The 70,847-nt window shown below is 51.8% G+C and overlaps 2 protein-coding genes across 6 annotated transcripts in view; both read right to left on the reverse strand.

The window, feature by feature from the left end:
* PEX5 (peroxisomal biogenesis factor 5) overlaps window positions 1-2,395 on the reverse strand; it is a 15,464-nt gene extending 13,069 nt beyond the window's left edge. For 3 of the 4 annotated variants that reach the window (XM_065888037.1, XM_065888036.1, XM_065888035.1), the window contains exons 1-4: window positions 2,246-2,392; window positions 1,894-1,929; window positions 1,497-1,629; window positions 1,145-1,276 (exon numbers count right to left, since the gene is read on the reverse strand). In XM_065888037.1, the coding sequence (XP_065744109.1) occupies window positions 1,145-1,276; window positions 1,497-1,629; window positions 1,894-1,929; window positions 2,246-2,392 (448 nt within the window). Of the gene's footprint in view, window positions 1-1,144; window positions 1,277-1,496; window positions 1,630-1,893; window positions 1,930-2,245 lie in introns of all 4 variants that reach the window. The other variant, XM_065888038.1, reaches the window with a different exon arrangement.
* A 19,038-nt stretch (window positions 2,396-21,433) lies between these two features.
* Window positions 21,434-49,782, reverse strand: CLSTN3 (calsyntenin 3). 2 transcript variants are annotated; one of them, XM_065886623.1, is made up of 18 exons: window positions 49,468-49,782; window positions 47,037-47,159; window positions 46,399-46,594; window positions 44,605-44,813; window positions 44,201-44,350; window positions 43,758-43,943; window positions 42,894-43,175; window positions 41,952-42,064; window positions 38,631-38,793; window positions 36,796-36,852; window positions 35,937-36,094; window positions 35,657-35,805; window positions 29,994-30,220; window positions 29,521-29,691; window positions 28,197-28,342; window positions 27,844-27,979; window positions 22,414-22,616; window positions 21,434-22,304 (listed from the first exon to the last, which is right to left on the reverse strand). In XM_065886623.1, exons 1-18 carry the CDS (start codon window positions 49,529-49,531, stop codon window positions 22,164-22,166), a joined length of 2,874 nt encoding a protein of 957 aa, XP_065742695.1. In that variant the 5' UTR covers window positions 49,532-49,782; the 3' UTR covers window positions 21,434-22,163. The 2 variants fall into 2 exon arrangements, with proteins under 2 accessions (XP_065742695.1, XP_065742697.1); XM_065886625.1 differs by lacking the exon at window positions 27,844-27,979.
* Between the last annotated feature and the right edge of the window lie 21,065 nt (window positions 49,783-70,847).

Here is a 70,847-nt window from a genome sequence, read left to right on the forward strand (position 1 = left end):
CAACAGCTTTTATTAAAGGGGAGTTTTAGTTGTTACGATTTGGGGGTTTTTCTCTTGTGTGTGCAGGAAGTCCTGTCTTTAGGAGAATAAAAATGATTGGGGGCAGGGGGTACCAATTAGGTCCCATCAATCACGTCATGAAAATTCAGAAACTACGATGATGTGAGCACCCTGAGAGGCCAGAATCTTTGCAACGTTCTCCCTTTATCTCTTTTGTGATTCTTGATTTCTTAAATTGGAAATAGGCTAACAGTGCTCTCTTTGATAGCAATCAGGAAGAGTAAAGCGGAAGAGAATGCCCTTGCCCAGGCCTGTAATCAGAAAGGCCTGGGGGAGAAGAATCAGTCCCCCAGGATGCAGTGAGCACAGACAACTCAAAGAGGGAAAATTAGGCTGGGACCCTGAAGAGCTTAAGTTGCAGGCCTGGCAGTATAGCATAATGGGTAAGCCCACAGACTCTGGAATCATTCAAACCCAGAGTCAAATCCCATCTCCACCACTTACAAAGCTATGACTCCTTGGGCAAATTATTTAACCTCTCAGCCTCAGTTTTCTTATCTATATACTAGGAATGGTAACTACCTCAAGGGTTCTCAGGGGGATTAAATGGACAGTGCATCTAAAGCACTAAAACAAAGCCTAGAACATGGTTAAGTAAACATTAGCTCTTGTTATTAATTTTTATTATTATCATCAAGACCATATACTTCAGGCCTTTGAACTCCACAATTCCACTTTCCAAGGCTCTAACCCTGTTCAAGATGACTTAATGCCAGAATCCCAAGGGATGTGTTAAACATTTCTCTCCTCCTGGGCAACACTGCCATCCACCCAATCTGCGGATCCTCCCCACCAAACTACAGTACTAAAGTTCCAGATAACAAAGAAGAAAACCGAACTCCTCGTGTTCCCTCTCTCCTCAAAATCTCTTATCCAGTTCAAACTCACGCCTCTGTTTAATATAAGCTTCAATTCCCTGTTACCACCTAAGAGAAATCAGGCTCAGTGCCCTATAGAAAAGAGTCAAGAGTCCAGAAAGGTCATAAGCAGTTGAAATCACTCTATATCCTAAAATGAATGAGGGTAACAGCGTAGAACTTTGCATCACAGGCACCACTGTAGATCGTCCCATAAGAAGCCTCACCTGTAACTTCAGAGATGAACTCTTGGGACCAGTCAGTCTCATTGTAATCCTGAGTTACATCCACAGCGTCTCCAGCTGCAAGGAACTCCTGGGCCCAGTTCTCCGACAGGGCCAAGTCGGCCACACCAGGGGCTTAAGAGGGAGACAGAGAGAGAACTAAGGAAAATACCTATCATTCTATCATGCCTAAGGAACCCTGAGTGCACATGAAGACACTCTGTTCCTTTTGTCTCCTTCTGCATCTCAGTTCCTCAATACCAGCAGCATCTAAATACGGAATCCCCTTGTCCCTACCTGCACAGAAAATGGTGACCCCCGCCCCCCCCAACCCAGAACCAGACTCTGGACCCACCTCTCTGGGGTGCCTGGCGGAAGTTTGACTGTTCAATCTCCTGCATCTCTGCCAGGAGGTCATCCATCTTGAAGGTCTGAGGGGCACGGGATACAAGTGGTGCATTCTGGTCCTGGAGGAATTCGGCCACCAACTGTCAGAAGAGAGGTGATGAAAGGAACCCAGCAAGAGACAGGGGCCCATTGGATGAGGGATACTAACATCAAACACAAGGAAAGGGAAACACAGAAACTATAGATTTGGAAACACTCGAAGAATACTTAAAAACAAGCAGGAGAGCTGAGGCAAATCTCATTTGATCAGGGAAGTCCACAGACTGAAGTATGGATGAGCCCAGTTTAAAGGAAAAATACAATGGGCGAACGAAAAATGCGACAGAAAAGATTGGCAAATTTACCTCATCTTCAGAGGCTACCCCCAAAGGCTTAGAGACCTAAGACAAAAGAAAGAGAGGCAATATGGTACAGTGGTGACGACCACAGCCACACAACTCAGTTAACCCTGGGTTAAAATTTCAGTTCTTCCATTCATAAGGCAAGCCACAAAACTTCTCAAAGCCTCAGTTTCCTCATCTATAAAATGGCTGCCTTCGTCTCTATAAAGACGTTCAATGTTTAATATAGTAAACACCCGTTGCGTGGCAACTATTATCATTTCCAACACAATAGAGACAGCAGTTATCCCAAAGTGTGCATCCGGACCCTCCATCCCAGGTCACAACTCGAGCTCTCCGCCTGAAGAACACTCACCGCCTCCGAGGCTGGGGCTCCTGGGGGCCAGGGGCCAGGCCTCAACCCCTCCTGCCGAAAGGCCTTGTCCTGGGTGAAGTGCCCGGCCAGCTTCATGAGCGGGTTGGCACCCCCGCATTCCGCCTCCACCAGCTCCCGCATCGCCATGGTGACCGCCGGCTCTCTGATGGGCAGAGGTTTGGAACTGAGGTCCCAGAGCCAAACCCTTCCCCAACCCACAACTCAGCCCGGACCTGGGGGAGGCGGTTTTTGGCCGCTGGCCACTCTCCACCCCTGCGCCTTCTGCTGCGGCCCCCACCTCTGCCAGGAGTCGGGGGGTCGCTGCCCTCCTGCCGCCCCCCTGGGCCTCTCCAGCGGCCTCCACGATTGCGGTCTCTGGCGGCGGGACAGGCGGCAGCCGCCCCCCACAAACGGGCCTGAACCCCAGGGGAGCGGGAGGACAATTCCGCAACTGAGCTGTACGGGAGCATTGGCCGGGCAAGGGAGAGGGGACACGCCGCGGGACCGTTAAGCCCAGTCCCCTACACCCGCAATCACCAGGCGAGCACTGTTGGGGGCCATTCCCTCTCCGTAAATCACCTGAGCCCCTCCCCCTGCTCGGCCGGTCCCGGCCCACCCATCCCGCGCTCAGAGCACCCAGTCTCCCCCACCAGGGTCGCTGCTCAAGCTCCGCCCCCCGCGACCCGCGAGGACACCGCAAGGGCTGCTGGAAGACCAGGAAGGTGTCCTCGCGCCCCCTCAGGGCCCGGCACTCACCACCGCGCGCGAAGCCGCACGACCAGCCGGGGTACCTGGTGCGGGCTGGAGGGGGAGCGGAGAGAAGGGGTTGGGGAGCCAGGGGCGGAGCTCGGGCTTAAAGGGGCCGTGACCGCCGCGCGACGGTCGCGGCCCTGCGGAAGCTGCTTGGAGGGGCGGGGCCTTAAGTCTGCGACGCAGCGTGATGGGAGGAGCCGTGGGTCTTAAAGGAGAAGTCTTGGAGCCTCGACTCTGCGAGCACTCGAAAGGATCGCGGGCGCTACGACTTGTTTGATGGAAAGCTCAAAGAAGAATGGAGCTAGGAGGGGCTTCCTGACCTTTGGGGGAAAGCCGAGCACGCAGATCCTGGGCTCAGATCATTCTGCCTCTTCCCGGGGGCGTATTGTGACCCAAGGGGATTCCCTCCCTTTCTGGGCCTCGGTTTTAGAGAAAGGCCTTAATGCGGGAGTGGTGGGGGTCAAATCCGGGGCCTTCCCCAGCCTTCTAGGCCTGCCCGCTTCCAAACTGCCCCTAGCAGGACAGCGTCACGGTCTCCATGGTGACAGAGGCCTGCCCCCAATCCCTCTGCCACATCTGCGTATTGGGGGAAATAGCACTGGATGACGACAAATTCCGGTTACTAAATTAGGGTCCAACGCATCCTGAGACCTCAAGCCGATAACCTACTGGGAAGGTGCACAGTGAGTCACTCCTCTCCCCTCCTTCCTCCCTCACCGCTGGTCAAGGTCACTGTGGTGGCCTTATTCCCACTGCCTCAGACAGGGAATGCACAAATATGATGCAAGAAGTGATCTCTAATCACGAAATAAGCCTCAGGCCCCACCATCTGCCACAGCATTGGCTCTGGTGTCAAACCTCAAGGACACTGGGAAACAAACCCTGAAATCTCACCTGCCTCCAAGTCCAAGGGTGTCCCGATGTCATGAAGAAGGAAGGGCAGGAGGTGCTCTGGGCTGCTGGTAGATGGGCAAGGACAGGTCTGTGCCAAAAGGACAGAAGTACCGTCCCAGCCTAGGGTACAGGAGAGGAGGCAGGTAGTCAGCAGGTGGCACCCTGGGCCAGGCTGGCTTCCTGGCTCTCCTGCAGATTTCACAGGTGGAGGCCCCAGGGGACCAGAGGGGCATGGCTGTGTAAGCTCCTCCCTGAAATGGTAGAGAAGCTGTTCTGACACCTCAGGGGAACAGAACAGCAGGGAAAACCTGAGACTGTGCAAAATTTCTCTTTTTCCTTACCTTTTCACCATGGATCCCAGCCCTTGCCTGTTTTCTGGTCTCAGCCTGACATTGTAAAGCAAATACCTAGTACCTAGTAAACTAAACCAAGCCAGTGAGGAAAGGATGCGGTCTGGAAAGTGCATACTTTAAAAAAGAGGATCCCTGGAGAGAGCAATGTTTACCTGAAAGTATATGATACAGCAGAATGTCAGAAAATCAAGGCAACCAGATCCCAGTACCATTCAAACCATAACACATATATAACCTTCAGCTCTGCTAGGCGTTTAGTAACTGATTAACAATAACTCACTATGTATGCCGCTTGTAGGAGAATCGTAACAATGATAATAACAGATGTTTATTGAATGCTTACTTAAATCCAGGCATCGTACTAAACATTTTATGTGCATTAACACTTTTAATCTTCATAATACCCCTGTGAAATAGGTATTGCTAATCCCAGTTCACAATTAAGACTTAGCCAAAAGTCACACAGCTAGGAAGTCAAAGTTCAATCCAGACATAACTCCAAATACCTATCCATTACAACACTGCCTCCCAGTCTTCCTTATAAGCCCTGGAGAGCTTTGGTCTCCTAGGCCATAGCTCTTCACAGAACCTGGCTCATAAGTCCAAGAGGGACTCTGGCACTGGGAAAGGACCACTAGATTTACTTGGGTATTTAATATTTATTGAAGTTCCAGATTTAAAACCTTAGAGTTTGTTAGTCCAGATTCAACTTTAAAGTCTTATTCTATTCATAACAAATATTTTTATTAAATGGATATAATTATTTTTTACCTTTTCTGTAATTAATATTTTATTTTACTTATTCTTTAATTAATGTTGGATAAATTCAAGTTTAATAAGTTAAATTCCTCCAATTTTTAAACACTTATACTGTATTTACTATGTGCCAGGCATTGTTCTAAAGCATTTTTCAAATACTGATTTATTTAATTCTCACAGTAACTTAATAACAACTATTAGCATCCCCATTTTATAGATGGGGAAACTGACACACAGAGAGCTTAAGTGACTTGCCCAAGCTTATACTAGTAAGTTGCAAAGCTGGGACTTTATCATCAAAATTTGACACCAGGGGCATCAAATTTTATCTGTAAATGGCCAAGCAGAAAATATTTTTGTCTTTGCAGGCATACGTCTCTGTCACAACTACTCAGCTCTGCCGTTGTAGCATGAAAGCAGCCATGGGTGGTACGTAAAGGAATGACTGTGTCTGTGATTCAATAAAAATTTTTATGGACACTGAAGTTTGAATTTTATATCTTTTTTTTTTTTTTTTTTTTTTGTGGTACACGGGCCTCTCACTGTTGTGGCCTCTCCTGTCGCGGAGCACAGGCTCCAGATGCGCAGGCTCAGCGGCCATGGCTCACGGGCCCAGCCGCTCCTTGGCATGTGCGATCTTCCCGGACCAGGGCACGAACCCGTGTCCCCTGCATCGGCAGGCGGACTCTCAACCACTGCGCCACCAGGGAAGCCCTATATCTTTTTTTATGTTACAAAATATTTTACTTCTTTTGATTTTTTTCAACCATTTAAAAATGTCAAAACCATTCTCTGCTACGGACTGTACAAAAACAGGCAGCTGGACATAGTTTGATGATCCCTAACCTATACAACCTGCTCCCAGCGTTCCTGCTCTTAAGCATTATGCTAGACTTACCTTTTTGAAAAATAAAATTTAAAGATCTCCTTAAATATTTTAAACTACATGGCATTTAATATACATATTTTAAAACACTTTAAATGGCTGACAGGGCACACCACCCCATCAGGCAAAATCTTTCTAAACCCTTATTCAACCCTATAGGTCTAATAAATTTATAAACATTTATGAAATTATCTTAGTCCTCTTAAAATCTCAAGTCTAAAACTTTACTTCCCAAATTGAAGGCTCATACATTAGATTCTCTTAAAGATCAAACGTTTTAATTCATAACATCACTTACAGACATCTGGAGAGCAAATTTACTGGCTCAGGTAGGTCAAAATTACTGGGTTAAATTTTTAACCACAGTACAGGTACTTAAAGGGTCAGAGATTTGAGACCAAGACACAACACTTAGGACCTACATACTCCAAAGACGATGCTGTCTGAATCACAAGTGAACACTGTCAGCCCATTTTTAGAGATGAGTTCTGTCTCCTGTGTCATGGATCCCCAAGGCCATCTCCTTCAACTGATAACAATACACAACTCACAAGTTACAATCTTATCTAGTTTTGTTTGTTTGTGTACGTGGGCCTCTCACTGTTGTGGCCTCTCCCATTGTGCGGAGCACAGACTCCAGATGCGCAGGCTCAGCGGCCATGGCTCACGGGCCCAGCCGCTCCGCGGCATGTGAGATCTTCCCGGACCGGGGCAGGAACCCGTGTCCCCTGCATCGGCAGGCGGACTCTCAACCACTGCGCCACCAGGGAAGCCCCTTATCTAGTTTTTATTATCTCATTTAGGTGCAGCTAATTTCTTTCACAGCTTCACTTGGGTAAATGAATGTCTTTACTTCCTAAGTGTTACGTTACTTTGTAGCTTTTTGTTGGGAGAAAAGTTGGAAATGAGGAATCGCCTCATCTGATCTGATTCTTTAGGGGTTTTTGATGATGTTAGGAAGCAGTGTAATGGAAATATCCATGCTCTGGAAATTGCAAATCAAGGCACAGGCTTCACACATGTACACTTAGAGGGGCTTGTTGGTTATGATTGCCCATCCTCCTTTCACCCTCCGTTGACATCATTGGCAGAGACAGCTTGACAAGGGAGGAAAGCTGTACGTGAAGTGAGACACAGCAAATCCCAAAGCTAGGCTCATCTAAATACACATGGACAAAACTCACTTTGCTTTAAAAGTGTTCAGAGTAGTGAAATCTAGATTTACCCAGGTGTATCCAGAACTACCAGCGTGGTTTGGGTAAAACCCAACATACGTTTGGGTACCTAACTCCATCCCCTGGACACATAGCAGGGAATTCCCCCCAGATAGCAACAAGGACCATCATGCATATTCCCTTTATCCCTGCTTAGAGGGGAACCTTACCACTTTTAGCAATACAGGGAAGATTCAGTCTATGTCACCCTTACCAAAATCCAACTGGGAAATCTTTGATCCTTTCTCCCCGCAAAGTATGGACGGAAGGAAGGAAAAAAGAAATCAAGTTTATTGACGTGGGAGTATTTTTCCCAATGAATGGTTTTGCTCCCTTTTCAGGATTTTTCACAAAACATCTATAGCATACACAGATATACAATGTGTTTGTATGTTGATTTGTTTGTTGGGGGAAGACTTCTGCTTTGGGAAAGATGGCGTAGACTTGATTTTCTCTATTGCTCCCATTAAATACAACTGAAAGCCCTGGACATTATATGTAAAACAAACATAAGAAGATTCTGAAAGGTGGAAAAAAGAAAGTGGACTGGCTAGGACCTTAGGACCCAGGACACAGCATGGTAGTGAGTTCTGTGGGTTTCTTTTTCCCTCATACATCCCAGACTGGATGCTAGAGAGGTCAGCAACCTGGAAATACCAGCATGCACAGACCAAAACCAAAGCTCCAATAAAAGTCGGCTCTCTAGGGACTTCCCTGATGGTGCAGTGGTTAAGAATCCACCTGCCAATGCAGGGGACACGGGTTCGAGCCCTGGTCTGGGAAGATCCTACATGCCAGAGAACAACTAAGCCCATGCGCCACAACTACTGAGCCTGTGCTCAAGAGCCCACGAGCCACAACTACTGAGCCTGCATGCCACAGTTACTAAAGCCCACACACCTAGAGCCCGTGCTCCACAGCAAGAGAAGCCACCGCAATGAGAAGCTTGTGCACCGCAAGGAAGAGTAGCCCCCGCTCGCTGCACCTAGAGAAAGCCCGCACACAGCAACAAAGACCCAACACAACCAAAAATAAATAAAGAATAAATAAATTTATTTTTTTAAAAAGTCTGCTCTTTAGCCAAAAGACCAGGAAAGGGGTAGCCTACAAAAACAGAAACTTCCAGACAATAACCACTCTTCTCCAGCCAAACACCAACTAAAAAACTGTGGCCCCCCCACCAGCAAAGGCCAAGAAGGGAGCCTAGACTACCAACCTCAAGAAGCTATACTGAGACACCCCACCCTGAGGTGGTGTCAGAGAAGGCCAGGTAAGGAGCCCATCCCCACAGACCAGTAATGAGGCTCTCCCCCATTCCTGGCAGTGTTAGTGGAGACCACGTGGGATGCTGAAACTAACCCCCCTGCCCAACCCAGCAGTAAGGAGAAGTTCCAGCCCCTCAAGTGTCAGTGGAGGCCAAATGGGGAACCGGGACTTCTTCCTCCACATGGTGGTAATGAGGTAGTGCCCCTTCTTTCCCTGCAGGACTGGTGTACAAAATAAGCCATTCAAAACGGAAGGCTTAAATAAGAGCCAGGGTCTATAACAAAATGCAAAAATGTCCAGGTTTCAGTAGGAAATCACTCATCACACCCAGAACCAGTAAGATCTCAAACTGAATAAAAAAATGTCAACCAATAATCTCCAAAATTTACAAACAGTTCATGCAGCTCTATATCAAAAAAACAAACAACCCAATCAAAGAATGGGCAGAAGACCTAAATAGATATCTCTCCAAAGAAGACATACAAATGGCCAAGAGACACATGAAAAGATGCTCAACACTGCTAATTATTAGAGAAATGCAAATCAAAACTACAATGAGGTATCACCTCACACAGTCAGAATGGCCATCATCAAAAAGTCCACAAACAATAAATGCCGGAGAGAGTGTGTAGAAAAGGGAATCCTCCTTCACTGTTGATGGGAATGTAAATTGGTACAGTCACTAGGGAGAACAGTATGGAGGTTCCTTAAAAAAACTAAAAGTGGAGCTACCATATTATCCAGCAATCCCACTCCTGGGCATATATCAGGAGGAAACCTTGGTTCAAAAGGATACATGTTCATTGCAGCACTGTTTACAATAGCCAAGAAATGGAAGCAACCTAAATGTCCATCAACAGATGAATGGATAAAGAAGATGTACATATATACAATGGAATATTAGCCATTAAAAAGAATGAAATAATGCCATTTGCAGCAACAGGGATGGACCAGGAGATTATCATACTAAGTGAAGTAAGTCAGACAGAGAAAGACAAATATCATATGATATTGCTTATATGTGGAACTTTTTTTTAAATGATACCTCTGAACTTATTTACAAAACAAACTCAAAGACTTAGAAAAAATCTTATGGTTACCAAAGGGAAAAGGTGGGATAAACTAGGAGTCTGGGATTGACACGTACACACGGCTATATTTAAAATAGAAAATCCACAAGGACCTACTGTATAGCACAGGGAACTCTGCTCAATATTCTGTAATAACCTAAATGGGAAAAGAATTTTAAAAAGAATAGATACATGTTTATGTATAACTGAATCACTTTGCTGTACACCTGAAACAAACACATTGTGAATCAACTCTACTCCAATATAAAATAAAAATATTTTTTAAATGTCAACCAATAGATGCCAACACCAAGATGATAGAGATATTAGAATTATTTCCAGGTAGCCATGATAAATATGCTTCAAGAAGCAATTACAAACCCACTGAAACAAATGACATAGAGAACCTCAGCAAACAGATAGAAGCCATCAAATGAAAACTCTAGAACTGAAAAATGCAATAACTAAATTAAAAGCCCAGTGATGAGCTCAAAGGTAGAATGGATAGGTCAGAGGAAAAAAAATCCGTGAACTGGAAGATAGGACAATAGAAATTACCCAATCTGAACAATGGAGAAAAACTAGACCAAAAAAAAGGAAGAAGAAGAAGACAGAAGGAAAAACAAAAACAGGGCTTCCCCGGTGGCGCAGTGGTTGAGAGTCCACCTGCCGATGCAGGGGACGCGGGTTCGTGCCCCGGTCCGGGAAGATCCCACATGCCGTGGAGCGGCCTGGCCGCTGAGCCTGTGCGTCCGGAGCCTGTGCTCCGCAACGGGAGAGGCCACAACAGTGAGAGGCCCGCGTACCACAAAAAAAAAAGTGATCGTCCCAAGCAAACTAGTGTTCCCAGAATTTGGAACAACGCATTATGCAATCCAAACCCATATTTGCTCGGGTCCGTATTCCCTCATCTTAAACTTTTGGGACCAGGTATGTTTCAGCATCCAGAACTCGGGGGATTTTACTGAGGTAAATGTAGTACATGCATTACAGCAGTGTATATGGATCACATACCTTCCCCAGCCAGGCCTGGGGCAGCCCCCTAGAATCAAGCACATTAATACGTCTTCTGAAAAAATATGAATATTTACTTTGAGATAAAGTCTATAAACAGTTTCACCTGTTCAGGGCAGGATGAATTTTGGCATCAGACTCATTAAAAACACTTTTGGTTTTCAAAATTTTGTGGACTTCAGGATGGCTGGTGAGAGATTGTGTGACTATGCAGCCAAAGCCCATAGTAAAGACTTAGAAGCAACTAGAGAAAATGAATAATAGGAGAAATATTGGTTTCTCGGTCAGGCTATGCTAGTGACTATGAAATTAAACTCTGTGGAAGGGATTCTCCAATCAGGAGGCTGATGTGGTGTAATGCTCACGTTCCATTGGCTCAGCCTTTCCGCCACCTTAATAGAGAAGGAACCTGAGAAGCGTAGTTTAGACTAAGGCCCCGAATGGGCTGGACTAAGGTTTGGTGAGCAGCTGGCGATCTCCGCACCACTCCACCCTTCTGGTCACCAGTGTCAGGCTATACCAGAGACTATGATATTAAACTCCATAGAAAGGATTTTCCAACACAGAAGTTGATGTAGCTGTTTCAATCTTCCAGTTTTCAGTTGTTCCCTCATGGACTCTACTGCAGCTGACTCCAGGCTCCATACTTAGAATCTTTACACTATCATTGAGAATCCTCTCTGTGGAATTGCCCCAGTTGGAAAAATCTGAGCTGTAATAAAGACCCGCCAACAGACTGAAACTCAGCTTTCTGGACAAACCTTAGATTTAAGTGCTATCTCTTACTGCAGAGAGACTTCTGTTATAATGTATGGGTGTTGCCAAATCTGGCTCCCTATGCATCGATGCCGAATAAAAATACGGAGACAGAGAACTGGAAGATAAGAAATAGAGACGCTTTTTATTTTCTTTGCCAGGCAAAGGGAAGACACAGTAGGCTAATGCCTCAAGAACTGTGCCACCCTCCTAGGGGGATCAGAGAAGAATTTATACATGGGGCTCTCAGTCCGGGGTATGTGGTAAGGATCAAAAGTGGTGAAGGTCTGGCATTTCTTTTCTTCTGCAAACTTATGGCCAAAGCTGGCATCAGGTGGCTCAGCAACCCGGTCTGGTGTCCCTGAAGTTATCGGCCCGTGACCTTCTTTCTGAAATGAAGAGTGCTACACGGGAGTGTAGGGGAAGAAGAAATGCCAGGTGCAAAGGGTAATTTGTATGGAGTCAGAAAGTAATCAGCTTGGTGAAGGACACGTCTAGCCACGAGTGTTTGTTAGTAGTAACAGCTAAAGAATAATCAAGATTAACTCTTTCAGGCCTGTTTACATTGCTTCCCCAGACGATTCATTGTCTCCTTATTTTCCTTGTTTATCAGAAAAGTCTCATTTCTATTTTTGCTGCAACATGGGCATCAGTCATTTTTGATAATTCAGGGAAAAAATCATCACTACTAGAAGCATTGAGATTGATGAGATTTTTGTTAAAATTACTTGAATACTTGGAGCCATTGAAATCTTCCTTAACCTGTAAATGAGAAACTACTTTAGAAAAACATGTTGGACCTGTCTTACCTGTTAAATTCTCTTTGGGAGATCTCTCTCTTCCTCTCGGTTGTGTCCTGGACAGGAGCTCCCTCTTGGCACCCCCTGTCTTGTCTGGGCCATGCCTTCTCCATCTCAGGTTTCTTTAGATCCCGTCACTCTTTCTGATCCAACAACTGATACCAGCTCCACAAACACCCCATCATTGTGAGTATTCGCGATGTCTAATGCATGTAGAAAAGACTATTTCCAGTTACCTGGGGTTTAAATTAATATTTAATTTATTAAAATTGTAAGTATAAAACATGGTTTTGCTTAAACCTTGAAATTCAACTTACAAATCCTGAAATTCTGTTTATAAATGTACTACATTTTAAAAAATTACTTCCACTTGTTCTTTGATGTTTAACTCAACTCGAACAGATTTAAATTTCCTTAGCAATTAGTCTCATCTACAAAGTTGGTAAAATTTCCATGACTGTTTTACACCATATTCATACACTTAATATATCTGATTTGTTCCCCCTCATGTACTTCAGTTGCCTGACAAGGTAGTATTTAAAATACTCACAAAATATTTCTTGTAACGTAAGCAACTCTTGTAAGTCTAATTACTTAATTTACCATGTTCTGCTGTTTGATTTCTCTTGAATGTTCTAATACTGTTTATAAGCTTTTGACTAAAAATCATAACTCTAAAATCAACAGATATTTCAAGTTGGAAACAACAAAGTTTAACTTAAATTCATACAGATTTCTTAAAATAAATTTATTTATTTTACCTATTTATTTTTGGCTGTGCTGGGTCTTCGTTGCTTCGCATGGGCTTTCTCTAGTTGTGGCGAGCGGGGGCTACTCTTTGTTGCGGTGTGCAGGCTTCTCTTTGTGGTGGCTTCTCTTGCTGCGGAGCACAGGCTCTAAGCGCGCGGGCTTCGGTAGTTGCAGCACATGGGCTCAGTAGTTGTGGCTCACGGGCTGTACAGCACAGGCTCAGTAGTTGTGGCGCTGGGCTTAGTTGCTCTGCAGCATGTGGGATCTTCCCGGACCAGGGCTCGAACATGTGTCCCCTGCATTGGCAGGTGGATTCTCAACCGCTGCGCCACCAGGGAAGCCCCATACAGATTTCTAAACTTAAAGTTAACATCAAAATATTATGATTTACTTCACTGTCTCTATTCTAAATTCTACCCTTTCCCAGGAGAGTCAGTTTGACCATCGGGAAGGCTGAGGTTATTAGGTCAAAAAATTAGTGCCGTAGACCAGTTAGCTGTCAGATTGAAGAGCAGAGCGGGAGAGCTCAGGGCTTCAGGGCTGCATGCTGCAAAGTAATCCTCCTGTGAACTCCCTGAGCGCTCCCCAGGTGGAGTTACCTCTGCTGACCGCGGGGCGGGTTTTCAGCTGGACCGGCTCACAATTCACATCAGCAGGGCATCTTTTGCATTGTACCTTATCCCGCCTTGGGTAGAAGATCTGCTGCTGTATCCCCACCTAGATGCCAGCAAATTTCCTTCACTTATTAAGTCCTTTTGTATTTATCTTTCTTACCTGATCCTCTAGCCCTGTCGATGACCTCTCTTTTCTAAGCCTCTAATTAAGTGTCATCAGACCCACATAAACTTGCTTTTCCCTTTCATATCTGCCTGGCCTCCCAGACCGTGCACTCCTTCCACATGTATCTAGCCTGTCTTCAAAGACCATAGACCTTTCTTCCAGTGAAATCTACCTCTTCCTCCAGCTTAAGCAGCCTTGTATTTCTCCTTCAATTTTCACCTCTTTTATTCCAGAAGAAAGACCAAACTTTATGTTGTTATTTTGTTGTTGTTGTTGTTTTTAAGCAGTTCTTTCTTGACTCCTTGAACAGATATGCTTGTTAGAATCACAATGTTCCAGACACTGACCTTCCTGATTACCCTGTTGAGCCCTTGGGTTTGCAGTAAGTTCAATTTTTTCTCTATCTTCACAGGAAAATGATACATCCCCTATTAAATAAGGGATCCTCACTCCTTTTGATCTCTTCACTGGAAAAAACATACCACCCTTGGTAGCTAAAACCACAGTCCAAAATTCAAATTCTTGGCCAAGGATTGTATAATTGACTAAAGGATTATAAAGGTTACAATTCCAGAGCCACCTTGCGATGGCTGTTGGTAAGCCCTGGGAGCTTGTGGATAAGTCCAAGGACCTGAGAGGCTGGCCTTTCACACTTCCTTCCCTTGTCCCTGACACAGTTCACAGGGACAGGTAGAGGCTGGTCACGCATGGCCTGCTTGGGCCTACACGAAGTTCACGGACACATGCTCAGGAGTGAAACTCGGCTCCTTTTGAGGTTTGAGGGTCAGCCTAAAAATCTGGCTGAAAACATGGCAGAACAAAAAGTTATTCCATCCACCAGTGCCTTACCTGGAAAGCCTTTGTAGCTAATATTCTGCCCATTTTGAGGTAAGACCAAAAGACCATATATTTGGTGAACTAGCCTCTATTTTTGCCTTACCTGTAGTGCCAGGTCACCTTTGCCCATGAAATCGGCACCCGAAAGCCTGTGAGCTCTTGTTACCAAGACCCTGTGGTGCTCCAAGGACAATGGTGCTTTAAAGGACAAAGGATGACCCTGCCTGAAAATGTTTCAGCTGTTACACTCCCTACCGGACTCTTACTCGCCCTCCCACCATGTTGCAATGGTTACGAAATTCCTGAGCACACCTGGGCGATGCCCATCTGGGCAACAGGACCTGTCCCAAGTAAGGAAAAGCATCTGCCCTGTCCCACTCCCACCTATAGAAGGAAGGTATATGTGCCTCGACCAATCAGTAAATGACATTTTCACCTCGGACCATTCCTTTGTTTTCTGGCTGTAAAAACTGATCAATAGCACATGTTCAGGCCCGACTCTCCCAGACTACTAGGAAGTCAGCCCGCTGTTCTGGCAGTGACCCTTTCCTCTAATAAATTCTATCTTCTTCAGAGCACAACAGACCCTAGCAGCTCCTGTTGGTAAGGCCCCCACTTATTAAAAAAATAACCTGGGGCTTCCCTGGTGGCGCAGTGGTTGAGAGTCCGCCTGCCGATGCAGGGGACACAGGTTCGTGCCCCGGTCTGGGAAGATCCCACATGCCGCGGAGCGGCTGGGCCCGTGAGGCATGGCCGCTGAGCCTGCGCGTCCGGAGCCTGTGCTCCGCAACGGGAGAGGCCACAACAGTGAGAGGCCCGCGTACCACAAAAAAAAAAAAAAAAAAAAGGATGGTGCTTAAAAATAACCTGTGCTTGTCTAAATCAGCCTGTTAACTATAAAAATAGTCAATCTCCTATGGACATTAGCCACGGTAAGCTTCCGTAAGCTGCCAAAAGGTAAAGAAAAACCCAGGCATGTCTGGCTCCAAAGCATGTGTTCAAAACCGCAAGCCCGCGCTGCCTGGGCTTCAGGGGGAAGGAGCTTTAGGGATCCTGCCATCCCCGAGTCTCTATGCTTTTCAAGACCCCATTGTCACCAGGCTAGGGATGGCTCTGTCCATCTCCCATAATTAATGATAATGATAGCTCACGTGTAGTAAGACGATTCTGAGTTGCTTCAGAAAAAGTTATCTTATTGAAGCCTCACCCAAGCCTTGGAGTAAACAATTCCTTCTGATACCTGGCGAGCCAACACTTAGAGAAGCTAAAGACCAAGGCCGAACACTGAGTGCTGGGATTTGAACGCAGGTGGAACTGATAGCAAAGGCCTCCTGAACCCCTCCTCCCTCCTCCCCACCACCTCACAGTAGGAGGTGCCCTCTGTGCTTTGGGATTTCCTCCAAGCAGCAAGATGGTATAGGAAGAGTAGGGCCCTGAGTTGGCCTGGTGGCCTGTGGGGGGACAAAGCAGCAGAGCCGCTAAGTCACCTGGGCCTGGTACCCTGGGGCTTCGCTCTGTGGTCGTCTGCAAATTGTATCACCCTCTGTTCACCGTTCTGTGCCCTTTGGACTTATTCTCCCTCTCTGTGGCACCCGGAGCACAGAAAGACTCCTCTCCCTTCAGCAGCCTAACTGAAAATCAGGGCTTTTCACAACTGCTGCTTTTTCCCTTTGACAGCCTCTCCGCAGCCAATGGAGAGAAAGGGCAGGCTAATCCCAACTCACCTGTTTAAGGGAAAAGACCACATCTCATGGGGATAGGGGAGGGGCTGCAGAGTGGGGATGAGAACTTCAGCCATTTGGGTCAGGTCTTTGAGAATGGATATTCGGGGTGGACGTTCCTTTATCCTGTGGATTAGAATCCTCGTCGAGGTGATAAATGGAATATTTATAAGTGGAACGGAATATGTACAAATGGAATATTTCCTGCCATATCAACAAACAAAGGATGTCACAGTCACCAATGATTGCAGCCCTCCAGCGTGAGCTGGTGAGCCCTGAGGAAACTCAGGGTGTGAAAATACGGGCCCCAGGGAGCTACGGTGCCTATCAAAGGAATGATTCCGGTGAGCCCAGACTCTTGCATCTTCCCATCCATAGAAAAGAGCTAAATTCCTTAACTTGAGATGTCTGGTTTTCTTTATTTAACAATAATCTTTTTTTTTTTTTTTTTTTTTTTAAGATTTTTATTATTTAAGGTTGAGGGCATTTTATTTATTTATTTATTTATTTTGGCAGTACACGGGCCTCTCACTGTTGTGGCCTCTCCCGTTGCGGAGCACAGGCTCCGGACGCGCAGGCTCAGCGGCCATGGCTCACGGGCCCAGCCGCTCCGCGGCATGCGGGATCTTCCCGGACCGGGGCACGAACCTGTGTCCCCTGCATCCGCAGGCGGACTCCCAACCACTGCGCCACCAGGGAAGCCCAACAATAATCTTTTGACGTTCCCAATTACCTGCTCTTTGTTGCAACACTCCTATATGTCCTGGTTCCCCCCTCGCCTACCCGGAGCAGTTTTTCACAGTTACCTGAAACGCTGTCTCCCCGGCTGCAGTCCTCATTTTGCCCCAAATAAAACTGAACTCGCAACTCTCACGTGTGCCTTTGTTTAAGTCAACTGAGGCATCATGGGGTTCCCGTTCCGTTTCTGACAAATCCAGCTCCACCGCATCCCAGAGTCCCCATGCCCCACCCCCTCCCACCCACTGTTGCTAAATTTAAACCCTCATCTGTCCTTTTCCTGTAGCACGGGGGTATTTTAGGGAGCGACAGCGTGGTGCCGCAGTTGATGCCGTGACACCAGCGCTGTGAAAATAAGCGTGCCAGCTCCCCCCGTGGGTCAGAGGCGCCCGCCCGCCCCAGACTCGCAGATCTCCTTCCGCACCGTCTCCCTTCCTCCTGTTCCTCGTCTCTCCGAGAGGGGGCGCCCTTTGAGGGAAGCCTCGGCAGGACGCTGGGTGAGAAGAGGACTCGCAGGGAGGCGAGGTCCAGGACCCCAGAACCCACAGCGCACCGAGGAACACTGTGGATGCGATCTCAGTTCATTCTACAGACACCCGGGAACATCCCAGGGTCTGGGGATTTCACCCATCAACGCAGTCCAGAGGAGCCCTGAGGGGGCCCAGGGGACATACCTTGGGTGCCAAGGTGGAGATTAAAATCTAAGGGGAATAAGAGATCTTCTCCGCCCCCAGGGCAGGGGCTGGCGGCTGGGGAAATGCGAGTTTCAGGATTGTTGCTGATGGCACATCAGCCTGAAGGTTGCAGGGTGGTAGACTCCTGAACTGGACAGAGACCTGGTGTGTGAGCGCGTCTGTGTGTGTGTGTGTGTGTGTGTGTGTGTCCGCCCACCCCCTCGGCAGACACAAAAGTGAGCTTTCAGGTCTCCGCTCTCGTAACAGGAAGCAGAACGCGTTTAGTTCTTGAGCACTTGTTTACCGTCTCCGCCTCTACAACCCGGCTTCTCCCAAGGCCTAGTTTCTCCATCATGCACTTTTCAGGAAGCTCGTTAATTTTCACCGCAGAGAGTGGACTGCAGAGGAAAACAGCCTTTCAGTGCAAAAGAAAAGACTTGAGTGAGGCCAAAGGAGATGTTTGCTGTTTCAAATTAAATGGGAATAGGGAAATTGGAAACTCTGCCCAAGGCCTGGCATCCTGGGGCTTTGGCATCTTCTGTGAGGGACGTTGGGGAAGAACTTTCCAGGAGACCTTGAGCAACAAAATAAAAACCCATTTGGACTCCTGCCTGCTGCCCTTTCTCTGCACGATGGGGGATGGCATTCCTATTGCCTATTTCCAGTGTGTGGTGTGTGTGTGTGAGACAGAGACAGTGAGAGAGGAGGGTGGGCCCACAAGCAAGAGCAGTAGTTTGGGGCATGTGTGGCTGCGGGGGCACAAGGGCTTCAAAGTCTTCTCCAGGCACCCACACTCCTGCTGACACTGACCCCATCACGACACGACCCCCCAGCTGTCACGCAGGGAGGGGTTGGCAACCATGGGCTGGCCTCTGGAGTGTCAACACTGACGGTGAAAAGGACGGACAGGAGGGACTTCCCTGGTGGTCCAGTGGTAAAGCCTCTGTGCTTCCACTTCAGGAGGCATGGGATCGATCCCTGGTCAGGGAAGTTCTGCATGCCTCACGCTTCAATCAAAAAAAAAAGGGGAGGGACAGGAAACGTTACACCTATAAGACACAGTCAGTGCTCGGTGGTTCTGACCCTGGAGAGTGTCTGGAAAATGAATGCAGAACGGCGCATTTCAGAAGAAACCCCCGCGTGGTCCCAGAGACAGATGATCCAGGAAGGCTGGGAGCTGGGCAGATGCTAAGAGATGGACTCTGCACTGCTGATACGTGTGTACTCAAGAGAGGCACAGAGGGCCCTGCAAGCTCGCCCTCTCCCCCACCCGAGAGCTGGGGCTTGAACTTGAATGAAGACCCCAGCTCCCGAGTCTCAGCCACAGTGTAGGGCCTCCAAGGGCAAACACTTAGCTTTGGCTCCCCTTCATGGGAAGCTGTGATCCCTGAGGCCAGGGGTGTGTGAGCACTAGAGGGGATGGTAAGGGTGGGAGGGCGGTGAGCACCCTGAAATTTAAGACCGTAAATTAAAAGCTCTCTCTCACACCCCATCAGTGCTGAGGCTCCGGATGTCTGAAGGCTCTGCCCGTTGAGCCATCACTCTGAGCCTCTGAGCAACTCCGGGTAGAACAGGCAGGGCTGCCCCCACGTGTTATTGCCACAGACATGGAAACGTGACCTTGGCATCTGCGGGGGCCCCTCCAGGAGAGGCTGCTGCAGGCACCTGCTGGGCCACCGCTGTCCTCTGTGCACTGGCCCCCCGGGCCAGAGGGCCATCAGGGCAGCGCCATTCTCCCCTCCTACCAATACATCTTTTCTCTATTTTCTTTTCTTTTTTTTTTTTTTTGCGGTACGCGGGCCTCTTACTGTTGTGGCCTATCCCGTTGCAGAGCTCAGGCTCCGGACGCACAGGCTCAGCGGCCACGGCTCACGGGCCCAGCCGCTCCGCGGCATGTGGGATCTTCCCGGACCAGGGCACGAACCCGTGTCCCCTGCATCGGCAGGTGGACTCTCAACCACTGCGCCACCAGGGAAGCCCCCGTCTTTTCTATTATAATCAGTCTGAGAGCTACACACGTCACCTCATTCATCCTGTATGGAGCCCCTACTGCACGCCAGGCCCTGTGAGTTCTGAGAATACAGCGAATCTGGTGGTGGAGACAGACGTGCACCACCACGTAGTAAGGAGGGCTGTGGTGGAGGCGTGAACAAGAGGTGCCAGAGCACAGAAGACTTCCTGGAAGAGGCAACGCTGGAACGAGGTCTTCAGTGATAAGGAGAAGATTGCTAGGCACACGGGGGGAAGGGCCACGCTAGACAGAGGGAACGGGACGTGCGAAGACAGAGGCGGGAAGGAGTAGGACAAGTTTGGTGAAGGACTAGCGGTTTGTGTGACTGACACCCAGGTGTGCAGGGGTGGTGGCAGAGAGGGGCAGGGAGGTAGGGAGGGGGGTTGAGGGGCCTCTCAAGGTGTCGGGACTTGACCCTGGCAATGATATGGAAGTAGGGAAGGTTCTAGAAGGAGAGCTACACTTTATAAAAGTCACTCGGACCCAGAGGCGGGTGGAGTGGAGCAAAACACGGGAGGCAAGGAGAAGAGGTAGCAGGCAGCAGGGAGGCTCCTGCAATAGACCAGGCATGCATCGAAGACAGTATGATCAAGGCAGTGGCAGCAGTAGGGGAAGAGAAAGAAAAGACACATGCGAGAGATTTTAAGGGGTAAAAATGAGAAGGTTTAGTCATCATTTGGACATGAGGTTAAGGGAGAGGGAGAAATCCAGACTGGCTCCCAGGTTTCTGCTTAGGTAACTGGGAGAAAGGTGAAAGGGACAGGTAACAGAAGAGAGCAGAACCTGGGACAAGGTTGCCTTTAGGCACAGGATGTCCTAGGGGAACTGCCAATAGTAGTTGGGTGGGAGGTCTGGGTGGGAGATTAAGTATGGACATCAATACATGGCTAGTGGCTAAAGCCAGGGGGAAGAATGGGCGCCTGGCAGAAGTAAGACCAGGCACAGGTGGTGCATGCAGCAGGCCAGTAAGCTCCACTTCCACCCCACTGTGTCCATGAGAACCACAGAGAAGTAGGGGAAACATTACTGATACTCAAACACCCCATCCCACAGAAAGGAATTAAGACCTGGATCCCTAGTTTTTCCTGGGGCCGGGAGAGCACAGGAAGTGATGCTCCCCTACAGCACACTCTTCTGAAATAACCCCATCTGGTTCCCGCCCCTTACAGCCTGGGGGACATGTCTCAGAGCCCGTTCTGTCTTATTACAAACAGCAGGGCTGGGCTTCCCTGGTGGCGCAGTGGTTAAGAAACCACCTGCCAATGCAGGGGACACGGGTTCGAGCCCTGGTCCGGGAAGATCCCACATGCCGCGGAGCAGCTAAGCCCGTGCGCCACAACTACTGAGCCTGCGTTCTAGAGCCCGCGAGCCACAACTGCTGAGCCCACGTGCCACAACTACTGAAGCCCGCGCGCCTAGAGCCCGTGCTCCGCAACAAGAGAAGCCACCACGAGAAGCCCGTGCACCGCAATGAAGAGTAGCCCCCGCTCGCCGCAACTAGAGAAAGCCCGCGCACAGCAACGAAGACCCAACGCAGCCATAAATAAATAAATAAATTTATAAAAAACAAATAGCAGGGCTGCCTGCACTCTCTCCCTAGACTCCGCAGGCAGGGCGCCCCGGCACCCCAGGCTGAAAATTCCAAGAGCTGGGGAGCTGCCCCAGCCCCCCAGGCGGAAACTTCCAAGAGATGGGGAGGGGTTGACAATGTCCCCCACAAAGACCCAGAGTCTGCGGCATTCCCTCAGTTGTCTATACTCTTCCCACAGGTGCTGAGGGAAGAAGACAGTGGGAGACAACCAGCCCTGCCCCTTACTTCAGCTCAGAGGCCGAAGGGGCCCCAGAGCTGCCACCCGCACAGCGCCCACCGGGGATCAGCCAGGCCAGAGGCAGCTCACCGAGCTTTTTTCTGGTTGTTTTATTTGAAAACCCTAGGGTGTGTCCCCTTCCTCAGCACACCCACCCCTACCCTAACCCCAAGACGTGACGATGCCACACGCACACGAGGCTGTGAGCTGTACACGGAACACAGGGGCTGCGCTCACGACGACATGAAAAAATATACATTATATATAATACACCCGGGGCCCCTACAAGCCAGCCACAGCCGGGTCCTGTAGGAAGGGCAGGGGCCGTAGGACCTCAGGCAAGGAGAGGAGGGAAGGGGGCCAGGAGGAGAAGCAGGGATCCCCAGAAGGAAATGGAGAGAGGCGGGCTCATAAAAGAAGCAGGGAAGGCCCGGCTGGGGGTCTGGTGGGGGTCTCCGTGGACAGGAGAGTAGGCAAGGGCAGGGTACAGGGTTTCCTTCAGTCCGCCCTACAACCCATACAGCGCGTGGCCGGCATGGGGAGAGACAGACAGGGGTGAGCGAAGGGGCCGGCTGCCTACCAAAGTCTCCCACCCCGGGGGTGGGGGTGGGGGGCGGGGGGGAGGAGCCCAGAGGCTCGAAGGGGGGTGGGCTGGGGGAGAGGGGGAGGGGGCGGGCTCCGGTAGGGCCACGGGGTTCTGAGATTAAAGGATGACTCTTCCAAGAGCTGCTCCCTCTGGGTCTCTCTTCTCTCAGCGTGTCCTCCTCTCTCTTCGGGGGGGTGTCTGTCTCACCAGGGCGGAATCCTCTCTCTGTCTGGGGAGGGGTGGAGGCCTTAGTAGCGGTGAGGGGGGGTCTCGATGATGCGTCTCTCGTCGCTGCTGGGCGAGTCGGCTGCCTCGGAGTCGCTGCTGTCCTCGTCCTCCTGATGGCTGCCCGCAACGCCCGCCATGGAGGCCTGCCGGCCCTGGTAGGACTGGGGACGGCAGGGAGAGGGGGAGCTCAGCGGGAGTCCGCATGCTGGCAGTGCGCCCCAGCTGTGCCCCGACGCTGCCGACACGCCCTGCCGCCCCGCCCCCGCACACCTCCATGGGGTTCACGATAATGGTGAGAGCTGAGTCATCCCAGAAGAGGTCGGGATCCTTGGGGTCACTGGAGGCCCCCGGGGGCCCGCCGGCCCCCGAGATGCGGCGGTGCAGCGAGTGGATGCGCACGAGGCCCAGGACGACCATGAGCACCAGGAAGCCCACGCACACCACGATGATGAGGGTCGCAGCGCTCGGGACCACTGCGGGGAGAGCCAGGCGCACCTGAGCACACTCCGCTCAGGGGCGGAGTCGGGGGCCTGGGCAGCGGGACTCCCCGAGCAGAAGGCAGGGTCCATGATGGCCCAGAAGAGGGGTCTGCCCTGCAGAAGCTGGAGGAAAAGTAGAGTTGCCCCCGGGGAAGGGCAGAGACAGGGAGGGACAGAGAGCCTGAGGGAGGGAGATCTGCAGAGGAGGCAAGGGCAGGGGGAGGAGAAGGGCTCCCAGCCCAACGCTGTCCTGAGCAGCCCTGTTCTCAGCGCACAGAGGGCAAGGCCTGGGCCCTGCCGGGTCCTTCTGCCTGTGCCTTCCCCAGGGACCACGTAGTCCAGGAAGGAGGTGCCCAGAGCCCAGAGGGGAAAGGAGAGAGGCGGCCACACAGGCTTGACAGTGCAAGAGGAGAGAATGTTCTCCTGCATCATCATAGGAGGAGCAAGCTCCAAGCGTGGCCTGGCACCCAAGCTGGGCACAGGTCCAGGGCACAGAGAGCAGCCCCTTCACGCGCCCACCTGGACAGAGTTCACCCCTGCTCAGTGACGCCTCCCATCTCCTTGCGGGCTCGAGCCTCCTGGACACCTGGGGCCTCTGCTCCCCTCGGGGTACACCCACCTCCCCCTCAGCCCTGTCAAGCTTCTGGGTCCGCAGCCTCACTTTGAAGCCCGGGCTCAGGGGGCCGTGGACTCTGAAGGGCAGTGAGACGCAGAAGGGCGCGTGGACCCTCACTCGGACCTTAGAGCTGATGGCAGCAAAGCAGACGTGCAGGCGCAGGTACGTGCCCAGGAAGAGCTTGTGGGCACCCAGCTGGACCGGGCTCACTGTGCCCCGCACCCGCACCGGGCCTCTGCCGGCCTGCACAGCTGCCCACACCAGCCACCCGGAGACCTGCTCGCACGGCAGCATCGAAGGGACGCGACTGAGGGTCTCCACCAAGGCACAGGAGAGCCACACGTGCAGTGCCACCCAGCTTCCCGCCAGCTGGGCAGACCAGGAGACCCCCTGCAGGAAGGTGTAAACGCCACAGACCTGGGCCCTGAGGGCCACAGAGCCAACAGCCGTGAGCACAGCCTTGCCCACCTCCGGTACACACACACACACGCAAACACGCACACGAATTTACCCACAGCCTCTAAGACTCACATGCTGAAAGACAGAGCAGAGCGCAGGGAAGCACACAGCACAGGAACTCCCCACCCCTGCGGCACACCCACCCTCCAGCAGCACACACACACTGCCACGCGCTCCAGAGCCACCCAGGTGTGGGAGCACCCCCTGCCTGAGTAGCCATACTACCCTCACCCCTCCCTGAGGCCGCCCTGACGGCGCTCTGCCAGGTCGGTCCCCAGCCTGACCTGACCCATAGCCCACCTGGGGCCAACGAGAGCTGAGTCTGCTGAGCTGGCCAGGTGGGCTCCCGGGCACTGGCTCCGGGGAGAGACAGGCCTGGCTGGATGAGAATTTCTCAACTGTCTGGGGATGGGGGAAGAGACGGGGGAGGCAGAGTTGCCCTTTCTGCTCCTCTGTAGGCAACAGCCCCTCCCACGTCTTCGTGTCAGTGGGCAAGATCCGAGGGCAGTGACCCCACCAGCAGAATGCCCCTGTAGCTAAGCCCAGGTTCTAGAAGGAGCAGAAACCCCTCCTCAGAGTGGAGGCCATAGCAGGTGAACTTGCTCTAGGGGCACAGTGATGACAAGCCAAAGCTTCTGTTCTGTGCCTTAATCAAATGCATTTGCTCCTCTGAGCCCCTGGCCTGGTGAAGGGAGTGACAAGTTGACTGCCTGGAATAAGAAATGATCACAAGAAAGACAAAAGGCAGACCCTCTATCTGCAGACAGACAAGTATGGTTAGTTTCTAATCAGCCAGGAGGCCAGGGAGACGGGAGGATTTTTAAATTAGTTACAGACAAAAATCAAGAGTTTAGGAAGTACCATCAACCTTTCTTTCTACATTAGACCCAAGCAGTTGATTCTGGCCTTGAATGACCTCCAAGGACAACACGAAGGGGTGTTTTAGTTTTAGCCAGTGGCCCGTGTGAAACTCCTGGTTCCGTGCGATTGTGAGACAGGTCTGAAGCCCTGTCCACAGCCCCACGTGGAGCCCCCTTTCTGAAGAGCCTAGAGAGAAATGTCCTTCTGCTCTGGGTCCCCGGGCTTCTCCTGAAGCACTGGTTGGTCCCATCATAGGACTTTCCTAACTGCTCAGCTTCCCTTCTGCTTCAGCTACAAGGAAGCTCAGAGTCCAAATTCTGGCCATTCTAGCAACGTCGCAGCATCTCACAGCAGGTATTTTATGAACCGACTTATCCCTTGGCCTCATCGTCTTCTTTCCTCATTGTCCTTTCCTCCTCACTTCCAATTTCATTTTCTGTTTGTATCCTATTGCACTGCAGGTCTTTCCGCAAAGTCTCGGATACGTGTAGGTAACAAACCGGGAAATGGTTCCAAACAGCTGCACGTTGGAATCACCTGCGGATCTTTAAACACCCCGGATACCTGGCCCCCGACCCCAGACCTTCTGATTGAACTGCTTTGGGTATGGCCTAGGCACCAAGCGTTTTTACTGTTCCCCAGGTGATTGCGATGTGCATCAACGTTTGGGAAGACTGGATAAATGTTGTCTTCATCGCTCCTCTTACCCTTCTCAGACAGCCTCATTCTCCCTAAACACAACTCCCCCATACCACCCACCCACCCTCAGTTCTCAAACTCTCATTCTCCCCCACGTCCATCTACCCTTCTACCCTTCAAGGTCCAAGCTCAAGGTCTGAATGCACCACCGGACCTTCCCCGGCTGACTGTCCTGGTTCACACTGATCTCTCTTTCCTCTTGCACTTGGGAGCTTCAGAGAAATGAAGCCCCTGTCTCGTTGGAGGGAATTCTATCTCTTACTCTTTTGCATGGTCAGAGTAATTTGAAATTGCAAAACCACAATCCTGTAATTCCACTCTTGGGGCTGGGAGGCAGGGGAAAGGGAGAGAACACCTTGAAGAGTCAGGAAGGGCACACAGAACAGGTTTGATGAAGTGGATCTCCTGATAAGCTCAGGAGATGTCAATCACTAGGGCCCTCAAGTGAACTATGAACTCTGTGTCCTACTCAGGCCAAAATCAGGGGAAAAGGCAAAAGCAGGCTGCAGTTGGGATCTCAGAGCAAGCAGAGAAAACAAGGGTGAGAGTCTTACCGAGCCCAGCAGCAATGCCAACCTGGACGCGCCTTGAGCCTAATCTGAGTGGCAGAACCCAGTATCCAGCCCCGAAGAGGCTGGGTGGGATGATTCCCAGTGAAAGAACTGGAGGAAGAGCTAGGGAGTTATGGCCCCAAAAGTCTATTTAACAAAAACAGGTTTAGTTCACGCACACACCTCTAAAGATTGTGTGAAGCTTCCTAGAACCTTTGCAACTTGGTTACGCCTTATACTCCCTCCTCACACATACTTCCATCTGCTTTGCTGTAGGAATCACAGGAAGAACACTTAAAAAGGCGTCTGCAGTTGTTTTCAGAAAGAGCAAGGATGAAGGGAGCCAGTCCCAGGGAAAGGGAAACACGAGAGACAGTGCAGTGGTGGCCACTGCCCAAGGAGAGGAAAACAGACTGAATTCCGGGGGTACCAGGGAGCTAGCCTAGGTCAAAGACATACTGGGAAGCCCTAAGGAGCTCCCCCAAATTAGGTGCAACTATAAAGTAACGAGACTTTTTTTTTTAAAGCATCAAACATAAATGGACAGGGTATAGAGGGTGATGGTTAGAGCACGGGCTCTGGAATCCTGCTGCCTGGATTCGAATCCTGGCTCCACCGTGTTTTAGCTGTGTGACCTTGGATAAGGTACTTAATCTCTCTGGGCTTCCATTTCTTTGCCTTTAGAGGGGATAATTCTAGTACCTATTCCATCTGTTGTCTGTAATGATTCACTGGGTTAATAGGTGTAAAGCCCACAGGTAGGGTGCCTGGCACACCGACGTGTTCATTATTCTTCCAATTACATGGTTGATGTGTGAGCTGTCCTTTTAGGGTAGGGTTCAGTGACCATGACCTCCCAAGAAAGCATTTTTGGAACTCTTTAGGGAATTGCCTTCAGAGCCTGAGATATGCCTTTTGACTTTTTAAAAAAGTGACAAATCTTTGCCCTTTGAGAGTTGGTTTTATGTTTACAAACACAGAATGCTATCCAGAGCCAACTCTGGCAAAAGTGGATGCTGAAGTTGGGTAATACTGAACTGGGCCAAAGGCAAGGTGTGTACCAAAAGGAACAAAAATAAATGCATCTCATAAATTGACTTTGAAAGCAATTCTCAAAAGGGATTCCAAAAATCACTTCCAGCAACATCAGAATCATTGCAGTTTTTTTTTTTTTCATTGCAGTTTTTAACAATGGGGGAGAAGACTCATTTTATAATATTAGGTGTAAATATTAGGTTACAAAATAGTCTGATCCCAAGTTTGTTAAAAGAAAAGAAAAAAAACAGGCACAGACAAAAGTTGGCACATAATAATAACACCATATTAACAATGGCCAATTGTGGTGGAATTATGGCTGACTTTTCTTCTTTGTACTTACAGTTTCTAGTTTTTCTATAATTAAGTAACTCTTAAATTGTGAATTAGAAATTGCATCACTAGTAAACAATCATGGCCAGGGAATGAGATTGCTTTGAAGGGCAGCGCTCCAGCTGGATGTAATACTTGGCGTGTTTGCATATTTTGTTTTAGAAACAGTCTTATGACTTTATAGATAGCACATAATTGCACATGCAATGGCACCAACTTTCTCCTTGAGGATAGGAACCGTATCTATCCTATAAATTTTGTATTCTTAGTTGTATTGTGGACAGCGCTAGTACACAGTAGGTGCTTAATACATACTTGGTAGCTTCACTATTGAGGATCCCTAGGTCCAGGGCTGACTTGATATTGTTGGGGGAGGGCAGCAGGAACAACAAAGGCTAAACCCACACTGACCATGATCCCAGGCATGAGTGCCCCTGTGATGACCCAAGGCTCGGACTCTCCACTAGGCAAAGTGAATGATCTGGGGGATAAAGGGATTGGATCACAGCCGTCAACTGAGTCAAGTTCCACAGGGAACAGAATCCATGGCTCCACCCCGTTCCTCCCCCCGCCCCACCCCCACGGCCCAGCGGTGGAGAGGAGAATGCTCGCGCCCACCCGCTCCCTCCACCCACCCGCCCAGCTGGACCCGCGCAGCCTTACGTACTGGAGTTCCGGTGGGAGCTGGCCAGACTGTGTCCGGCCATCTCAGGCGGGGGCTGGTGACCTCGGTGCAGGAACTGCTGGGAGCTGAGCATGTAGCTGGGGTGAGTGACCCGGTTCACGCTGTGCAGGACGCTGGCCTGGGGCGAGGGCGGGCTCATGGGCACACTCGCTTCTCCCCGCCCCTCCTTCACCCCCCGAGGGCCCAGCTCTCCCCCCCTGGCCCCCAGCTTCCCCGCCGGGGCCAGGAGGCCCCTGGGCTGCAATTTCCATCCCCACGCACCAGCAGGTTCAGTCCGCCCCACCCCGGCTCCTCGCCAGCGGGGTTGGCTGTGGAGGGAAGGGGACCCTGGGTACCTCCACGACGAATTCATTGCTGGAGTAACGCCCATTCATTTCTGAGCAGGAAAGCCGGAACTTCCTGGCATAGAGGGCAGCCCCGCGTCGCAGCCGGTAACGAGCCAGCCTCAGGATCTCTTCATACACAGTGATGCCCTCCACCCCTGGCAACCAGGAGGCAGCTCAGGGCAGGAGCCAGCGAAGAGGCCTGGAGTCTCTCTCCCAGACTCCCACCAGCTGCCACCCCTCAACAGGGGTGCGACCCGAGTTCTCAGACGGAGAGATGCTCTTCTGCATCCCCACCAGCTCCGACTGACTGGGATAGAGTAACCGAGGCTCCATTTCTGCCTCTGCCCTCCTCTGAGGGCTGGGAGGAGGGATGGAGAGAAGGAAATAGGAACACCCTGCAGGACAGAGGGAGGTGGCAGCAGGGGGGAAACGGAGAGAGGATAACACAGAAGTTCTCGGTGAGGCTCTGGGAGGGAACGGAAACAGGAAGGAACTGACCGCCTCATCTTCTATTCTCCCTGATGGAGGGTCCTTCAGAGAGGATGAGGCTTCCCTGGGAAGCTACCAAAAAATCATTACCACCAGACATTAAGAGATGAGCACTTGACTTAAAGCTATGCTGTGTCCATGAGATTAGTGAGACGCAAGACAGAGAAGAGGGCGAGTACCAAATGGCTAGAGGATTAGAAAGCTACTCAGAGGACTTCCCTGGTGGCACAGTGGTTAAGAATCCGCCTGCCAATGCAGGGGACACGCTTCGATCCCTGGTCCGGGAAGATCCCACATGCTACGGAGCAACTAAGCCCGTGCGCCACAACTACTGAGCCTGCGCTCTAGAGCCTGCAAGCCACAGCTACTGAGCCTGTGTGCCACAACTACCAAAGCCCACATGCCTACAGCCCGTGCTCCACAACAAGAGAAGCCACCGCAGTGAGAGGCCTGCGCACCGCAACAAAGAGTAGCCCCCGCTCGCCACAACTAGAGAAAGCCCGCGCACAGCAACAACGAAGACCCAGCACAGCCAAAAATAAATAAATAACTTAAAAAAAAAAAGAAAGCTATTCAGAGACTGAGCCAAAGAAGAGTGGAGACCAAAGTGGAGGTGAGCTGGGATGGAGAGAGAAGCTGGGAAAGAACCATCAGGAGCCTAAACCCCAGCCACCACCTCTAGGGACAATCCGAAAGCCAGAGGACATTCCAGGCAGGGAAGGTGCAAGGGGACACTTGGCCACATCCCTGAGCCTGGAAGGAGGACCCTCTGAGTTTCCCAGAGACTTGACTACGGGGAGGGGCGCACCCAAGGAAAGAGGACAGGTTCTCGGGCCCCACTGACCGGCAATGGTGAGGTAGGCAGACGTGTTGGTGAGCTCCAAGCCTCGCTGCTGCAAGGACGCCACGTCCAAGAGCAGGCTTTCCCGCTCGGGGTCCAGGTCATCCCCCACCAGAGAAATCTCACAGCCATCCAGGTTGTGTACGATCTCATCCGACATGCGTGTGTCTGTCACTGGACAGGAGGCAGTCAGGATGTGGGTCAGAGCTGAAGGGCCCATCTCATGGCCACGCTGCCTCCCCTTCCGGGGTCATCCCCTGAGAGCTGCCAGCATCATTGTCAAAAACGTCACTACCCATCAACCTTCTGACACCCGGGGGTCTCCCGCTGGCTCTCGTTCCTAACAGTCAGTGGTTCTAGAAAAGTGAATGAGGGATGTTGCCGCTCCCATGGCCGGCCCCAGAGCTTCTCCTTCACTCTGGTTCCAGACACGGACCCCTTCTCTGGACACTGTCACTCCTTGAGGTCACCCTTACCTGTGCCCTGCCAACTCTCGTCCTTTTTGGCCTCCACCTGGTGAGAAATGGAGCAAGTGATTTGAAGATCAGGGAACAAAGGGACCCCCTCGGGTCCCTCGAAGTCCACAGCTGGGAGGGCAAAATGAGCAGTGCCACTCAGCAGGATCTGAGGGGCATCAGGCTGGAGCACCACCACGTAGCCCTCCACGTCGGGGATGGAGACACAGGATTCTTCGCTGAAGCACCTGCATGAGAAGAGGGAGAGAGGCAGCCTGTGACCCCATCACCCCCTCCCTTACAATCTATATTCTGACCACCACTCTGGGCCTCCACCTCTACAGAGAGCACCCCGTGTCAGGGAGGGAAAGGGGAAGAAAGGGGGATAGTGTCTCTGTACGACCATCACCCCCATAGCAAAGCTGGAGGGGGAGATACCCTTTCCAGGGAGGACACCACTGCAGGGAAGGGCCAGGGACAGAAGGTTAGGCAACCCTGACCTGTGGGGATGATGACATCACCAATGCCCTACCCCCAAGACCATGGAACATCTATCAAACAGTATTTTACCAACTGAACTTACAGAAATATATATACATACATAGTTCTTCACCCAAGATGTTAAAAAAAAAAAAAAGTGTGTTTCAGTACAATATCTGGTAGATACGTGTCAAAAAATATTCAACAACAGGGCTTCCCTGGTGGCGCAGTGGTTGAGAGTCTGCCTGCCGATGCAGGGGACACGGGTTCGTGTCCCGGTCCGGGAAGATCCCACATGCCGCAGAGCAGCTGGGCCTGTGAGCCATGGCCGCTGGGCCTGTGCATCCGGAGCCTGTGCTCCGCAACGAGAGAGGCCACAACAGTGAGAGGCCCAGGTACCGAAAAAAAAAGAAAAAAAAAAAAAGAAAAAATATTCAACAACAAAAGTGGGGTGGGGGTGGGGAGCATATCAAAGGATGCCCTCCAAACTATAATTCAAAAAGATACATACATCCCTATGCTTATAGCAGCACTATTCACAATAGCCAAGACATGGAAACAACCTAACTGTCCATTGACGAATGAATGGATAAAGAAGGTGTGGTACATATATACAATGGAATATTACTCAGCCATCAAAAAGAACAAAATAATGCCATTTGCAGCAACATGGATGCAACTAGAGATTATCCTACTAAGTGAAATAAGTCAGAAAGAGAAAGACAAATATCACATTATATCACTTATATGTGGACTCTAAAATACGACACGAACCTATCGATGAAACAGAAACAGAATCACAGACGTAGAGCACAGACTGGTGGTTCCCAAGGGGGAGGGGGTTGGGGGAGGGATGGAGTGGGAGGCTGGGGTGAGCAGATGTAAGCTTTTATACATAGAATGGATAAACAACAAGGTCCTACTGTATAGCACAGGGAACTATATTCAATGTCCTATGATAAGTCATAATGGAAAAGAATATTAAAAAAGAACATATACGTATGTATAACTGAATCATGCAGTACAGCAGAAATTACAACACTGTGAACCAACTATACGTGAATTAAAAAAAAAAAAAAAAAAAGGATGTCCTCCTGCTTGGAGTGTCTCTAATTCATCCCCTCCAGTATCAGAGAAACACATTTCAGTAGGTGAGCTAATCTGACCATCTTGGACCTGCATCCACCATCCCATGAAGCCTCGCTGATCCTGGTACCAGACAAACCCTCCCTAGAGGACTGAGCCAGCCCAAACCAACAACAGCACAGCAGCTCGGGGAACACGCTCCCAGGATTGCCTCCAGCCAATCAATAATTCTCAGAGTGCTTGCTGCTTTGTGAAGCATTTTGTCCACATTCTTTCATTTAACCTTCTTTGGCTGCTGTTGCAATAGGGATAAGAAACCAAAGCTCTCAGGTCAAGCATCATGGCCACATAAGAAATACGTGTCCTGGGCCAGGCTTGAACCCATTCTTCTCATTCCAAGTCCACGATTCTTCCACTAAACCACAGCCACCATGTGGGTTTGCATTAGTCAAACTTATTTGTAAACAGGTGCCCCCTTGGAAGTCCCTGGTGGTCCAGTGGTTAGGACGTGGCGCTTTCACTGCCCTGGACCCAGGTTCAAACCCTGGTCAAGGAACTAAGATCCTGCAAGGTGCACGGCACGGCCAAAAAAAAGGAAGTGGCCCTTGAACAAGCAGTCTTCACAGGGGAGGTGGTAATTCCAGAGCAGGGCCTGTGGTCCATACACCCGGGCTAACAGAAATGATTTTGTTGAAAGGACTATCACACATACTACCGAGGAGGCCCAGCTTGACTACTGTAGCCAGAGGGAGAAGGTGTAACCTCAGCGGATACCATGAACGCAGAGGCCCTGAAGGTACCAGACCCACAGTTTGCTGAGCTCTTGTGCCATAAGGAGCAGGACCTGAGACAGTCTGCACAGTTGTCCAGCGAGACCTGGATCAAACCCTCCTGGAAAACAACCCCAGCTAACTCTGGAAGCACAGACTCCAACAGACACTCCCACTGTGATGGGTGATCCAAAGGGGACCCAAAAGGTACTAGGGGGCTGGTCCAGACCCGAAGGACACTAATGAACTGGTCAAGAGATTAGAAATGGCACGCAAACCTTAAAACAAGAGCCAACGTGGTCACCATCACACAAACCCACGAGCGTTCAGAGTGGGAGAGGTTGTTTATGGCTAAGGATGGGAGTGGGGCATCTGGCAAGGGAGGGTAGGAATAACCAAGAGAAGTAGCAAGTGAGCTAGCCTTTGGAGGAGGGCACAAAGTTGACCCTAGAGTGGAGGGTGAGGAATACACGAAGGGGAGTAGAGGAACGTGAGGCAGGAAACGCTGGGCCAGATGGTCATGGGCTTTGAGCGCAAGTTTTGTGCAGTGGGCAGGAGGGAACCATGGATGTCTTCTTCAGCAGGGAAGTGTGAGGGTGGACATTCTGATTTCAGATCACTAACCTAGCCTCTGGGTAGAAACTGAACTGAAGTTAGAATACTAGAGATAGTCCACTAGTTAGGAGGCTAGAGCAATAGGCCCGATGAGAGGTAATGAGAGCTGCTGGAGATGGAAAAAGAGGAGACATGCCAGACGTGGGCGCAGAGCGGGATCTAGGTGACCTGGTAACCGATGGGGTGTGGAAGATAAAGACGGAGGAATCAAAGGCGATTCGGAAGCTGCAAGCCGGGGTAACTGCAAGGACAGAGACACCATTACAGAAGCAGAGAATTCAGGGGGAGGGGCTAGTTCAGGCATTGAAGTTCATTATTAAGCTTTAGCTCGTTTGTCTGAGGTGCTGGCAGAACTTCTAGATGGAGCTTACAACAAGCAGGAAGAAATTCAAGAGCTAAGGAAAGAGAACAAAGCTAGAGAAAAAGATGTGGTAGCCAGATGAGCTTTCCAACAATCCAAGAGATTAAAAAGAAACAACAACAACTTAGGGGAAACCTGCATTGACTGAATGGCTGCATAAATCTGGCTTTAAATGGACAGAGGTCCGAGCACTGAACACTGGAAGCTAGGGAAGCCACATGGACCAGGGCAAGGATATGCATCACAGGAAGGAAGGCGCCGCTGGGTATCTGTCTCTCCCTGTTTCTCTCTCTCTCTCTCTCTCTCTCTCTCTCTCTCTCTCTCACACACACACACACACACCCCTCTATATTTTCTCCTTCAACCTCAAGGAAGTGTTAGGGTAGCACTAACCACATGGTGGCCCTAAAATGGAGAAATGAGACTTCTCTCTCTTAACCTCATAAAGGAAAAAGGCTCCTTCCCTCTACTGAAGGAGCAACGTCAGGTTCCCAGTCCTTGGATAAGCCTCTTCCCTGGGCAGGAAAGAGGTTGGAGGAATTCAAATAAGACAGTCAACAAAGAGGGTGTCCACTCCCCCCTTGTGGGGTTGCCCCACGCAGAGCTCCACCCTAAGCCAGAAGACAGAGCCCTCCCTCTGACGTGACTCCTGAGCCTAGGAAGGGGATGAAGCCATTCCTTGGTCCCTGAGGGATGCAGCCCTTCATACCTTGGTAGCTGGGTGAGAGCCCTCTAACAGCTAGAGCTCTGACTAGAACACGGTGGGACGCATCCTCAGCGCAGATCTGCACCCACGTGACCTCATCTGCCGTGGCCTTCAGCTCCCCGCCAGGACCACACCGTGGACCAGCAGCCCAATTCCCCAGAGCCCTGCCCCTGCCTTCCAAAGCTCTGGGAGGCCTGACAGTCATGCCCAGTCACTGTCCAGGGCTCAGAGCCCCCTCTCCTCTCCAAAGCCACCCATGCCAGGATAGGGACAAGTCAGAGATGTTTCTCTTCAGATAGCTTTTGGAGAAACTGAGGCAGAGCAGGGGAGAAGGGAACACAGGAATCCTGACCCTTACATTATGTGATCCACCCACTGGATGGCAGTAGCTCCTAAAAACTGCCCCATGAACATAATGCGGGGTGAAAATGCCTTCGTATAATAGTAGCCAGTGTTGACAGAACAGGCACTTCTCTGGGCATTTGATCTGGATTCTATCATTTATCCTCACAACATTTCCATGAGTTAGATTCTATTGTTATCCCTGCTCTATGGCATTTTCTCAGTGCTGAAAAGCTAGTAAGGGGCTTCCCTGGTGGCGGAGTGGTTAAGAATCCGCCTGCCAATGCCTGGGACACGGGTTCGAGCCCTGGTCTGGGAAGATCCCACATGCCGCAGAACAACTAAGCCCGTGTACCACAACTACTGAGCCCGCGAGCTACAGCTACTGAGCCCGCATGCCACAACTACTGAAGCCCGCGCACCACAACTACTGAAGCCTGCGCTCCTAGAGCCCGTGCTCTGCAACAAGAGAAGCCACTGCAATGAGAAGCCCGCGCACCGCAATGATGAGTAGCCCCCACTCGCCACAACTAAAGAAAACCCGCGCACAGCAACAAAGACCCAATGCGGCCAAAAATAAATAAATTTATTTTTAAAAAGCTAGTAAGTAAAAGACTCTGTGTCCATAGCTCTTATGCTTTCATGACCTCTCAATCTGTATTTTAAAATACCTAATATACTTAAACCTTGAAGTAATGCACAGTTTTTCATTTAAAGAATTCAGAATCCTTCACTTAGAACTCAAAAGTCAGCAAACTTTTTCTATGAAGGGCCAGACGGTAAATATTTTCGACTTTTTGTACCAGTCTCTGTCCCAGCTACTCAGCCCTGCCATCGTAGGGTGAAAGCAGCTCATTTCCATAAACAATATGCAAATGAGCAGCAGGCCAGATTTGATCCTGGGGCCATAGGCTGCCAATCCCCAGACTTAGATCATCCTGTTTGATCTTGCAAGAGATTGATGAGTCAAGCAACTAGAGGTCTTTGCCCAAGGTCACCCAGAGAATTAGTACCGAGTCAGAATTAGTGTCAGGTCTCCTGGCTCCCAATCCAGTATCCTCTTTACATATCAGCACAGAGACACAGAGATTAAAACCCCCCAAATCCTGGAGGTGTGCTTCAGTGGGAAGAGTCATGAACCCTTCATTGGAAAATCTGAGTCTGGTCCAGGCTATTCTCCCAGCATTGCTGTGTCAATTGGGCAGGTCAGTTTTTCATCCCTGAAACGAGGGAGGTGTGCCTAGCCGTCGGTGGTGCCTAAGGCCAAGGAGTTCTGACACTGTCTGGCTCTGTTCCGTGACTTGCCCGCCCACCCAACACTCACTTGACGGCAGTAGTGAGGCGCAGGGGCCTGACGCCGGGCGTGGCAAAGCGCAGAGTGTTCATGTAAGCCACATGCTGTAGGGCACGGTTGAAGGTCTCCACATCATCCCCCTCCAGGGTGAGCAGGGACTGCGAGGGGTTCACGTGGACCTGGGCCCCAGACACAGACAGGGCTGAGAGCACGACCAGAGGCGGGAGAGGAAGGGAGCAGAGGTGGGGGTGGGGAAGGGCGGGGTCAGGGGCCATGCCTGGAGGGAGGGGTCTAGAGGAAGGGGCGATACCTTCATGCCTTTGCCCAGGCTCTCGAAATCCCTATAGTCCAGCCCCTCCCGACATGCATAGAGGCATTCGATGACCTCACGGCTCTCCAGGCGACCTGAGCGCACGCTGAAACCAGCCAGGTAGCCGTGGAAGTAGTGGTGGATCGGCAAGGGGTCTCCTAGGGCAGGAACACAGGGGCGGACCAGAGGTGAGAGGAGGCATAAGAAGAGGGGCCTGAGAGAAAGAGCAGCAGGCTGGAGAAGGGAGACGGGGAGGAGCCAGGTGGAAGCCAAAAGAAGAAAAGATTGATGAGCGGCAAGGGAGGCTAAGGGAAGATGGGACAAGGCAGAGCGAGAAGACAGAATAAAACCGGGGGTGGGCGGGGAGGGGGGGGGAGACGGAGGGCGAAAAATAGAAGCCACAGAAATGAGAAAATCTTCCGGCAGAGGCAGAAAGAGAAGGAAAGCAGGACCAAAGAGAGGAAAGCGGAGGCTCAAGGCAGAAAACGAGGAGAGTGCGCGAGGGGGTCTTCACGGTGCATGCGGGGAGCACCGAGAAGGATGCGCGTGAGCTTCAGGGATGCCCAGCTCTCCCGGCCGCGTGGCTGCCTCCTGCCCTCTGCGCTCTGCCACGCGGAAAGCCAGCACGAGAACCCTCGACTTCACTCCGTGGGCAGGAAAGGACACCGGCGCCCAGCCCGGCTCCATCTGGCCGCCCTCTCCCGGGCGAGCCCGCCCGCCTGCGATGCTCGGAGGCTCTGCCCCCTGGTGGTGGGCGAGGCGGTGAACGGTGAGGCCGGGTAGGGCCATGCGGACGCGGGAGCGGGAGCCCTAAACTGAGATGCTAGCTCTCCGGCCTCCAGATTTCACACGCAAGTACCTGCTGTGGCGTCCGTACTGTTGTCGCCTCCCTTTTCCTTCTCTTTGTTCTTCTCCTCTGGGGGAGAAAAAGTGCCAGTGAGCTCAGGGATGTGTGGCCAGATTGACAGAGAGGACAGGGAGGTCTTCCAGGCGTTGCCCCTGCCCGTGTAGGACTTGAACCTCTCTGCTGAATCCCAACCCTCCTTTTGTCATGTCTGAGATTATCTCAGGCCTCTGTTATAGACAAACTCCAAATATGCTGCTGAGGAAACACAAGGGCTCTGGTACAACACACACACACACACACACACACACATACAGAGATACACTATACACACACACACACACATACACACACATACAGAGATACACTATACACACAAACCAGATGCACCACATACATACACCCACCACATATGCAAATACACCACACACACACACACACACACACACATACAGAGATACACTATACACACAAACCAGATACGCCACATACAGACACCCACCACATATGCAGATACACCACACACACACACACACACGCATACACACACATACAGAGATACACTATACACACAAACCAGATACACCACATACATACACCCACCACATATGCAAATACACCACACACACACACACACACACACACATACAGAGATACACTATACACACAAACCAGATACGCCACATACAGACACCCACCACATATGCAAATACACCACACACACACACACACATACAGAGATACACTATACACACAAACCAGATACACCACATACATACACCCACCACATATGCAAATACACCACACACACACACACACATACACATACAGAGATACACTATACACACAAACCAGATACGCCACATACAGACACCCACCACATATGCAAATACACCACACACACACACACACACACACATACACACACATACAGAGATACACTATACACACAAACCAGATACACCACATACATACACCCACCACATATGCAAATACACCACACACACACACACACATACACACACATACAGAGATACACTATACACACAAACCAGATACGCCACATACATACACCCACCACATATGCAAATACACCACACACACACACACACACACACACATACAGAGATACACTATACACACAAACCAGATACACCACATACATACACCCACCACATATGCAAATACACCACACACACACACACACACATACACACACATACAGAGATACACTATACACACAAACCAGATACGCCACATACAGACACCCACCACATATGCAAATACACCACACACACACACACATACACACACATACACACACATACAGAGATACACTATACACACAAACCAGATACACCACATACATACACCCACCACATACACACACATACATAGATACACTATACACACAAACCAGATACACCACATACAGACACCCACCACATATGCAAATACACCACACACACACACACACACACACACACACCCTCCCAGAAGGAAAAAATGAAAGAAACAGCTTAAAAGTTAGAAGGTTGCTGACTCTCTGCAGGGTTCCTGTCCTCCAGCAGGGGAGTGGGCTGTGGAATCATCAACACTGGGATGGAACAAAGTGGGAAGTGACTGAAGTTACAGAAAGAAAGATGCTGGTGTTGCCTGAGCAGGAAACTCCTCCAAGTCAGAGGTGATGACCAGTCCAACAGGAAGGACACCTGAGGGGCTGTGGTCTCCTCCCCAAGAGATCTTTCCCGGCCTCCCTGCCCAACTGCAGGGCGATGAGCTCATGAGGTCAGGCTGCCCTTTTGCTCCTCCATCAGCCACTGGAGGCCCCAACCATTGGCGGGACTTACCAGTCCAGCAGGCCCCAATCATGAGAGCAGGCTCCCTTCGGGGCGGGTGAATGAGACCATTGTCGTGGATGAGGGCAGGGTCGAAAGAGATGCCGTCGGCATAGAGTGTGACCGTGGGGAACTCGAGGTTCAAAGCATAGTGGTGCCACTCATCATCGCAGACCTGGGGGATGGGGAAGGGCAGGAACCTGTCAGTCACATCATCCCCAGGGAACGAACACGAGGCACCGCCCCACCTCCTGGGAGGCAGGGGACAGTCCCTCATAGTGCCTGTCCTATCAACAGGTCCTACTGGTGAATTGCTGCCCACCCAGCTAAAGGAGTAATATCCTTGCCCAGAATCTATCAGGCTCCAACCTCGTACCTAAAATTCCACTCTGCAGGTAAACCTTTAAAAGCATCAACTTTCCTAAGAGGAGTCCGTCAGCAGGTGCTATCCATCCCGAGTCCAAACAGAACTAAAAGCTGTGGGTTTCTGTGCCGTTTTCTCCATCTCCATTGCCACCCAATCATTCAAGTCCCCAGTCTCTCTCTGTTACAGCAGTCTCGTCTGAGCACTTACACTCTTAGGTGTCTCCGAGACCTTCCTCCCATAGTTGCCAAAGGGATCTTTTTTTTTTTTTTAATCTTTAAATCACTTCTGAATTTAATGTTGTCAAACTTAGTATTCATTAACAACTCATTACATTTGAAAAGATTGGATTCTCCTCACTTCACAAATGTTCCCAAATATAAATGACAATTGTTGAAAAATCATAGCTAATTGCAAATTAAATAAATTACTTGTAACCAAATCTTTTCTGAAGCAAAATTAGAAAAATCCTTCCTATTTTTGCAACAAAAAAAATTTTTTTTTTTTTTTGGCTGCGTTGGGTGTTTGTTGCTGCGTGCGGGCTTTCTCTAGTTGCGGCGAGCAGGGGCTACTCTTCGTTGCAGTGCGTGGGCTTATTGCGGTGGCTTCTCATGTTGCGGAGCACTGGCTCTAGGCGCGTGAGCTTCACTCGTTGCAGCTCGCGGACTCAGTAGGTGTGGCTCGCGGGCTCTAGAGCACAGGCTCAGTAGTTGTGGCACACGGGCTTAATTGCTCTGCGGCATGTGGGATCTTCCCGGACCAGGGATCGAACCCTTGTCCCCTGCACTGGCAGGCAGATTCTTAACCACCACACCACCAGGGAAATCCCAGAAATTTATAGTTAATTTGAGAAATACATCCCAAATTTGGTGGAGGAGCACCTTCAAACTTTAAGATTTTTTTTTAATTGGAGTGTAGTTGATTTACAATGTTGTGTTAGTTTCAGGTGTACAGCGAAGTGAATCAGTTATACACATACATATACAAAGGGATCTTCTTACAGTGTAAATCTGATCAGGTCACGTTCCTGCTGTAAACCCTTCAAAAGACTTATAGGACAAAATCCAAACGACCCTAACTAACAAAGTCCACCATACAGCTGATTACTGTCCAGCTCTCCAACCTCAAGTCCAGTCTCTGCCCTTGTTCACTGTGCTCTAACTCCCTGGTCCTCTTTCCGTGCTTGCAATATGTCGATCCCTTTCCTGCCTCAGGGCCTTTGCATCTGCTCTTCCCTCTGACTGGAACTCTCTCTCACAGCTCTGTCTCATCCTTCAGGATGAGCTTACATTTCACTTCTATCAGACCTTCCCTGAGCATCCAATCTAAAGTGAGTTCCCTTCTCCTTGCCTCCTATTCTCTACCTCAGTCCCTTGCTTCTTCTTTCACAGCATTTATCACAATTTATCATGTTTATATGTCTGCTTACTTTTTAAAAATCTATGTCTTCAACTAAAATGTAAGCTCCATGAAGGCAGAGATTTTGTTCCATCTTAGACCCCATTGTATCCCCAGAACCTAGTAGAATGGCAGGGAATTGGTATTTACAAAATCTTTGTTGAATAAATAAGGGTAAGTAAAAGAAAAATAGAAAGAGGAATGTTACCAGTATTAGCAACGTGGGTGAAAGATCCAGAAGAAGGAAATGGCAGAATATCTCTTTAGAAGAGTGCCACAACAGGACAGGAATAAAGATGCAGCCATAGAGAAGAGACTTGAAGACACAGGGAGGGGGAAGGGTAAGCTGGGACAAAGTGAGAGAGTGGCATGGACATATATACACTATCAAATGTAAAATAGATAGCTAGTGGGCAGCAGTCCCATAGCACAGGGAGATCAGCTCGGTGGTTTGTGACCACCTAGAGGGGTGAGATAGGGAGGGTGGGATGAAGACGCAGGAGGGAGGAGATATGGGAACATATGTATATGTATAGCTGATTCACTTTGTTATAAAGCAGAAACTAACACACCATTGTAAAGCAATTATACTCCAATAAAGATGTTAAAAAAGATAAAAAATAAATTAAAAAATAAAAAAAGAGTGCCACAAAAAGCAGCTTTTGGAGACAGCCCTCAATTATCCAGTTTGTGGGTTTTCGTTCCCTTTTTCTCTCTCTTCCACTTCCTGCCTTTTTTCAGCCATTTGCTTACTCAGCCACTCCACCGGGGCTTACAAGAAAAACAGAAGGAGATGGAAACACAGTTCATCCCCACGGTCCCTGCGGTCAGCTTGGAAAATGAATAGAGAAGAGGCTGCAACTGTTGGCTCAAGAGATTTTTCTTTTCTTTTTTGCCCATTTTTATTTATCCCTCATAACCATGAAAATAGTGAGATTTATATACATATATATGTATATATATATGTGCATGGATATATAAATATACAAACACACACACACATATATATACTGCTTTTTAGTCTATAAAGGTCTATTACATCATTTAATCCTACAACCACCCTGGGATATAGAATTCTTATTATCCTCAACTCATAGGTAAAAAAGAAACTGAGTTGTAAACATATTAACCAAGATTTCATGGCTAGGAAGTTCCCCTAGCGGGACTCAAACCTAATCTATGTACCTCAGATTACTTATTTCCTCAATTACAGCATGCTAACTGCTTGAGAGTCAGGCATCTGCACTGGTAAGGTTCTAGATAACAAACAGATGAAAGAAAACAAGAGGGGAAAGATGGTTGGTCGGGTTTGGTGTTCGTAGTAATTTGTTCCCTACTTCCTTTTAATCCAGGAGTGCTTTCTGCAAGCGACAAGCCTTGGAAAAAGAGAACAAGAAAACGGAGCCAGGGCGGGGGGCAGGGAGGTGTAAAAATAGTCAGGAACTGAAAGTGGAGATTGAAAGAAGGGACACAGGGCAACCCAGAAAATGCCCACCCCTGCCCTAGGACCTCCTCGCCTGAAAGCAAGTTACATCCACCCAGCTTTCCCAGGAGCCTGGCTCCGGCCTCACCTGCTCCAGCTTCCAGAGGAACTTGACTGGCCGGGCACTCTCCAGCAGAGGCCAGTAGAGAAAGGCAATTCTGCAGCCGTGGACGGTCAGCGAGTAGTGAGAGAAGCCGTCCTCTGAGGGCAGAGGATGGGGACAGAGGTCAAACACAAAGCATGGGCAAAAACAGCTTCAAAGCACCAGGAGGGAGGGGATGCCGGATTCTCTTCATCCCTTCAGGTTCTCTCTCTCTCTCTCTCTCTCTCTCTCTCTCTCTCTCTCTCTCGCTCATTTTCTCTCTCTCTCTCTCTCTCTCTCTCTCTCTCTCACACACACACACACACACACACACACACACACACAGAGTCCAGTGTCGGGCTTCTCTTGGGCACTCTGACTGGCCGAAGGGGGACACTGGCCAGCCTGCCCCCACTCAGATCTTTACTGGTCCTTTGGTTAATACAAACTTCATGGGCAACACTCCTTTTCAGGTCAAGAGAGATGAGCTCCGAGAAGAGGCAGAAATGAAAGAGCAGGTGAAGGCTGAGCCCCTCAATAGGGCTGTGCTACTGCCATAGAGGGCAGAGGTGTCCTGGGGGCTGGAGCCCACTAGCCCTTAAAGAAGGAAGATGGGGTGGTGGAAGAGGAAGAATGGGGCACAGCACTACTCAGGCTGTGACGGGGGGCTTTAAGGGGAGCAGGTCTGGGGGGCAGAGTCTGCTACACGTGGATGCAGGGTGATGAGACAGCTGCAGAGGAGGGCGGTGAGCGGTTCCATCACTGAGAGCAGTAGGATCCCAGCTTGTCATGCTGGGAGTAAATCACAGCAATACGAAACCTAGCACTGCTCTCTTACAGATGAAGAGAGAGGAGTGACACGTCCACAGTCACAGACTGGACGGTGACAGAGGCAGGACAAGAAGCCAGTCTCTCCACACTCAGACGGGTGCCCTAGGGAAGGCTCACCGTTTGGGACGGTGTTACACACGATGGTTTCCTCTTCCTTCTTGCCCTTGCTGGGGGTTACACCGTGCTTCATCCACAAGGACAGGGTAAAATGGTCACTGAGGCTGTCCTGGGGCCCAGAGCCCAGCCCAGCGGTGCCACCCAGTGGCACCTGCACAGCTTGGGTGCCGTTGAACCAGTAGATGAGGCTGCTGTCCTGGCTGTAGTGCACCGAGAGGCCCGCCGTCCAGTTGGCATTGGGGCCGGGCATGGGCAGCAGATCCACCTCCCCAGGGGCTGCGCCTGCCGGAGCCCCAAAAGGCACAGGTGTCAGAGCGGAGAGGCAGCAGATGGGAAACAGGATATGCAGGCAGGGAGAGAGGGACAAGGAAAGATTTCCCACAGCTACGCTCACCGCCTCTTCTGGCCTTTCAGAGATGAGAAAGGAATGGCTAGGAATAGCTCTCCAGTGACCTCAACTCCACTCGTCATCTCTCCCTGCCATTGTCCCATAATGTATCTGGTGCCTCTCTCGGGCCACAATTATGCATCTTTGCCACCCACATATTTATGTGCTCTTTGGACCACAAGAGATAGCCACATGCCGGCAGATATATACATCTATGGATGGGCAAAGGAAGATGTAAGACAGATTCAGTATTTCTGTTTTTGGTTTTGGCCATAACGCACAGCTTGCAGGATCTTAGTTCCCGGATCAGGGATGGAACCTGCTCCCTCTGCAATGCGAGCGCAGAGTCCTACCCACTGGACCGCCAGGGAATTCCCAAGACAGATTATTAAGAAAGAGGCAGAGGAGTTTCAGGCAGAGGCTGGGGGTAGGGGGCACAGGGGACAGGCCCGGGGAGCCGAGGGGAGCACACCCACCACAGAGTTTCCTCAGTGCCCGCTCTGAGTAGTTGTCACGGTCACAGCCCTTGGCCACATGGTTGGTCTGCAGCTCTATGGTGGCCTGAATGTTCCAGAGGGGTTCATCACAGGTCTCCAGGCGGATACCAGGGAACAAAGCCAAGCTCCCAGCGCCTGGTGCATATTCAATCCTTTTGTTCCAGCCTGCAGGGGTGAGAGGGAGCTGGCAGTGGAGATGGAGATGGGTAAGGCAGCCCCTCCTATCCATTCTGCTCTGGCCACATCCATGGACAGTCTCGGGCTCCTACGAAAATAGCCAGCCAGGGTAGGCAGCTACAAGCCTTCCCCAAATATCCCTCCCCTGACTCCTAGCCTAACCCCTGTGGTTGTCAGAAGGGATACAAAGGGACACCAAGGTGAAAGATGGGTTACAAGACAGGTCCCAGAGTAGAGTTCCTCACCTTGCCAGCTGGGTTTGCAGGTGGGCTTCACCTGGATCTCCACCTCAGCGTCATCCACCGCCCGCTTCTTCCCGCAGTCATAAGCCGTCACCGTAAACTTGTAGAGCTTCTCGCCACTGTACTGCAGCTTCTCCGTGTTCTCAATGTTCCCTGGGGTGGGGGTGGGGGATGGAGAGGGTCAGGCGCACTAGAGAAAGTCTGGGGAGGACTTGTGAGCCAATAGGGCAGCAGGTGAATTAGACAGCGGGAAGCTGGGAGGAAGGAATCTAGGGAAGGAGGCTCCACATCTGGGAAGGAGGGTGAGGAATGAGGATGTGAGGGACAGAAGTGGAGGGCACAGCCCCGAGATGTCCTGAGGGACACGGGCACCCAGGGCGGAGCAGCTGGGGTGGCAGGCGCCTCACCGTCGTTGTCGATGAGGAAGGGAGTGTTGGGCGTGAGAATCTCGTAGTAGCAGATCTGGCTGTACTGGGGGGAGCAGTCGCCATCGATGGCCTCCACCCGCAGGATGCGGTCATACAGCTTCCCCTCGGTCACGGCCGCGCGGTACAGCCGCTCCACAAACACTGGGGCAAACTCATTCACATCATTGACCCGCACGTGCACGGTGGCCCTGCAGGTGCCAGAGCGGGAGGAGGACGAGGAAAAGTCAGCCACAACTAGGAGTCCAGACAGGGAAGCAGAGCAGGCAGGACCAGCTGGTCCTGGAGCCCGGGGCAGTGGGCACGCTCATCCCCCCAGCCAGGGCACCAGGCACAGCAAGGGACAGGCACCACCGGGGAAAGGGTGACTGATGTACGGGGTGAGGAACGACCCCAGGGGATACCAGCGGCCAATTTTGATGACTTCTGTACAGAATGCTATAGGTTGGGGACAGCCACGCGAGACAGAGGATTCTGTGTCCAGCCGGTTGTTCCTTCATGAGAGTCAAATCCAATGGGATAATCAAGGAAGATGCAGGGGCTTCCCTGGTGGCGCAGTGGTTAAGAATCCACCTGCCAATGCAGGGGACACGGGTTCGAGCCCTGGTCCGGGAAGATCCCACGTGCCGCGGAGCAACTGAGCCCGTGTGCCACAACTACTGAGCCTGCGCTCTAGAGCCCGGGAGCCACAACTACTGAAGCCCAGGTGCCTAGACCCCATGCTCCACAACGAGAAGCCACCGTGATGAGAAGCCAGCGCACCACAACGAAGAGTAGACCCCGCTCGCCGCAACTAGAGAAAGCCCGCGTGCATCAACCAAGACCAAACGCAACCAAAAAATAAATAAATAAATAAACAAACCTTCTTAAAGAAAAAAAGGAAGATGCAGAATAAAAACCAAATTAAAAGCAAACACATTCAGGGAAGTGGCATTTGTACCAGAGCCACAAGTCATCTGACGTGTGCAGCGAGCAAGCTGGCCGTGCCCCCTCCCCCGCCCAGGCCCCCGCGGGGCAAGCAGAGGTTGGGGAGGGGCTAAGCCCTTCATGCGGAGCCCTGCCCCCAGCCCAGATCCTGGCACCCAGGGCCCAGAGGCAAGGGTTCTGTCTCTAAATGGGAAACTGAGTCATCACAAGGAGTGGTTTATCTCTAGTGCCTCGCAGTGGCCCAGGAGTCCTGACTGCCCATCTTCCTCCCATTCTCAAAGGAGAAGTGAGCTGGGAACAGATGTCGGAGCCCTGGGCCCCAGCCTTCTTCCTGCCGTAGCCATCTCCTCCCCACCTGCGCCCACTGCCGTGTGTGCGCATGCTCTGTGTGTGAGTGTGGCACACGCTGCAGACGGTGGGTGTGTGCTGAATGTACCGTCCTCTTCCTCGTTCTCTCAGCGTCCTGACTCCGGGTATTGAGCCCTTTCAGTGTCAGGCACTGCAGCGCCTGCTTTTTATACAAACCATCTCCTTTCATCTCCACAGTAACCTGAAGAAGTAGGCATCACCATCACCCCATTTTACAGACAAGGAAAAGCAAATCCAGAAAGGCTAAGAAGTTGCCCAAGGTCATAGGAGGCAGAGCCAAGATTAGACCCCACTGAGTTCTACCACGTGCTTCTGTCCCCTTGGCTGAAGGCTCCTGGACGACAAGGCCCCGTCCCTAAACCCCAGGAGCAGAGAGGGGAGGGGGTAGATAGTCAGTGACGGCGAGGACAGAGGATGGTGAGGGGCCTGGGAGGAGGTGGGGGGCCTGCAGCAGAGGGCAGGGGACAGGAGCGTCCTCACTTGTGGGACTTCTTGGTGTTGGCCCCGTCGGGGCCCTCGCCGCAGTCATAGGCCTGGATGGTGAAGGTGTGTTCCTTCTGGGCCTCGCAGTCCACGGGTTCCTTAGCCCGGATCAGCCCTTCTCCTGTCGCCTTGTCCAGGATCACAGCCTCAAAGGGCACCCCAGACCCATGGAGCCGGAAGCCACAGATCTCGCCTGGCCAGAGGGGGAGGGAAGGACGCAGCTCCTGCACCACCTCCAGGGTCTCCTTCCCACACTCGCCAACCCCCCTCAGGCTCCCACTTCACCTCTCCTTCCAAACCCCTGTCCCTTCTCTTGCACATGGAAAAGCATTAATTATCAGACAATCAGCTCCAACCCCAGCTTCCCTGAGCGGCAACCTCTCAGAGCCCCCAGGTATGAGATCTGGCAAAATCTGACTGCGTTGACCCCCACCTGCCCACGTCCTCCTCTCTGGCCCCCTTTATTTTACCACCGTTCTTCGCCGTGGCCCGTTTCCTCCTGGAGTCTACTTCTTCCTCTCCCGCCACGTCCACACTGCTCTCCCTCCCAGGACCTCCCCTCTCCTCCCTTGCCCCTGCCCTCCCACCCACTTCTCTCTATCCTACCCGCCCCCCTCTGCCCCAGCCCCACTTACCTGCATAGCGCAGGGGGGCATCCTTGTCCAAAGCAAAGAGTGGTGGGTTCAGCAGAACAGTGTTGTCGTTCTCCATGACGATGCCCTGGTATTCCGCCTCGATCCATGGCTTGTGCTTGTTGGCTGCCCCCCCCCACCCAGGGAGAGGAAAGGAAGCACCTGTGAGCCGGCCCTCCCCCTCCAGACAACACACTCCAGCATCACCACCCTGTCCAGCCCCTGCAGAAGCACCTACAGGAGAAAGGACTGAGGACAAGAAATCAGCCATGAAGGGAGTCAGGGTCTACGGGAGGTCACAGGATAGACAGTTTCCATGGCCACAGCCTGCCCTGGGGGGGAGGGGGACTGCCATGTCCCCTGGGAAACCTGGTCAGAAGGTGGAGACTTTCTTTAGGGATTTCAAGAGCTAGAGTGTGGACACTGGGCCTTCAGGGAGCAGTGGTGGGCCATCAGAAGGCCCTGGAAAAGGGAAGAGATAGATTAAGGGCAGAGTTGAGGTTAGGAAAAGCAGACTAGAAGCTTCCTGAGATCCTGATTGTTTATCATCTCCACCACCACCACCCCACTTCAATCCTGATCCCTTCTTCTCCCGGCCAAGCCCCATCCTAAGGCCATTCTCCCAGAGGAGAGGGAAGAGGAGAAAAGAGAGAAGGGAAAATATATAGGACAGAGGGAGGAGGACAGAGAGAGGCAGGGATGGAGCAGAGGAATCAATGCTGAACGGCTGGGCCCAGCACAGCCGACGTCCTCAGGGATTATCGAAATGGCCTAGAAACACGACAAATCCTCTCCCTGCTTCTCACCCTCACACCCAGAGAACACACTCATAACCAACACGGTCCTATGTCCCCCAGAAGGCCACCAAACCCCACACTCCCTGAGCCCCGCTCTTATACAGACTCATGGCTGAGTCCTAATTCTCGCCTACCCCACCCCTCTTCCCTTCAGCCACCAGCCAATCCACAGTGGTCGTGGGACTCACTCAGCCTCCAGATCTCCCCATCTGCTACCAGACTCAACTTAATCACGTCTCCTCCCCAGGACCAGTCTCCCGCCAGCCTGGCGAGGGGCTCCCTTCCCCTCACCAACGCCAACCTCCACTGCCTGCTCTGTTGAGTCCCATCAAGCCAACCCCTAAGCTCCCAAAGCACATCCACGATGGCCCATCAGCGAGACCTGGGCAGAGGAAGACATATCATCAGAGGGAAACTGAGTCTCCGAAAGGAAAGTCATCCCCAGTATGTCATGGTGAGCAAGCAATCCTGATTTCTATTCTTTCTTCCAGTGACATCCCCCAAAGCCTTCCGGTATCTGAATGCCGGCCCCTTCCTCGCCGAGGACCCACCATGACCCCCTTCTCTAGTGGCAGAGGAGAAAGCCACAAGATGGTGCCCAGAAGCCAGCACAGGAAGTGGCAGGAGGCTCGGAAGCCGGCTGAGGTCAGAGACTGAGCCGAGGATGGAGGGGCTGCGCACAGCTCACGCCCCACCCCACCCTTCTGCTGCCTTCCTCTCGGCCCCCAACACTCTCCTCGTGTCCATCTCCTCTCACTGACTCCTGGGCTCCCTGTTTTTTCCCTCCTGGACTTTCCCCTCCCCCTCTCCTCACCTGTTCTTCCTGGTTTCCCTTTCATTCCTCTTTCTCTCTCTTTTTTTTTTTTTTGGCCTCCACCTTGACCCTGGTCCACCCCCTTCTCATCCCCTCCCACACCTCATCTCCCTTCTCCTTCTCCCTTCCCCTCTCACCACTCAATTAACAGTCCCAGACACCCACCTCTGCCCTTCCCTGCCCATCTCCACCTACTTGAGCCCTCGGCCCCCACCCCCTCCCTCCCTCCTGGTCCCTCGGACGGCCTCACCCCGCTGAATTTATCTGCTGTCTGCAGAGAGGGCAGCTCTGGTAACCCTCAGCCCAGCTGCATGCAGACGGAAGGTTATGGATGCAGAGGAACACGCCAAAACATACGTGCTCCGAATTGCTGAGCTAGAGGGAACAGTTTCTCCCCAGGATGGGATGGAGAGGAAGCAGATGGATGTGCCACACACCCTCAGCCCCGGCACACCCCGGTGAAAACGGAGACCCGCCCAGAGATGTGTATCGCCCCTCAGGGGCAAGTCCTTCTGAGACCTGAGATAGCTCCAGGAGGGAGAAATTGGGGGAGGGGGAGAGAGAGAGCCCAGGATGGGAATGGGGACCAAATGGGAGCAAGAGAAGCACATGGGTAGAGATGGACCAGAGAGGAGGATGTGGGAAGGGGGATGCGAGGGAGAAGAGAAGGGGGCAGGTCTGAGAAAACCGATGGGAAGGGAGGTGGTCTGAAGAACCACCTGTCATGGGTCAGGGAGCCTTAAGGGCTCCTGCCCACCCCGACCGCCCCCCACCCCCCGCCTGAGACCCCTCCTTCAGTGCCCCCGCCCCCCGCCTCACTCACCTTTGTTGCAGGAGCTGGAGGGGAGCAGGGAACCGAGCAAGAGGAACAACAGCAGGAGGGTCATGGTGTGGCGCGGGCAGCTTCGGGCCCCGATCGCGCTCCCCCGGGAGCCTCAAGCCCGCGTATTCCACCTTGGGGGAGGGATGCAGGGGCTCTCCAAGGAGGGGAGGAAAGAGAGCAGGCAGCAGGGCAGAGACAGAAAGGAGCCTGCCGTCCACCCTAGTCCATAGAGCAGACCTGAGCAGCCCCCCAACCTGGGCGGCTGAGGTGGGGGACTGGCAGTGGCTTCTTCTTCGCTCTGGAGCCCCGCGTCCTGGCTCTCTCTCTCATGCCCACCCCATCCCCGCTACTGCAGGATGACGTCAGCACGGCCAGGCGAGGATTGATGGGGCCGCTGGCCAATCGGGTGACTGGTGGGGGGGCAGGTGCTGCGGGTGGGTGGGGGTGGGAACCAATGGGACCGGAGAGCAGGGTTGGGAGAAGGTGTTAGGGCTTTTTCCCCTGACTGCAATCTGGGGGGGCAAGGGAACTGCGGGGGCTGGGGAGGAAGCTGGAAAGCCGTAGAGGGGGTGGGAAAAAAGAGGGCCATGGGGAGAATGAAGAAGCGAGATGCCCGGGGGTGGGGAGAGGAGACGTCAACGGAGACCTGAGGGAGGCGAGGAGGGACAGCATCCACGTCACCCCACCACCACCATCACCAACTCTGCATTAACCTCTTTTCACAGCTCATTCCATCAGCAAGTCCCTGCTGGGTGCCTCCTGGGAACCTCGCAGTCAAACCCACCACCTGACCCCGACCTATGCTAGCATTTCATTTCCCAGCCCCAGGTCTCTGAGGAAGCCACGGGGTGGGCAGCCGGGCCGTGGACCCGGCTCTGGGACCGGAGGAAGAGCGAGATATTTGCGCTCACCCTCCCTCACCCGCTCGCCCCAAATTTCCCACCTTAAACCCTGATGAACCAGCCCAGTTGGTTCTGAAGCCAGGGAGGCTGGTGGGTTCGAGAGGCAAAGAAGAGTGCGCGTCTGGGGGGAGGGGGGCAGGGAGTGCGGGGCGGGGCACACAGTAATTGAGGCGCACCGCCCCCCGCAATGGGAGTACATCTGGTAAGCGTGGGCTGGCCAACGACTGGGGACGCGGGTGGCTGACGGTACCATCAGTGACTCCAAAAGGAGAGGGGAACCTCTGGGTCCCAAGCCAAAGCGCGTAGAGTTCTCCCGAACAGCCAAGCGACTCCTCCCTCACCTTCTGCTCCAGCCAGACTTTGTCAGGCCGCTGACGGCCCCCTCTGCGGTTTCTCTGCTCCCCTCTTAATGCTCCTATAGGACAGAGTCTGGAAAGCTAGTGTCGGGAGCCCCAGCTCAGCGACGCTGTCTGAGGGAGCTGTAGGGGCCAGCGCTAGAGGATTTTCCTCACTGGGGCTCCCGGCCAGCTGGCTGTCCCCCCTTCTTTCCCCACCTCCTCCCCCTCTTACCTTTCGGGATCCCCGACTCACTCCAAGATCTCAGGATATTGTTAGAACTCACCCTTGGGTGAGTCTGAAAGGGCGCCCCCCTCCACCCAGCAAGACCAGCTCCCTCCCAGGAGAGGCTGCCTCTGGAGTCTCAGGACGGTTCCCAAACCTGCCAGAAATGGGCTGAAAGCCAAAACTGACCTTCGGGAAGGCTCAAGTGTAGCCTGACCGACAGCCCCAGATCCTGGTCCAGGTTCCTTCCTCAGGAAAAGCCGAGGTCAGGCAAAAACTTGCCAAGTCCCTGGCCCTCTGTGGAGCTGCAGACACCAGCCCCACACTCATCACCGGCGGGGGGCGGGGGGGGGGATCTGGCAGGAGCTCTTACTGCAACAGAGCCTCAGCTCTATAAAAACCCTGGTAGCACAGACCTTACACAAGCTGCCTCTGTGTGTGCAGAGGCTGGCCAGGAGTCTCCCAGCCCCACCTGTCAGATGACACCCCCTCCTTCCTTGCCCTGCCCCCTCTATTCTCCTGAAATCTTGACCTCCACCTTGGCCAACCTCACCGGCTACTACTGCTTTGTCTCGCAGCAGAACTTGGAGAGCTACCTGCAAGCTCTAAGTAACCGCCTCACCCCTCCCGAGCCCTTTCACTCCCGTTCTCCCCTCTCCCTTCCTGCCTCCAGTCCCATTGAGGAGGGGGGATGCGAGGGTCCGACATCGTGGAAGGGCTGGGGGTCGGGGGGCTGGGCTCCTCTTCTAGCCAGGGGCATTGCTAGGAAGGAGTAAATCCACAGTCCCACACCTAGCCCAGGGGATGCTCCCAGCTCCAGGCTGCTGCTGCGGGTGGAGGAGGCCCTGGCCAGCTGGCTCAAAGGACCCTTGTCCTAAGAAGACAGCCCCCGTAGACATCAACATGGCTCTGCGGGAGATCGCGCCGCTGCTCAAGCCAGACGAGGAGACTGACCATCGGGGCAGCCACGTGACAGTGAAGACCCTCAGCACCTTCCGAAACTAAGTTCTGGAATTCGAGGTGGGAGTGGAGTTTGAGGAGGACTTGAGGATGACGGAGGGACGGAAGCTCCAGGTACCTTTTCTCAGGCTGGCGGGGAGGGGGTGTGGATGGGCAGGGGGCACTTAACAGAGTGGGGCAAAATAAAGTGACCTTTCGCATCCAGAGCCGGGAAGTGATGACCACAGCAGGCTATGAAGTCCCTGGGATAGCAGGCTCCTGATGTCCCCCACCCAGCCCCCACTCCCTCCAACTTCTCCCCTGCGCCCTCTTAGCACCAGCCAACAGGGCAAAAGGGGCAGGTCACCCTCAGGCCAACGAGCAAACATGTGCTCACCCTCTAGCCTGTGACCCTGCGGACACCACAGTCTCTCTTCCCTCAGCCTCTTTAACTCCACTCTGGTGCAGTCCTTTCTGCTTCTTACGTGTTCCTTTTGGCCTCTTTTGCAGACCCTAGTTCCCCTATTAATCCCTTAAACTGGGAATTTCCCCCCAGTATTTTGTTCTTGCCCTTCTCTCTCTTGTCTGTATACTATCCACGGGCTAAATCATCTACACGCATGTGTTCGGTTACCATCTATAAACTGCCTTGGACACAGATCCTCCCACCAGAGGCACCACCTGAGCTCCAGGGTGAAGTTTCAACTGCCTGCAGAATGTTTCCATCTGCATGCCCCAAGGTCAAACCCAAAGTTCTGATCTTCCTATTCCTGCTTTTATATTTACCGTCTCCATCAGTGTCAACGACCAGCAAGACCAAGTCATTACCTTGTGTTGGTCCTGCCGGCTGTTGTCACAGTCATTACCTTGTGTTCCCTTACCTCCATGCTCCCAACACGGGCACGCATGTGCACACACACGCATGCACACGTGCACCACATGTAATTGGTCAGGAAGCCTGTGTAACTTTTCTGTGCTGTCCGGTATGGTAGCTACTAGCCATATACAGATATTGAACATTTGAAATGTGCTATCAGTGTGAAATACACGCTGAATTTTAAAGACACCAAAAGAGCGTAAAACATCTCAGAAATTTTATATCGATGACATGCTGAAATTATAATATTTTGGAGATTTTAGGTTGAATAAAATATATTATTAAAATCAATTTCACCTGTTTCTTCTTGCTTTTCTAATGCGGTTACTAGAAATTTTTAAAATTATATCTGTGGCTTGCATTTAAGACCTACTGTACTTCCATTGAGCATCACTTGTTTACATGGCTCTTATCTGTTCCTTCCTAACCCTTCTCTTTGTCACCACCTTATTTCAGGCCCTCATTTCTCATCTGATGCCCAGTCTTGACCCTCCTCTAATCCACTCTGCCTACTGTAGCCACAAGGATCTATCTAAAATGTAAAAATGGGGTTTCCCTGGTGGCGCAGTGGTTGAGAGTCCGCCTGCTGATGCAGGGGACACGTGTTCGTGCCCTGGTCCGGGAAGATCCCACATGCCGCGGAGTGGCTGGGCCCGTGAGCCATGGCCACTGAGCCTGCATGTCCGGAGCCTGCGCTCCGCAACGGGAGAGGCCACAGCAGTGAGAGGCCCGCATACTGCAAAACAAACAAACAAACAAAAATAAAATGTAAAAGTGACCACGACACTCCCTGACTTAAACCCTTTCAGTGACATTTTGTTACATTCCAGGTAAGGTTCATACACTCCACATTGCATCCAAGGGCCTCCACACAAACATACTGGGTTAGAGCCCCTCACAACTACCTACTCTTCTTTCTTACCTCTACACTGTTTCTATCCTTGCTAGAAAGTTCCCATCATCTCCAATCTAATTCACTGCCTTGAAGACGCACTCCCTCCCCACTCCCACCGTCAACAGTCTTGCCTGGTATCACAGATACCTACCAACTGTTCCTCTATCTGATCAAGATTCTGAGCTCCCTGGGAATTCCCTGGTGGCCCAGTGGTTAGGACTCCGCACTTTCACTGCCAGGGCCCTGGGTTCGATCGCTGGTGAGGGAACTAAGATCCCAGAAGCCACATGGCACGGCCAGAAAAAAATCCATAAGATTGTGAGCTCCTTGTTTAGGGGGGGCCTGTCCTATTGGGGGGCCTAACAATGGTGATTGGAAGGTCCAGGCCCACCCAGCTGTGATTTAGGGGGTTGATCCTTCATTCTCAGGGACACTGCAGCTGCCCTTGAGACTGAGAAAAAGGAGAAAAGAGATTCCCTGGTTGGCTCCCAACCAATCTCCCTTCTTTCCCCAAACCTCCTCCGGGTCAGCCAGAAGTGGCAGGGAACAAATTCTCCCTTCTTCATCCCCTAACCCCCAATTTCACGCCCCCCCATGATCGTGCTTCATCCCTGCTCTGCCCAAATGGTCACTGTCACCAACAGTGAAAGAAAGGAGTGGGGGACGGGAGTCCTGGAAGGAAGGGACTGGAGCAAGACAGTGTCTGCTGGAGGCAAAGCAGGCAGCCCAGCCAGAGTGAGCTGGATGCATTTGGGGTGTCCTGCCCCCCAAGTCTTCCTTTATTCCCACCTTCCCCCATAGACGACTGTCACCTGGGAAGAGGAGTAGCTGGTATGTGTAGAGAAAGGGGAGGTCCCTGACCAGGGCTGGAGACACTGGCTGGAGGGAGACATGTTGTATCTGGTGAGCAGGGTGAGGGCTGGGAGAGGAGACGCAAGTGGGTGTGTCTGAGAGGGGGGCCTCCAGCTAGGATGCATGCCCTTACTCAAATCAAGTCAGTCTGCTACTCCAGCCTCACCTCTCTTCAAGGAAGGCAACTAAGGAGGGAAAACAGAAGCCCTGGAAAGAGTGGAGAGAGGGAGAAGTGGAATGGCCAAGGTGGGCCCTGGTTGTAAGTCAGACGCATGTCCGTAAATCATGACCAGAGACATGGAGACTTAGCCACTTCAGTTCCCTGACCCAGCTACCTTCCTTCCTCTGGGGTGGAAAGCTGAGGGTTTGCAGCAACGATACAATTCCCCATACATCGAGTACTCTAGCTGATGTATCCTGAAGGATTCAAAGGAGGTCAAGGACGTTGAGAAAGGGGCTCGGCTGGCAAGAACCTTCTCTGTCCTTATCATTCCTACTCTATCCCCAGGAAATGACTGCAAGGGATGCAGTGCACCAGCAGGTCTTCAGGAAGGTCAAGTAGCCGGAGAGGACCTGAGGGCCCCCCCGGACCACGGCAGTCCCCAGTCTCCTCTTGTCTGTGTCCCCTTCAAGCCCAGATGGTCCCAGGTCAGCAGTCCCTTTCTCAGGCCACTGACCCTCCCTCTGCATCCCCCCTCCCTCCACCCCATGTTAATCTATAACTTGCAGCCCCCAGGCCAAAGCCCTTTCTTTCTCACACTCCACTGCACAAAGCGACCACATATCCAGTTCAAGATCTGGCCTCCTGGATGAGAGAAACAGGCAAAGGGGAAAGGAGCCCAGAGAATAGCGGATCCCCACTCTCTTTCATTCATCTGGCCTCTTATTTTCCATCGAAGAACTCAACTTCATTTGAGCATTAATGGAAACATACTGGTGGACCTTCTGGAAAAGTGTGACTGGATTCAAGAATTTAAACAGGAGCTACTGGGAGAGGTTTTTGGTCCATTTCCTTGTCCTTCTTCTCGAGAAACCTCATGGGCTCAACAGAACCAGGCCCAAGGCATGGCCCCAGCCACACAGAGTTCAACAGACCACGTCGACCGACATCTAACGAGCCCTGGCCATTGTATGCTTGCATCCTACCTGTTGGGGAAGAGGGACGGGTCAGGGTGAGACATCTGTCCAGTGCTGGGGGAGGCTGGGAGCTTCTAAATAGTGACCTGGCCTCCACGTCTGCTTTGGGAAGGACAGGCAGCAAGAGCGCCAGAAGAGACTGAAAAGGGAAGCAGATGAAGGATACAAGGCTAAGGGCTAGAAAGATGAGGGCATGAAGGTGACAGTAGGTGTGAAGGCAACAGGCCTCTAGGACCCTCTGCCTACAGTCCAGCAAGGCTGCGGACAGAAGGTAAGGGGGAAAACTGAAGACAGCACAGCCTCTCCCTTAGGGTCCCAGAATCGCAGCCCTGGAAGACAGCCCAGATGGGTAGGACCTGTTCAGATTCAGGGCCAGCTCCAGCCTCTGGTCACCTCCCTACCTCCAGGGGCCTTGGCTCTTTCAGAATAAAAGTCCTTCCTGTAGGGCAAGAGCAGAGAGAAGAGGGCTCAAGGTGGGGTGGGGACAGAGCCTGGCTGGGCCAGGGCTCGTTAGATGTCGGTCAACATGGTCTGTTGAACTCTGTGTGGCTGGGGCCATGCCTTGGGCCTGGTTCTGTTGAACCAACTAAGCAACTAAGCCCATGCGCCACAACTATTGAGACTGTGCTCTAGAGCCCGAGAGCCACAACTACAGAGCTTGTGAGCCACAACTACTGAAGCTCGCGTGCCTAGAGCCCGTGCTCTGCAACAAGAGAAGCCAATGCAATGAAAAGCCCACGCACCGCAACTAGAGAAAGCCCGCTTGCAGCAACGAAGACCCAGCACAGCCAAAAATAACTAAATACATTTTTTTTAAAAAAAGAAAAAGAAAGAATGCAGAGTGGACCTGAGCAACTTCATCCCTGCCCAACCTCTCCGCGGGGTCCCCAGCAGCGTGGGGAGGGCAGAGCAGCAGAAGCTCAGAGGAACTGGGGGAATCCTACCTTTTCCATTCCCAGGTGCGGTAAAGGTACAGGAAGATGCTCCGTGTGTATTCACCAGGTCCCAGCCACTCCGAGTTCACAGGGCATATCCAGGCCTCTCCCCACTGGACTGCTGTCTGTGCTCTGCATGTCGGCCCCTCGCTGGGATCTTGCCGGGAGCACAAAGGCCTCCATGGTGACTGTTGCACCCAAGCGGAAGCAGCCTCAGTCCCCCAAGACTCCTGTGACATGAACACCCACACCCTCCCACCTCCGGGTCCACATCCTCCACTGGACCACTCCCCTCCAGGAGCCAAAATCCAACAAGAGGCCTGGAGACCCCAGAGGAGGACGGAGCTGCTCCTGGGCACCTCCAAGGGGGTGGGAGCAGGATCCACCCAGATGCTGGAAGCCAGGGCTGCCATTTCCCCCGTGGGCAGCAGGGGGCAGTGCTCGCTGCAGTGGGAGCCAGAGACCCACCAAGTTCAGTCCTCGCTCCTCCAACACCCTGTTGGATATTTCGTCCCTGCCCCCACTGGACAGACAGACAGACAGATACACACACACACACACACACACACCCCAATCCCAGCCCACATGCTCACCCTGCGAAGACCCTACCCCTCATTCAAATCTGGCTGCACCACTCACTGTCAGATGGAAGAGATGGTCACCAAGGGCGCCGACGTGTGGGTGATGAAAGGGCAGGGGGTAGGGGGGAGCTACGGCCCCGGATGGGTGGTCCCACCCCAGCCCTTCTAGGGACACACAAAGCTGTGCCTCCCAGGACCGTCTTTGACCTCATTGACCAGAGTCTGAGACCCCAGCAAGATGATCAAGAATCGAATATGTCTATTTCCACGTGAGCCAGAGTGACTGCACCCTTCTAACGCAGCTCCACGCCAGGCCCCTGCCCCCTCCCCGTCCGCCAGGCCCAGACAGCACCAAATGGTCACAAACAACCTTCCAGCCTGAACTCCAAATGATCCTTTAGCCTCGATTCTTTAGGTCGGTCCAGAGCTCTCTGCTCAGAAGAAACTGACCAACATGGACCAGAGGTCAGGATCGCTGTGTGCCCTGAAGCAGAGGACCCCATGCTGCCCGAGGACTCAGGCCCCACGTCCTGGTAGGGGCTCCAGAGGAGGCAGGAGTGACAAGGTCTAGCTGCGTATCCCCCTGTAACTGCCCCCTCACCTCAGCCGCCGTCTCCCGCATGCCCCCACCCCACGTGCCCAGACCTGCAGGTTGAAAGGGGAGCAGGAAATTCCTCACCTGCAGAACACAAAGGCATCCCAGGCAGGAGGTGATCCTGTAACACTGTGGGACCCCTATTGCAGCAGGGGACCCTTAGAGGCCACTGCAAATCCTAGGACGCCAAGAGAGAGCAGAGTCCTGGCCCCCACCCCACACCCAAATCTTATCCCCTAAGGAGCAAGAACCACATCTGGGCTATAGGCTTAATTACCCAACAATTAGTGCGAGGCCTGCAGCCCCCGATGTGGCTGAGGATGAAGACCTGGGTGGGAGGCCCCTAACTGTGTCTGCCCCTCCCTTCCTACCTCTCCCTGCCCTTCCTCAGGCTCTTCTTCCTCCTCTGGAGACTGATGTTTCTGCCCGGCCTGGGGACCACCTCCAGTACCCCCAGCCAGCTCTCTGGGATGTCTCCCCCAACCTCCCCCACCATAACACCCTCAATCGTAACAGCACCTGTGCCATCAGGATCCCCAGGGACTGACCTGGAGCTGTCCCAGAGCTGCGACCATGATCGTGGACACGCCAGGATGGGGGAGCCCTTGCAGGTCCAGCAGGAGGTGAAAGGTAGTGGGTGAGGAGACTTGATGGGAAAATCAAAGGGTTATCTGAAGGACTGTGACATAGCCAACCTGGATCTGCAAGGTGGGCAGAAAGAAAGAAACAAAGATGGTAGCCCAGGCTTCTGAGGCCAGGGGTGTGAGCCGTGGCCTGACCTGACTAGGGGCCAGACCAGCACCCATCAGGCCGTCCTCATCCTCCCTGAGATCTCAGCCAACAGGACGGCTCTGGGTCAGCTCTGCAGGCACCTGGGCTCCATGCCGAACACCCACCCTCACCAGAGGCCATTTAGCTTCCAGGGGCCTGAGATGGAGCTGACCTGTCACACTCACCCTTCCAGCAGCAACAGGGGGCCTCTATCTTCTCGAGCACTTGCCAGCCCACCGTCTGTCTGTGGGTGAGCCTCCTGCCTCCCCCGACCCAGTCAGGCCCGAGTCTCACTGTCCTCTGCACTCACTCTTGTTCTGGCCACCAGGAGAGGGTGCAGCCCTTAGGAGCCTCTGCTCTGTCCCCCGTGGGCAGTGCCCAAGCAGAAGGCTGCCGGCATAGCTAGGCCACCGTGTTCACGCATAAACCACTTGCCTCAGAGGCTCTAGATGAGCCTGAAATGGCATCCAAAACTGGGAGGGAATAATACACAGTGGGCAGGTGAGCAGGCTCCGTGTCAAACAGCTACCTCTCATTCACTGTGTGAACATATACAAGCCAGTAACCCTCAGTAAATGAGCTGATCACCCAAGGCAATACCAAGAGTACTCGCTTCCTGCTAGGAATTTTGTGAAGTTTCTACATAAAATCACTCAGCGTGGTACCTGGAATAGAGGAAGCACTAATGAACGTTAGCTGTCATTACTTTTATTATCCCTACCTCTTCACTTGATTGAAATTCTCTTAACTGGACACAAAGCCTTGTTTTCTACAGTTAAGGATAAGAACTCACTGCCCATGCCCTGGGGTCACACAGTTCTGATGTTTTTTTAATTTTTAATTTCCCACCTTTTTTCGTTTTCTCATTTATTTATTTTATTTATTTATTTTTGACCGCATCGGGTCTTCGTTGCTGCGCGCAGGCCTCTAGTTGCGGCGAGCGGGGGCTACTCTTCGTTGCGGTGCGCGGGCTTCTCATCGCAGTGGCTTCTCTTGCTGCGGAGCACGGGCTTCTAGGCACGCAGGCTCCAGTAGAGGCGCCCGCGCTTCAGTAGTTGTGGCTCACGGGCTCTAGAGCGCAGGCTCAGTAGTTGTGGCGCACGGGCTTAGTTGCTCCGCGGCATGTGGGATCTTCCCGGACCAGCGCTCGAACCCGTGTCCCCTGCATTGGCAGGCGGATTCTTAACCACTGCGCCACCAGGGAAGCCCGGTTCTGATATTTATACCAAAGTGTAATGACTGCTACTAGAGATTTAGAGACAGTAAAGACAGGTAAACATCTGGGTGTGATGGTTGTAGGAGAACTGTTGCCCCCACTGGGGCTCCACAACCAGAATCTCACTGCATCCTGTAGCGCCCCCATGCCCATGAGGACAAGAGTGCATCCCAGACAGGGTGCCCCTGCCGAGCCCTGCGTCAGCATCCGGGCGAGACCTCTACTCCTGTCCAAGGGCTGCAAACCCCAGAGCAGCAGCCACAGTTACCACCACCCTCCCACCAGCCGAGAGGAGGCTTCAGTGCAGGAGAGAGGGAACTGATGGGTGGACAGGGGCCCGGCCCCAGTGCGCTGTGGTGGCAGCTGTTCACGGAGCCACGAGGCTCCACCCCTGAGTCCCTGGTGGGCCTCTGCCCTGGTCAAGGGGCTGGACCGCCAAGGCAGGGGCTCTGTCCAGGCCCAGCTTCTCCAGTCCCCAGGTGCACGTGCAGCCACCTTCCCTTGACCGCCTGCCTCCTCACCCTTCTTCCCCACGATGCCAACACCAACCAGTGCCCTCCCGGCCTGAGGGGCCTCCACCCTCCTCCCCCTGACCCCCTGCCGCAACCCCCCTCCGGCCCGTCATCCTTCTACACTAACGAGGCTCCAGCCATCCCTCCATTCGTGCCCCAGTTTGGGCCTCCCCCGCTCTCCCTGCCCCGCAGATGAGCCAGGAGGCCGAAGGGCTGCTTCACCGTCACCTGCCCAGTTTTCCTTCCACCTGCATATGTGTATCACTCATTAGTCTGTCTTGCACATCTCTTCTACGTACTGCATCGTCCGTGTGGCCTTTCATCCACGCTCTAGACGATTGTTGAGAGCCGGCCCTTCTCTCTTTCCCCCCTGCGTGGAACAGGAGTTGTGCATGGGTTGTCCCCGGCACGCAGGCAAGACAGAGCTAAGTCACTGCTATCAGAGCCACTGTCACGCCTCGCTGTGTGATCTTGGGCAAATTATTTCACTTCTGTGCCTTTGTCTCTTCCCAGGACCGCTCTGTTCGGCCTCAATGCTCTATAACTGATTTATTATCCTGCTTTCGACACCCACCCTTCCCCCTGGCTTCCTCTCTCCTTCCCAACTGTTTGCAGAAAAACCTTGCCCATGCCTTTGACCCAGCTGTAAGGAAACAACTAGTTGTCATTTTTTCGGTACGCGGGCCTCTCACTGTTGTGGTCTCTCCCGTTGCGGAGCACAGTCTCCTCCAGATGCGCAGGCTCAGTGGCCATGGCTCACGGGCCCAGCCGCTCCACGGCATGTGGGATCCTCCCGGACCGGGGCACGAACCCGTGTCCCCTGCATCAGCAGGCAGACTCCCAACCACCGCGCCACCAGGGAAGCCCAGTTGTCATTCTTAAAGGGGGAGGTTCTCTGGAATGGAGACAGAACCCCAGCTCGGGAAGGGGCAGCTAGGTCACAAAGCACTCCCCCACTCCTCAGTGTGGCTCCCCTGTCCTCGGCTGCCATTCACCTCCCCTCCTTTCTTCGTGAGCAGCACAGATGGGACAAGGGGACACTGTTCAAATAAGGGTTTGTTAAAGTCTTGGAGGAAACAAAGGGAGCTAGAACAGAGTATTGTAGAAGTCGATCAGCTGAGGTCCAAGTGCAGCCTCACGCATAGACTCCTTACTGTAGTAGGAAGGAACCGTGCTGGCCACAGCAGAACCAACCGCCTCGCCATTAGCAAGCCAGGCACATACACAGTATGTTTAAAGGGTCCTTTACTAAAAGCCTTTATTTCAGTCATGAGGGTCCACACAAAGCCCCCGGGGTGTGGGAGCTCTGGAACTGAGATCTCCAGCCTCTGAACTTGTCCCTTTGGACAATCTGCTGGTGGGGGACCACAGTCCTAGATTCTCGGGACTCAAGCTATGGCTACCCTCCCAAGGTTGGAAAGGGCATCCCACCTGGGGCTTCTCCTTCCTGCCCATCCCTCTCCTTTTCAACAGCTTCTTGGTCCTTTTTAACCCTTTGCTGTCCTCCTAAATCCCCACCTTCTCTTGTGTTTGGTCCCCTGTAGGTCATACTTTGATCTGTGCCGTCTTGCTACTTGATGGGGTGAGTGAAGGAGTATTTCAGATGCTAGGGATGAGGTGGAGAGGATCAGAGCCTGACTTCATGTTACCGCATCTGAAATACAACCATACTTAGCAAAAATAACGTCCTGCTAGCTGATCTTCTGCAGTTATTGTACTAACATTATCTATCTACTACTTCTGTGATAGCCAGCCTTCAAGACAGCCCCCAAGGAGCCCTGCTTCCTGGAGTTCCCATCCTTGTGTCGTCTCTTCTCACATTGTATCAGGGTTGGTCTGTGTGACCAATAGAACATGGCAGCAGGGATGCTCGTTACCTCCAAGGCTAGATTATAAAAGACACTTGGGATTTTCAGTACGACACTGTGCCTGTAGTTAACGCTGTACACTTAAAATTTTATTAGGAGGGTAGATCTCATGTCAAGGCCTCTTACCACAATAAAATTTTTTTTTTAATTTTAAGACATTTTGGCCTCCACTCTACTCTTTCTACCTTAGATCACTCTGGGGAAAGCCAGCTACCATGTCATGGGGACACTCAAGTGTCTTAGGAAGAGGGCCATGCAGCGAGGAACTGAGGCCCTCAGCCCTCAGCCGTGTGAGGGGACCATCTTGGAAGCAGGACCACCAGCCCCGTCAAACCTTCAGGTAACTGCAGTCCTGGCCAAGACCTTGACCGTGAGAGACCCTGAGCCAAAACCACACATCGAAGCTGCTTCTGGATTCGTGACCCTCAGAAACTACGTGAAATAATACATGTTTGTTGTTTTAAACTACTAAGCATACAAGTGATCTATTATACAACAGGTAACACAGATCCTCAAACACGAGTGTCACCATAAATGACCCTCATCCTGTCACCATAGCCTCAATAACTGGCAAAAGGGTTGGGGGCAAGTGACTTAGGGAGATAAAAACCTGTCCATCCACAAAAAGATCTGGCCCTACACCCAGTGTCATAGGCCCTTCCATCCTAACTCTAAGCTCAGACCCTTTCTGAGCACCCAGCACGGGGGCCCCAAATCTCAGCGTCAGGCCCTCTAGAAGTCTAAAGAGAATGGAGTTCAGAAACAGACAGGTGTCGCCTGTCCCTCCTCTTTGAGGCCCACCTGCTGGGCTACTGTCTGAGAACACACCTCTTCCCAAGATAATTGTTAAAAGGAACATCCAGCGTCTTCGGGTGATACCCCACCCCTTTCACCAGCGTGTGACCTTACTCTGTGGCTTCAATAGGACAAATGCAGCAGAGTCCAACTCAATAAGCCTCATGTCGTTAGAGAGAGTGTCCATCCGGAGGCAGGGAGGATCTCTTAGCCAGAGTCAGATCCTTGCTGGTGGGAAGCTGACAAATTCTGCAGAGGACAGAGCCGCAGGATCTGAAGACCAGCAGCAACGAGGGGAAGGTGGTGTCCCGATATCCAAGACAGGGGAGAGCCACACCTGGACGTGGCTTTACCTCGCAGAGTAAGGAATCTCTGGGGTCCTCCCCTACTCTCCAGGACCAGCACAGTAATACCAGAGCCAGAGGTTTCTTTGCTGAAAAGAGGGGGGTGAAATGGAGAAACATCGGTGGAAGAAAACTTGGTGTGGATGCCAGAAGGTGTAGCCAAATCTGATGACTAGAAAGGAGAAGCCACCAAATAAGTGTTTTAATGACTCTCTGTTCCGCTGTGCTCTCCCCAACAAAGACTATGGGCATCCCCCGACCCCGCCACACTGTAACTTCTGCTGTCACCCAAGAGAAGCAGACCGCTCGCCAGGCCACATACACTACCACTGCCAGAAGCCCTATCTCCAAATGAAGACCAGAGGGGGTAGTAGCCAGGCCCCCAGCTAAGGACCAGCCAAGCTATCTCAAGGACACCGTCCATTTCTAAGGCTGCTCTCTCCGAAAAGAGGCAAGGTACCCAGCAGTGAGGGGCTGGGTCACATGACAATGGCCAGGACTCTCACTGGGGAACAGTAAAAGGGGCAGGGCTACGGTGGGAGTGAACTTCACCCCCTCCCCCCACTGGCTCAGGAGAACAGGAAGGAGGCTCAGGCACCCTCTCCTGGACCATATGGCTCCACGGCCAACCCCAGCTCCTGGACGCGCCTGTCTACCATGGGCTGTTTTCCTCCCCGGGCACCTGCCTTGGAAACTCCAGTACCTGCCTGGTGCACACTCTCCCTCTCTGCCCCATAGCGTGAGCTCACGCACAGATACAGGTGGGTACCTCCGTGTGCCCCAGTAGCGAATGAGCAATGTGCCCTGACAGTCAAGGAGCCTGGGCTTCATCTTGAGGTTCAGAGGGCAAAGTCATTGAAGGGCTTTAAGCTGGGGAGGGCATGATTGGTGGATACTGTAGACAGATAGCTGACAGAGTAGGGAAGGTGGACAAGAGGGGCAAGGCTAGTGGCTGACCCGCCTTTGGGGTTGACTCAACCCCTCCCAACTATCCTTAACCTATGGAAGACAACCTGAAACCAGAGATGACTTGGGAATAGGGGAGGGAGCAGGACAGACCTAACTCCAGCAGAGTCACTCTTACCCCTAAATCCCTGGTCTGCCCACATCTCTACTGGCCATTAAGGACAGAAGCCCAGCTGACTCAGGCCTCCTCTGCCCCCTCTGCTCTCCACCCGGCTCCTGTATCTCTCCTCACCTGGTCCAGACGGGAAACTGCTCTGCCCCCTCAGCCCAGGGTCTTCTGAGGTTGTTTGGATTCTGAGAGAGAGGAAACTCCTCTCTAAATGCTGGGGTCTAATGAAAGCTGCCGAAAAACCTCCCTGATAGGGAAAACCCATCACTGCCCCTCCCCCACACCTCCACACACACACACACACACACACACACACACACACACACACACACACACCCCTCCCCCTCCATCCCTGCCCGGTTGGGTCCTTCCCCATGTGGGACAGCAGGTGGCAGCACCAAGGGGAATTTTAAAAATAAAAACAAAAATAAAAATCCAAACTCTGAAAATGAGTCTGTGTACTAGGTGCGCTCACGGCCATGTTCTCCCCCTGCTTTGTCTCCATTCCCCCATCGCAGCTTTGAAGACTGTCCCCGTCCCTGCCTCTGCCCTTTGCCCTCTTCAGTTAATGAAAAACACAACTCAATGAACCCAGAAGCAACCTCAGAAGGTGTAAGTGAGAATTGGAGATGAGGGGCCGAGTGAAGACAGCGGGATACAGATTGGTCCTGAGACATAAGCTCCCAGGGTTGAAAGGATCCGTGTGTGGCCTGAGCTCCTATCCAAGGACCAAGAGTTCTCCATTGATCACATGGATTAAAGATGCCCCCAGGGCTTCCCTGGTGGCGCAGTGGTTGGGAGTCCGCCTGCCGATGCAGGGGACGCGGGTTCGTGCCCCGGTCCAGGAGGATCCCATATGCTACGGAGCGGCTGGGCCCGTGAGCCATGGCCGCTGAGCCTGCGCGTCCGGAGCCTGTGCTCCGCAACTGGAGAGACCATAGCAGTGAAAGGCCCGCGTACCGCGGATAAAAAAAAAAACAAAAAGATGCCCCCAGAGCAAGGTGTAGCATCATCTTCAGGACCCATGGCCTCATCCTTCTAATCTCGTCTGGCTGAGAAAAGGCTGTCTGGTCATAACGATCATTTTAAATACATTTATTTTGTAATTATCAAAAGGATTTAATAACACGGCAAAAATTTCACTAAACAGAGAAACATTTTTTAAACCATCCGTAGTGATCTACTCTAATAGACAGTTATCTTAGGCTGGTCCTGTGTTTTCTGTTTTTGTGGACATAGTGTACTTAGAATTTTGCTTCCTTTATTTTCTTTGTTCAGTCCTCTTACCTATCTTGGGGGCCTGCACACAGGTCAGATGTGCTTTTGCTCTTTAGGGGCTCACATTTGACTAAGGGAAGGGGGACAAAATAGATGACTGAAAGGCTATAAATTACCAACTGACCCAGTTTGCCTGGGACTGAACCAGTTTTAAGATGGAAAGCTCCATGTCCCAGACAAACCAGGACGACTTCTAATAGGTCACCCTACTAGAAGCAAGTCCCCCCAAATTAAACCGGGTCAGAGTTCAGAATTCCATTTTCACGCATATGGTGGCCTTTCAGCTCTACCTCGTTGCCTTTCTTTCCTTATTATGTTAATTTATTTTTATTGGTTGCGCTAGGCAACTGTTCTCAAACTGTATACCCTTAAAAAGTATTGAGGGGCTCCCCTGGTGGCGCAGTGGTTGAGAGTCCGCCTGCCGATGCAGGGGACGCGGGTTCGTGCCCCGGTCCGGGAGGGTCCCACATGCAGCCGAGCAGCTGCGCCCGTGAGCCATGGCCGCTGAGCCTGCGCGTCCGGAGCCTGTGCTCTGCAGCGGGAGAGGCCACGACAGTGAGAGGCCCGCGTACCGCAAAAAAAAAAAAAAAAGTATTGAGATCACTTATTCTCTCTTCTGCATCATTCATTCCGCCATTCAGTGCCTTTAGCTCAGCTTTCGTCTCTGCAAACGAATTTTCTAATTTTCCTTGCCTCCTTCTTAGAGTTTCTTGCTTCTTTTTACAGCAATCTGCTCTTCTGTCCGTAGCCTTTCTTAACGCCTCAGAGAGTGGTACAACATCGTAAATCAACTATACTTCAATAAAATAAATTTTTTTAAAGTATTGTGGACCCCACAGAGCTTTTGCGTATGTAGGTTATATCTATTCATATTCACTGTATTAGAAATGAAAACCAGGAAGAATTTAAAACACCAGGATACACAGCACACGTCCCGTTAGTTGTCTGGGGTGATGTCGTCACAGCTCATGTAGCCTCTGGTAACCAAGCCCAGGGTGCCCTCATGAGAAGGAAGAGAGAGAAAAAAGATGTCAAGGACACCCCCGGGGCTTCCCAGACCAGGCAGAAAACCACAGTTCTAGAGAGAAGAGCATCTAGCAATTGGAGTTAATACTGTATGAAGAAACCAGTCCCCAGGGTTTATGCTATAGTTTTCATGTATGTCACATCCACATATGTTATAAACCCCACGTTACGTTATGTCTTGCTTTAAACAGATATATGTATTTTAAAGACATTAAAAAGAAAAAACTATGTCTTATATTTACCTACAAATGTACCATTTCCCATGATCCATTCTCCAGCTCTGCTTATCCACCTGGATTCCTGCCCCTCAGGCTAAGAACTGAAGCATTTTTTCCCAGAGCAGGTCTGCTCACGACAAAGTCTTGAAGTTTTCTTTTACCTGAAAATGCTTTCACTTCATCTTCAGACTTGAAGAATATTTCCACTGGAAAAGTGATTCTGAGTTGACAACTTTTTTTTTTTCTTTCAGTGTTCTAAAGATGTAGTGCCACTGCCTCCTGGTCTCTAAGGTTTTTGATGGGAAAGCAGTGACATTGAGAGTGTTGTTCTCTGCTTGCGGTGTGTCCTTTATCTCTGGCCTCTTTCAAGATTTCCTTTTTATCTTTGGTTTTTAGCAGTTTGACTCTGATGTGCTTTTTTGTTTACTTTCAATTCTGCTTGGAGTGTATGGAGTCCCTTGAACCTAAAGCTATATATGCCTTTCACAAAAGCTGGAAAGTTCCAGCCATTATTTCTTTGAACGTTTTTTCTGCCTCACCCTCTCTCTTCTCTCCTTCTGGGACAAGCAAAATGGGGCACAGTACTGTTCCACTATATTGGCTTTCTCACTCCAGAACATTGCAAATCTCTTCCACAACCCTCTTTCTGCTCTGAGGCTTCCTCCCTACCCTTCCTTCCAGCCACCCTGGCAGGGAAGAGGCAGGAGGGTTCTTTTGGGGGAGGTTCCCCAGCCTCTTTCTCACACTAAGCTCTCAGTGGCTGGTGGACAAACCTCAGAGCCTTGGGAAAAGCTCATCCCCCTCCATGAGTACGTTGAGATGACATTTTTTTAGTGCTGAAGAAGAAGCGAGTCTCTGATTTCAGTGGAGAGGAGGGGGTGAATTTCAGTGGCGATTCTAGGGGAGTATCTCTGTGTAGCTCATGGGAGCTTGGTGACTGAGGCACTGAGCTCAGAGCTGCTGGAAAGTGTTCCAGGTAACCAGGCCTCAGACTGGGTCATGGCCACAGAGACTGGGAGAGCGAGTGGGGCTAATGAGGAGGAAGGTCTCTTGCAGCACAGCTGCCATATTGAAGTAGGTACCAAGCACCATCCACTAAGATGACCGTATAACATTGTCCAAAGGGGAAACTATTAATAATTACACTGGAACAACCGGTGTAAACTAGGACTGTTCCAAGCAAACTGAGACATATGCTCTCCCAAAAGATGATCCTAAAGAGTGTTCTGGAAGATTGAGTAAAGTTAGTCCACCAAAGCTACAGAGAGGGGTGAGTCTATACGCTAACAATTTTGCGAGACCTATCAGAGTCCCTCAGGGAGATGAAACAGTGATGCAGAGGGAGCCCTCCTTCCGCCAGGAATTTCTTCAAATAAAGTGAATCAGGGTGGGCAGAAATAAATGCACAAGTCACCAGTACGGTGAGCGTAGATAGCGGTTAGATAGGTACAGGATGGAATAGCTATAGGGAAGCTATAGTCAGAGAGACAAAGAGCACAGCACGTGGCCCCCTGAGCCTTAAGATGCCCCTCCCCCCCGGGCCGACTGCCGGGGGCCCACGCCACGGCCCCTCTTGTTCACTGGCAGGTCCTGGCTTTACACCCGCAGGTGTCAGTGGGAGGCTTCCTCTTCTGGGGCTCCATTTGCCTCACCCTTCTGCTGCAATCGCCCTGACCTAGACTTGTAAGGCCGTGAGGCCTCCCTCCCATGGGCCAAGCCATCCGCAGTTGGCCACCTTACGTGTTCTGACACCCAGGGAGAAGGCAGGACCTCAGACACGACTGTATCTCCAGATTTCCAACTCAAGGCAAGGTGGAGCAGCGAAGACCGGGCACTGCGAAGGAGTCCACAGAGGTGAATTCCACTCCCCGTCACGGGACTGTTTCTCCCTCCACCACCTCATTTCGATGGGGTCAGGGCCTGGTGTCCCTCCCATGACCATCGTTCCTCTCCCCAGAACACCCAGCCTGGAAAGGAAGGGCAGAGACAGAGAAAACCATGGGCTAGGGGACAACTGATAGACAGCCAGGACCATAAAGAAATGGAAATTGAGTCTCTAAAATGGAGAACTTTAGGGCTTTCCTGGTGGCGCAGTGGTTGAGAGTCCGCCTGCCGATGCAGGGGACACGGGTTCGTGCCCGGTCCGGGAAGATCCCACATGCCGCGGAGTGGCTGGGCCCGTGAGCCATGGCCGCTGAGCCTGCGCGTCTGGAGCCTGTGCTCCGCAGCGGGAGAGGCAACAACAGTGAGAGGCCCGAAAAAAATATAAACAACCATCTAAAATGGAGAACTTCAAAGAAAATGGGCAACTGGCATGGCTCCACAGCTTGTACTTTGAGTTAAGCCTGGGTGTCGATGGGTGAGAGGTCTTCCCGGTCTCAGAGACATCAAGCCTCAGCTGGAGTAAAACTGTCCAATATTTCAGCTACCCCTGAGCCAGACGGCGAGTGGTGTCCACTCTAGAGATTTTTGAAAGGCCGTGCTGATGATCACTGCGTTTCCAGGGACTTTCTGCCACTCCTGAGCCCTGGGGTCGCCCCCAGCCACAGCTGCATCGCCTTGCTTGGACCAAGCCCGCACACTTGCCTTGAAGTCAAGGGACCTGTCTCCCCACCGAAGGTGAAAAACATAATGTGTTCCATATCCACTTAACTTTCTCTTTTCTTTACATTTTCAGCTTCTTAGGCCCACCTTTTTCTCCCTCTAAATACTCTGTAATGAAATGCTGGTACTTGGTTTTAAAAAGCAAGACCCACAAATGCTCATGAAATAAATCTCAGGGAGACAAGAGTAAAATGCCTCTTATCCTGGAGCTGCAGGAAATCAGACATGATTGTGCTTCACGGGGTCAATTCTGATAAAGTGGTGAATCAAGAACATTCAGTCTCAATGGTGTGAAAACAGATAGTCCTGTTCTCTCTTATGCTTCTGTCATCTTTACAAGTGTAACTTGTACAAAGGGATCTTTTAAGATATTCAGACTTCAGAGATGATTGCTATAGGAGCACTGCAATATCATCTATAAACCTTAAAAGGCTGCAATTCGGGAATTCCCTGGCAGTCCAGTGGTTAGGACTCCACCCTTCCACTGCAGGGGGCACGAGTTCGATCCCTGGTTGGGGAACTAAGATCCTGTAGGCAGTGAGGTGCTGTCAGAAAAAAAAACTTGCAACTCTGGTTGGCCATTGATAACTTATTACTCTGAAAACAATACTTAAATTAACCGCCTCAATTTCCAAAAAGCATAAGTACTTGTGAAACTATTGTTTGTTGGTTAGACCAGAAGTATACCTTTGGGACTCTCTTCTCCTCCTTTCTAGCATAAAGGTAAAATCCCATTACTCTGCTTGATTTTTTTTTTTTTTAAAGAGTTTTCAACAGCTTAAGAGCCTGCAATTATTTGAATTAACAGGAGAAATCCCTGCCCTGTGCCTTACCAGGAGAGGCAGGAATCAGCCTCGTGGGAAGGGCTGGAAAAAGAAAGAAGGGGGACTTCCCTGGTGACGCAGTGGATGAGAATCCGCCTGCCAATGCAGGGGACACGAGTTCGAGCCCTGGTCCAGGAAGATCCCACATGCCGCGGAGAAACTAAGCCCATATGCCACAACTACCGAGTGCAGGGGAGCCCACGCGCCACAACTACTGAAGCCCGCACACCGCAACAAAGTAGCCCCCACTCGCCACAACTAGAGAAAAGCCCGCGCACCGCAAAGAAGACCCAACACAGCCAAAAATACAATTAATTAAATAAATTTTAAAAAAGAAAGGTGAGAAGGGGAAGCCGCAGAACCCTGAGTTCAGTTAACCTGAAGGGATTTGGAATTGGTCTGTGACCTATAGCACCACTTCCCTGGGGTAATCATAAGAGAGACAAATGCTTTGACCATCATATGTGGGGTCCTCATCTCCGTGGTGACCCTGTTACTGGGTGACAATAAAAACTCCCAAGCCTGACAGCAAGCTACCTCCTCAAGTCAGAGGCTCCCAGGAGGATGGAGCTACA

Source organism: Phocoena phocoena, chromosome 11 (genome assembly GCF_963924675.1).
Source record: "Phocoena phocoena chromosome 11, mPhoPho1.1, whole genome shotgun sequence".
Taxonomy (NCBI): domain Eukaryota; kingdom Metazoa; phylum Chordata; class Mammalia; order Artiodactyla; family Phocoenidae; genus Phocoena; species Phocoena phocoena.

Bases quoted from the DNA above. Each gene is read 5' to 3' on its own strand.
- CLSTN3 (XM_065886623.1), bottom strand. From the start codon at position 49,531: ATGACCCTCCTGCTGTTGTTCCTCTTGCTCGGTTCCCTGCTCCCCTCC. The intron at 47,160-49,467 runs GTGAGTGAGGCG...GGGGGGGGGCAG, and splicing joins CTCCAGCTCCTGCAACAAAG to CCAACAAGCACAAGCCATGG. The intron at 42,065-42,893 runs GTGAGCCTTCCC...CTCTGCCCTCAG, and splicing joins GTGTAACACCGTCCCAAACG to AGGACGGCTTCTCTCACTAC.